The sequence below is a fragment of the Ostrea edulis genome, chromosome 10 (assembly GCF_947568905.1).
Source record: "Ostrea edulis chromosome 10, xbOstEdul1.1, whole genome shotgun sequence".
In the NCBI taxonomy this organism is placed as follows: domain Eukaryota; kingdom Metazoa; phylum Mollusca; class Bivalvia; order Ostreida; family Ostreidae; genus Ostrea; species Ostrea edulis.
In genome coordinates, this window is record NC_079173.1 from 15,561,251 (window position 1) to 15,633,339 (window position 72,089).

A 72,089-nucleotide genomic window follows, 5' to 3' on the forward strand; every position below is an offset into this window, starting at 1 on the left:
TGCCATGGCAACAAAAAAATGCATATTGAGCAGCTTTACAAGGTCTACGTCAGAGAAATTAAGAAAGCACATAGAATTACTACCCACCGGGCTTTGTTTCCATGGTAACAGATTAAAAAGAATAATTTCATTTATGCGATTTGTCACTTTGTTTTATAAATGTACAACTTTTGAAGAGTGCATTGAGCATTTTCATATATATATATATAACGTACATTTAAGATGATCATTCAATACACTTTGCATTTGAAATACATGTATTCTATATAAAGCACGGAAATAGCAATGAACTACAATGAAGTTGAAAACAAGTATCTTTTCATCCCCAATAAGTTTACCCCCATAAATTCAAGCTCGAGATCAATCGCAGTACCCCGGGCATTTCCGTATTAGGTCGGACATGCACGAGATGTTGCCTTGGTGAACAAATCATAGGTAGCGATGAATAGTCTAAGATAGGGATGAGTTAAACATAGAACAGTAATATTGTTGCAAAGAACACATACAGTAACATTGAATAGAGGTTGAAAGATATTTATATCAATAGCCTAGTGTACAGGGGTACTTTTATCGATATACGAGGGTTGTTCGATATGTAATGTGTATTGTACGATATCTCAAAAGCATTCGACTCAAATAGTGAAATGAACATCACATCCCTTCAAAGAGTTCTCCGCGGTTTGAAATACATAATTAATTTCAATCTCTGAATCCATTTCTGAAATGCGTCACGGTACGCTGATTTAGGTAGACCTCTGAAGCACTGACTGGTGGCTAAGCCAATGGCTTGTCGTAACGGCGACCAGGTACGAACTTTTTAAGTTTTGGAAAAAGGAAAAGTCGCATGGCATGGGGGCTAGATCTGGAGAGTATGGTGGGTAACCTCCAACTTCATAAATCGCTTCACAAACTCAGATGTATGTGATGGAACATTATCATGAAGTAGACGAACAAGCCTAAATCCTGACACAGGGCGTCGTTTATGAGAATATTTCTTGAGTTTTTTTAGTATAACATCTCGGTAATATCGACCTGTAACACTTTTGCCGTTCGGCACCGGAATTTGTACGGTTATACCATCACACGAGAAGAGTATGCAATAAAGAACCTTATTTGTGCTTATGGTTCTTTTGGCAACTACCATGTTTAGTTAGCCATACTTTGTTTCCAATTTTTCTTACTGGTTCAAAATAGTGAACCCATGTTTCGTCACCAGTAACAATGTTTGCAAATTGTCTTTGATTGAATTTGGGAAACATTTAAGCAATTGCTTAGCGGTTTGTATTCGTACCCGTTTTTGGTCATCTGTCAATATATGCGATATCCATCTGGCAGAAATCTTTCGTACTTTCAAAATAAGCTTCAAAATGAAATGCACCCGCGATAGCGATTTGCCAATTCAGCTTGTGCAGGATCACGAATCGTGTATCTGCTATCACTTTCAATTATTTCCCTGACTTTTGAGACATTTGCCTTGCCTGTTACAGTCACATGTCGGCCAGATTTTGCTGCATCTTTGACGAACTCTGTGCCAGTCAGAAATTGCTTTCTCCACCTACGAAATGTCTTATAAGATACCTTATCAGACCCATAAACTTTCCCCCACTTCAGTAAAAATCTGCATTACCGAATGACCGAGTTTTGTGCGAACTTATATGTAAGCTCTAATTGCTTCAATATTCTCAACCTGTTTCCCAACCATTTTAGCTCACCTGAGCTGAAAGTTCAAGTGAGATTTTCTGATCGCCTGTTGTCCATCGTCTGTCTGTCCGTCTGTCTGTAAACTTTTTACATTTTCCGACTTCTTCTCCAGAACCACTGGGCCAATTTCAACCAAACTTGGCTAAAAGCATCCTTGGGTGAAGGGCTTTCAAGTTTTTTTCATATGAAGGGCCATGTCCTTTTCAAAGGTGAGATAATCCCCAAAACGCAAAAATAGGATAGGGTCATTTAAAAATCTTCTTCTCAAGAACCACTGGGCTGAAATTTACATGAAAGCTTTCTGACATAGTGCAAATTCAACTTTGTTAAAATCATGACCCCCGGGGATAAGTTAAGGCGACAATAGGGATCAATTTTTACATACAAATATATAGGGAAAATCATTAAAAATCTTCTGATGAAAAATCACTGGGCCAGAAAAGTTTACATTCACATGAAAGCTTTCTGACCTAGCCCAGATTCAATTTTGAGAAAATCATGGCCTCCGGGAATAGGTTGGGGTCACAATAGTAATCAGTGTTTTACATGCGAATATATAGGAAAGATCTTTAAATATTAGTTAAGGTGACTCAGGTGAGCGATGTGGCCCATGGGTCTCTTGTTACAACAGTGGTCAACGACTGGCTCTATTGAAATGACTATAGATTTAAAATTATGTGGAGCTCAAGGCTCGTGTTTATACCGTTGGAAAGGTATTGAATAGTGCTATTTAAGGGTTTCATCGTCCACGAATCGTGCAAAGCGTTATCGCGCTGTGGTACAATACACATTACATATTGAACAGCCCTCGTATGTTATGAATGAATGTGGCTTACAAATTTTAAAGTACTTAACTAAAGTGATTTATACGTGTACAAGGAAACGATAAACAAAATTCAGAATATCTAATATGTCAAATATTGAAGTAGGTCAACATAGTAATATTGTAAGATCTTAAAGGATTCGTAAACCTTGCAATTGTTTTCTCAAAAACGTTGAGAATAAATATCATTTTATTTCAAAATGTCCCTTTCATGATAATGTTAGCAAACTATCAACAGGTTTTGTTACTAGCATATTAAACGAAGTACATTCAGGCTAACCATGATAAGATTTTCACCGTATATAAATGTTCAGAAGAAAAAAGGCAAATGATTGTCAAACGACACCAGATTGTCTTCCTTAAAATAAGATGATATAGAATCAAATTGAAAATCAGGCTAGACTTTAAAACAAAAACAATCATATTTATCCTATGTAATAATTGTTACCAAATAGTCATTCTTGTTCAGTACTCTGCTTCTGGCTTATGATAAATAAATAAAGAATCGAATAGACTTTAATGGCAAAAAAAAAATTTTCAGAAAAAAAACCCCCATCGCATTCTTGCCGGCGATCCGCATGTACATGTAGCTGTCTGTGGCTGAGTGGAGAGATGATTTTCTTCCTTATTGTGAGTGTACAACCTTTTTCACTTGGACGACCACATTATCATTATCACTCGAGGTGTTACTCACAGGGTTTACGTTTCGGAAACTGCCAGTCTATTAAACAATATTTAAAACTTCCTTACTGGGACCCTTGCATTTGATGGCGATGGAGTTGTGTCGTGAAGTGTTGCTCTGCGTTCTTCTGGGGGTAGTTTTCGTGGGAAGACTATCCGCGCTGAGTGGACCCAAGTAAGTCCTCTAGTTTTATCATTAATTAGGAAGAGATAATCACTATCATTTTGACACTTGATATTTCGGATTCTGTGGATACACATAACATATCGGTACACTATACATGTGTATATTACGATAACACTTTAAAATTGAAAAGAAGAAGAAGAAAATCATTGATTATGAACATTAATCAGATACTTCTTAAGATAGCTTTGATAAGGCATGGTATGGGAAATAAGATCCCGATTTTATTTTCCGCAGTTTCAAATTCTCAAAGCCCAGTCAACATTGTCCCAAACTTCGTTTTAGTAGTCATGAATTATACAGTACTTATAGATAGTTGTAGAAACACTTATTTTACTTCATTTTCTGAAATTGCCTCGTTGATAGGCACGTATTATCATATCAAACCAGACACATTGCGCTTATGCTTAAGTGTATTAAGTGAAAATGTCTGATCATTATACCCACACTTTCTAAAGAAAGTTCGGGTATATCATTATTATCCTGGTCCGTCCGTCAGTCTGTCACACTTTCTTCTTCAAAATTTTCTTTTATTTTAAGTAGCAAACAATTAATTTTTATGAATATGCATACATATTATATACAGGTGGTGCCGTGTAGATTTGCAATAAAGTTATGGAATTTAAAATTTTACCCTCGGGGCCAAATGGAAACAAAAAACTATGTTTTTCTGAATAAACGTGGTTCCCGGAACTCCTTTTATATTTTACACAGTAGTGAAACTATGATTGATGGTGTCCTGTAGATTCACACGGGGGTCCAAATTGGGGTCGAAAAACGACGTTTTTTTTCTAAATCAGCCCTAGTTCTCGGAACTCCTTTTACAATTTATGCAGTAGCCAACTCATCTTTTGGAAAGTTATTGGTGCGCGGTGTCTTGTAGATATGCAATATTTTCGGAATTTTCATTTTCATCGTAGAGGCCACATGAGAGTTAAAAACGACGTTTTTTTTCGACGATAAAACCCTAGATCTCAGAACTCTTCTTACATTTTACGCAGTAGCTAAATCATATTTCATTATATCATACATGTACACTATTATCATATCTAAATCAATATGCAATTAATATATTGAGGCGAAACGAGGTGGAAAAACCAAGAACAAAAAACCTGGTGCACAGTGCATACGATGAACAAACAAACAAGTATATAGGCACAGTGTCGACAACTGAAGTGTATCCATGAGAAAATATGGCTGTCATTACAATTGGTAAAGACATCGAAGGCAAAAACATTGCAAAAGTAAATATTTCAGAATGACTTGATGTTTTTTCTCTTCCCAAAAGTCGTCACCAATATATCCTCATAATCATTTACAGATCTTTCTTCACCAATCTTTATTATTATCTTACATTTTTGGAAGATATTGGGTTATAAGTCAGGGTTTGTTCAATGATGGTTTTATTATTTGGTGAACATTTGGAAACAACAGAAAATTATGATAGATTTTTAATAGTTTTATTGCAATATTCAGGATCGATAAAATAAATCCAGGAAGGAACTCAATGCAGTTCTTAAGAGCGAAATCATGTACATGTACGCTATCTAACCTCAAATCTCTGAATCATCCTCCTCAACGCCATCTTCACAAGTCAAGGGTTATTGATTCGTTACCTCGCTGTTAGTGCGAGGTAACGAATCAATAACCCTTGACTTGTGAAGATGCCTCAACGCACGAATTCAAGGAAGGGACACTAGCAGCACATTAAATCTGATCTTATTTCCTTTCTATGATGTTCAAATTACAATACGAATGTGATTTGATATCACGTCCTGATGTTCCTGAATCGTGTGAATCTATTTACGTCTGTTTCTCACCGAAGTGCGCGATATTCCGTTACAGGACGATCCGAGGCCATAGACAAAACAAGACAAAATTGGTTGTATGTATTCACTTTTGTATTCGTAACATTAAAGTTATCAGTGACGGATTTAGAGGGGGCGCAGCCGGCGCGTGCCCTACTAAAATTTTCAAATTTAAGGTAAATCGCGGTATCTTGTTTCGGAAAATGTACTAAACGATAAAAGAAACAATAGATTCTTCCACTCCAGGAGAAATAAATGACAAAATCTTTTCATTTCTTGATTACTTTATTGGGAGAACTTAATTTCCCCCCCCCCCAAAAAAAATCCTTCAAATTTGTGTCATTTTATTAATTTCACCTTATTAAAATGATAGAAAATAGTACAAATGACTAAATGGGAGGAATATTTCAAGCCCCATAAAATCTGTGAAATCCAGGAGCTTCCGAGGACTTCGCCCCCTGGACCCCCACCAGGGCTTCGCCCTGGACCCACTGCCTCATAAAGTGGCGCCCCCGTAACCGCAATTCCGGGATCCGCCCCTGGTTATACAGTATTTATCGATGCCTGGTCTTGATACAGGCACAAAGTTACTGGACACACAGTTCCGAGACACAGCTCCGGAACACACACACACTATTCCGAGATATACACAGTTCCGGGACACACACAGGTCCGGGACGCACACAGTTCCGGGACACACATAGGTCTGAAAAACAGTTTCAAAGGAATATTTTGGGACCTACACGGAAACCAGAAAATACACACATTATGTTAACAAGTCAATAATCACATATTTCCACTTGTAGAGCTGCGTTTACACTTGAACTTAATGTTAAGAAACTTGTCAGGACGCTTTCACGTAAATTTCTACTATCCTGGCCCAGTGGTTCTTGAGAAGATTTTTAAAGATTTTGCCTATATATTTGCATGTAAAACATTGATCCTTATTGTGGCCCCACCCACCCTACCCCTTGGGGCCTTGGTGTTTACAAACTTGAATTTACACTATTTCAGGAAGCTTTCATGTAAATTCCAGCTACTCATGCCCAGTTGTTCTTGAGAAGATTCTAAATGACCCCACCCTATTTTTGCATTTTTGTGATTACATCTACCAAAAAAAAAATGTATCTCCCTTTAAACAAAAGTGAAAGCACTTCACTCAAGGATGCTTTGTGGCAAGTTTGGTTTAAATTAGCCCAGTGGTTCTTGAGAAAAAGTTGAAAATATGAAGTTTACGACGCCGACAGACAATGGACAAATTTTGATCAGTTGGGAAAGAGGGACATGCAATCCCCCATATATTTCACTTTTCCTGTGAAAATAACTAACGTTGCAGGTAAAAAAAAAATTTCAAAGGGAAAGGGGGAAAGCCTCCCTGATTCTGCGCGCCTGTCCAGAGATGTACAGATATTAAGTTACTAGTAATTCTTTATTTCATGTTGTATTTTAGTGTGTGTGAAAGAAGGGAGACATATTACCGCGTGGTAAGAGTTTGTGCTTACAGAACCTGGTTAAGGTAGGTTGAACAACTTTCTTTCACGTATTTGTTTGCTGTTTTACATCGACTCCAAACATTTTCACTCATAGAGAGACATCATCAGCTGTAGGTGAATTAATACATATATGACCATTGCATGACACTCAAGGTCATAGCAGTGAGGATTACGCCGCCGTGAAATGGCTACAATATAGCCAAGACAGCATTGAATTCAATCTATCAATCGTGCCAAAGTCTACCGTGACAATGGACCTCCGATTTTTAATGTCCTATAAAAAAGCCTGTGACTTTCGCTGATAATGCTGGACGCTTGCCGAAGGTTTAGTGCGGCAGCAGGATCCAACCTCAAACTCGGGACCGATCGGTTATAAAGGGCGCATTGAATACGAGGCTGCCACAACCAGACCGGTTATAAGGAGAGTGTTAAACACGAGGCTGTCGCGACCAGACCGGTTATAAAGAGATCACCTTAAACACAAGGTTGTCGCGACCAGACCGGTTATAAAGAGATCGCCTCAAACACTAAGCTACCGCGACCAGATCGGTTATAAAGAGATCGCCTTAAACACGAGGCTACCGCGACCAGACCGGTTATAAAGAGATCACCTTAAACACAAGGTTGTTGCGACCAGACCGGTTATAAAGAGATCGCCTCAAACACTAAGCTACCGCGACCAGATCGTTATAAAGAGATCGCCTTAAATACGAGGCTACCGTGCCCAGATCGGTTATAAAGGGATCGCTTTAAATACGAGGCTACCGTGACCAGATCGGTTATAAAGAGATCGCCTCAAACACTAAGCTACCGTGACCAGATCGTTATAAAGAGATCGCCTTGAATACGAGGCTACCGCGACCAGATCGGTTATAAAGGGATGGCTTTAAATACGAGGCTACCGCCACCAGACCGGTTATAAAGAGATCGCCTCAAACACGAGGCTACCGCGACCAGACCGGTTATAAAGAGATCGCCTTAAACACTAGGCTACCGAGAGTAGGCTACTATGTATGTCAAATGATAAGAAAAGCAAAAGAATTTACCATACAACAAATATATCTTAGCTCTATAGTATAATGATATTAGACCCTCACAGGAGGATGCACCGTAATAGTTTTTTCGCCGTGTTTGAGTTTTTGTTGTTTTCATGGTATGAGCGTGTTGTAAATCAAAACGTAACCACAGTAGTGGACATCAACTTTTCAGCTACGAAAAATAAGTGTCCACGAACATGCTGATTTTTCTCTAGTCTTGCCTTAACATTACCTGAATAGATACTATTATATATATCATTATCAGCCGCAGTATCGGCCGATCTACAAGTACATGTATCTATATGGTTGTTTTTAGAAAAGATGAGAAATTATTTCTAATTGTCTCGCCCACCTTGTGGTAAATTAAAAGTTATAATTTTTTAATGATTTTTTATGATATTATAGATATTTATATGAGTTTACATAAAAGTTAATTTTTTTGACAAAACAAGGAGAGATAACTCTATAATTTGGGTTAAAATCGCGTCTTTCATTATAGAAACCAATAGAAAAAGGAAAATATTTTTAAAACACCCCCTCCCGTGAAACACAAATTCCTTTTTACAGGTACCTTGTACCTTAAGGTTATGAAATAAATTTCCCAAAAATGAAGATTAACCATTTTTTTAACTCAATAATATAGTCATTTGACAAATTAAATGCTTATTTATTTATTTCAATAAATATTTTACAATCCATTTAAAACCCGATTTCAAGGAACAGATTTCTCTATCCCATAATAAAAAGAGTTGTAATTGAGAGCAATTGATTAATTAACTTTGGTATTAAAGTTAATAATCAATTCGTAATGAATTCTACTTTGCATTAAATAATCTCATTAGGAAAATTACAAAGCTCTTTTAGAATATCCGTGTTGAAAATGTAAACGGAAATCCAGTTAACGTATATAGTTCTTTTTAAGTACACATGCTGCAATCCAATACGCCAGTTTCGAGATAAGAGCTCTTCTGTGTAGGAGGTGCATTTAGTGGAACTTTGAATGCCAAAGTGGGACAGAGAGAGTAGACCTATAGTCAGTGAGGAGGACTAATATGTTGTACGGTGTGACCGTTAAGACGAGCGAAGCCCATTTAAAACATCTTGCAACGACTTATAGACATTTTATCCGCCTCTTTATTTAACGCGGGGAATTTCATGCGGTGGATGTAAACAGTTACATCGTGACGTCATATTAGCAGCAATTTTCTTCTTCTTTCAAACCAAGCAAACACAAAACGTTTGAAGCTATGAGAAATCTTGTCTGGAATTTCAAAACGTTTATGGTACTTTCTAAACAATCTAATTAATTTAATTACGGGATTGTCAATGAAGTATACCGCAGTGACGGCGACATTTTTGCAGAGGCATTATGGGTGATACTCATCTTTTTTCAACTGATAAAGAGCAAATCACGTGACTCATATGTGTAATCATTGGAGCGAGCTCGTCGCGTCGCTTCGCGACGCGAGCTTCGCTCGCTATCAAGTGTGTTAATAGCGGGCTTCTCTTTAAATATGTAGATGTAGGAGAGATAGAAATAATTTACTAAGGTGGAAACATAAAAACGATGTCATAATTGCAAGTAATTTCCTGGATATGATACAAGCAACGAAATAACGTGATATAGTAAGACGTCCATGTATTGAATTACTCCCTGAATATTTTTTATTTACTTATTTTGTGTATCAGTCAAATTCGGGTGATGAAATTGCGTATGAGAAATTCATTTATGCAGTGATGAATATTTGTCCCACTCCCGTATGTCAACAAATTGTTTCCCGCCTCACTACGAGAGTTCTTCAGAGGGAAATAACTCGGATGTATCTCGAAACCGACGTATTGGACAGTAGATGATTGTTAAGATTTTAACAATTAACAATATGTGTCGAACCTCCACATACGGAAACAGGCGCTTTGATGTGGCAGCAGCTACACTCTGGAACTCTCTGCCGTTGTCAGAATTTGAACACTTTTTAAAAAATTTAAAAACATATTTTTTTAGACTTGCATATTATTAGTATTATAGGTGGTTAAATCTTTATGGTTTCTTTACCATAATTTTAACATGACTTTTTAGCTCACCTGAACCGAAGGTTCAAGTGAGCTTTTCTTATCGCTTTTTGTCCGTCGTCTGTCTGTCCGTCTGTCTGTTAAACTTTTCACATTTTCGACTTCTTCTCCAGAACCACTGGACCAATTTCAACCAAACATGGCCAAAAGCATCCTTGGGTGAAGGGCTTTCAAGTTTGTTCAAATGAAGGGCCATGTCCCTTTCAAAGGGGAGATAATCACAAAAATGCAAAAATAGGGTGGGGTCATTTAAAAATCTTCTTCTCAAGAACCACTGGGTCAGAAGAGCTGAAATTTACCTGAAAGCTTCCTGACATATTGCAGATTCAAGTTTGTTCAAATCATGGCCTCCGGTGGTAGGATGGGGCCACAAGGGGGGGTCAAAGTTTTACATACAAATATATAGGGAAAGACTTTAAAAATCTTCTTCTCAAGAACCACTAAGCCAGAAAAGCTGAGATTTACATGAAAGCTTCCTGACATAATGTAGATTCAAGTTTGTTCAAATCATGGCCCCCGGGGATAAGTTCAGAGACAGCGTGAACTTCCTCGATATACATGTTCTTGCACTTGTAAGTTTGATGTTCATACATTCATATTTTTTATTTAAACTCTGAAGTACTCTTACATAAATGATAGTACATACATGTAATGCTTTTTGTTAAAGTGAGCATTCAGATTAAATTGTTTCATGATTTTGTTTCTAATTTTAAATCAAATATTTCATATTGCAATTTCTGTGTGTTTCTTTGGAACGAATTAAAATTCTAGTGGATTGTTGCTCATTGGCACGTCCATTTAGAGGACAGCGTTTGATTGACTGTTTATTATGGGTCGGCACAAGCATGGGTCATTCTATGATATAAGTTTGGAGAAGTCGCGTGCGTTTCTGCGGGACAGGTGTCTGTTACCGCGGAAGTGTTTTAATATCAGAATGACTCTTTTATTTATCTATTTCTTGGGGAGGGGGGGGGGGGGGACAAGGCTTTATATATTATATTTTTTGGCTGCAGAACTGTAACTCTCTGAGAAAATATTGGGACAGATCCGAGAGCTACAGATCCATCCCTTATAAAAACCTTCGATTTACGACGCACAAAAAGCTGTTAAGGTTGAGGCTTGATATAGTTGTATTCTTGTGTTGTTGTCTCATAAATTTAATATAAAAAATTTCCTAAGATATTTTCCTACTATACTTGTGTCCAAGCATACCTTTAAATATTCATTAAAGTCCTTCAAAATACGACCCGAAAACTCGCAGCTTTTCCTGATTTCGTACGTTGACGTAGCCATGTTAGGTAGCCAGTCGATTTGAATCCCGGTTCATTTCCATACTTGCACAAAATCCTTATACTGATGCTATGAATTGTGAACCGCAACGTGTTGTGCGCCCCTGTATTCAGGGGGAATTAACTTGTGCAGCATTCCATCTAGAGGTCTTTTAATTCAAATATAGGAATTTTCACCACGTGGCTTTACGAAAACTGCCAAGATCAGAAATTTTCACGTGCAGTGTCACGGAAAAGAAATTGCATTTAGTCGAGGCAAAGTATATTGATTAATCTCGAGGTTTTTTTTTTTTTATTCAAATATAAGAATTTTTACCACGTGACTGTACGGAAACTGACACGATCAGAAATTTTCGCGTGCAGCGTCACGGATTTAATAGTCGAGGCAGAGTATATCGATCGATCGGACAAGCGTAAACTGTGTATAGTTTGCTGTTGACTTTGGTATTGCGAATTAAGGTATTTAACTAGCTGCATTATTGAGTGTGAGCTACCAATATATAGTTACTTCATATAATTAACGATTCTCTTCACTTAGTTCGTTCATCTCCGGATTTGATAAAAGTTCTCTAAGATTTAATTCAAACAATATTTATTCGTAAATAATTTGATAATAATGTTTACATGTAGAAGCAATGTCTTATACCTGAAATAGATTGAGAAACAAGCCAAAAGGCTAATATTTTAAATTTTACAGGCCTTCGTGAGTAACTTTCTCGCGCGTTTAAAACAAAGCAAGTCTTTGAAACATCTTTCCAGAACATATTTCTTACACTTCCCAAAGAAAGAATTTTCCCGGCCCATAGATTTGGTGCTTGTGCACATGTTGTAACGAGAATGTTGTTGGCACATTATGAGGAACAATGCAGATGACTGGCTGCTTTTGCATTCCTATGGTACACACGTACAAAATGAGACTGATTGGTTGTTCTTGTATATAATATGACATAGGAAAATGAGAATTTCTGTTGTCGTACAGTTTATACATGTAGGTCATACATTGTACAATGGTGGTTTTCGTCATCATGACAAACTGTTTGTAGATTGTGTAGGAGTTACGTCATCACTTTACGTCATCACTTTGTGTTTACTTTGTAGCTGCTGTTATTATCGGTACGTCACGAAGTGTGACTACAGAACGGTGCGTTATTGTTGTCCAGGTTACAAAAATGTCAACAATAGATGTGTCCGTAAGTCGAAAAATCCTAGCTCTCTCTCTCTCTCTCTGTTCTCTCTCTCTCTAATTACCTTCTCAGATGTATGGAGCACCAAATTAACATAAACTCAAATAATTGAAGATATCTTCAATTATTTGAAGATATCATTAATTCAATTATTGCTATCATCAATCTAACTGATGCGCACATCAGTTGGATTAATGAGAGTAATAAGAGATTTGATGCGCATATTATAATTCAGTTATTGCTCTCTTCAATTAAGTTGATGAGAGCATCAATTTAGTAGAAATATTGCTTGCAATAATTAATTTAGAGCTCGATATAAATAATTTGATGATCTCTTTAATTCATTGAAGATATCTTTAATTATTCACAATGCTTTTGTATAAGGAATTAATGCGCACATCAATTCTTTTTAAAGAGAAGAACAATTCATAAAGAGATCATTAATTCAATTGTGGATACGTTGAATTGATCATATCTTTCGTTATATAGTTGTTCTCTCTAAAAGAATTATTGCTTTCTTCAAATGAATTAAAGATATCATTAAATCAATTGAAGAGAGCGATAATTGAATTAAAGCGCGCATGAAATTTATTATTGCTCTCATAAAATGAATTAATGCGCGCATCAATTCAATCATTGCTCTTATCAATTGAATTGTAGCGCGCATCAATTCACTTGTTGATATCATTAATTCATTTGAATATATCATTAATTCAATTAAAGCGCGCATCAATTCAGCCGAAGAATTAATGCTATCATCAATTCAATTAATGCGCGCAATGATTCAGAATTGAAGATATCATTAATCATTGAAGATATCTTTAATTGAATTGTTGCGCGCATCAAATGAATTGATGATATCTTCATATAATTGAAGATATCTTCAAATAATTTAAGTTATCTTCCATTATTTGAGTTTATGTTAATTTGGCGCTCCATAGAAATTATATAGCTATTCGCGTCAATCTGAATAACGTTGTAACCGAATAACAATTCCAAAATCCAGCTTCCTTATGAAATTGGCATGTAAGTTGGAATAATTTCTTTTCTTATCTTGAATGTTTTAGCTGTTTGTTTTGGAAGAACGGACAGATCAGGCTGCAACAATGTCGGCAGGTGCGAGGCGCCCAATACCTGTGTATGCGAGTCCGGCTACAGCGGACCTCAATGCGACAACAGTAATGTTCAATTACTAATTCATATTTTTTTTTAAGAATATGCGAGATGGACACTCCCACGGATTTTCTAAGGGTCTGTAGGGACCCAAATAAGGCTCCATTCCCAATGCTAAAAAGCAGGTATTTCCCCCCAATTTTTGCTTTAAACTTCCCAAACAATGAAAACAAATAAAAGCAGGGTATCCACAATGTTTATAAATCTTCACAGGCTCACAGATTAATATTTTTGCTTCAAAATCGTTAAATAAATCTAAATTTTATGGCCTCTGTTTATTTAAATGTGGTAAATTTTGACCAAAATGCAAGTCAGAAGGAGTCCAATTATTCCTGAATGCACTGGTTTGATTTGTTCCCTACTACTATCCATGGAACATTTTCCCCACTTTCAAGCAAATGTCGCTATTTTTGCCAATTAGAAAGGCCCAGGCCCTTGAAATCAAGACTTAAAAAAACCTGCTTCCGTTTATGTATATGCATTTGTCGAGTGGGGAAAATTTAATCTAAAGTGAAATCACGAATCTACGTTACTGTGAGCTGACAATAACATTGAATAATCTAGGTGAGATTTAGATTGTGAATCTGTTATCAATGATAACGATGCTGTAGAATGTTTTAATGCATCGTATAAATATTGAAGACAGGTATCACAAAATTATATTACGGGGCTATTCTACATAGGTGTGCACCTTGGTTTGATAACTAGTGTAAGTAAGCAAGAAAATTGTATTTAAATCAGCTGATAGGAAACATAATATTATTAAGTTTAAAACAGAAGATGAGCAGAAGGATAAGCTTGTTAAGGGGGAAATACAAAACAAATTATGAATACTGGCATTAAGAAACATGACTGGGAAGAACGTTGTAAAATAGGGAGACCCCCCCACCCAAAAAAAAAAAACCAGGGAATATTGGAAGATTATTAATTCTGGTAAAACACATAGGAATTCAGGTATAGAAGGTATAGATATTGGTGCTCTGTTTGACTTTTTTTAAGGAATTGAATGAAGGGGAACAACCCGATGATGAACATTTTGTTGTATTTACCTCACTATTAACTTTGATGGTGTAAGTGAAATACACTGTATTAGATATGCCAATATATGAGGAAGAAATGATATAATTTAAAGTGTAATAAGGATTGTGCAGAGGATCAAATTGTCAATGAGTATATTAAGCATTTTGTCAGTAAACTTGTGAGTGTTTATGTCCAGTTTTTAGCTCATCTGAGTTTGTTAACACTATGACCCCCGGGGTTTACATGCGAATATATCGGGAGAATCTTTAAAAATCTTCTTCTCAAGCACCACTGGACCAGAAAACTTTATATTTACATGAAAGCCTCCTGACATGGTTTAGATTAATGTTTCTGAAAACCATGACCCCTGTGTGTAGGGTGGGGTCACAATAGGGGATAAAAGATTTACATGGGAATATATAGGGAAAATCTTTAAAAATCTTCTACTTAAGAACCACTGGGCCAGGAAATTATAAATTTACAGCTTCCTGACATGATAGAGCAGATTCAAGTAAAAATCATAGCCCCCAGGGGTAGGGTAGGGTCACAGTAGGGAATCAAAGTTTTACATACAAATATATAGGGACAGTCTTTATAAATCTCCGTCTGAAGAATGACAGAAGTTTACATTGACACAAAAGCTTCCGGACATAGTGCAGATTCAAGTTTGTTAAAATCATGCTCCCCCCCCCCACCCCCACCCCCGAGGAAGGGTGGTCCACAATAGAGCATCAAACTGAAAGTTTTACATACAAATATATAGAGAATATCTTTTAAAAAATCTTTTCAAGAACCACAGGGTTTGAAAAGTTTACATTTAAGTGAAAGCTTCCTGATATAGTACAGATTCAATTTTGTAAAAATCATGGCACTTCCGGGGGTAGGTTTGGGCCCCAATAGGGTTCAAAGTTTTAAATGCGAATATATAGGGAATGTCTTAAAATATGATTCAAGGTGACTCAGTTGAGCGATGTGGCCCCTGGACCTCTTGTTTAACATTATTTTTGATAGAGGTATTTTACCTGATGTCTGGCTACAGGGCAATATAATTCCTATCTATAATAAAGGATCGTCGGGAGATCCAAAAAAAAAAAAAAAAAAAATTACAGGCCTATTACTATTGTCAGCTGCCTGGGTAAACTGTTTACTTCTATATTAAACACTTGGTTGTCAAATTATTTCAATGAGGTGACATTTATTTATGGAAATCAAGCTGGTTTTGAAAAAGACTATTCTACTATAGATCATATTGTTGTACTCAGGGTTTTATTTGACTATATGTAATAGAAAAAAGAAACTTTTTTGTACTTTCGTTAATTTTGAGAAAGCTTTTGATAACGTTTAAAGAGATGGCCTGTGGCATAAGATGTTAATGAATGATATTACAAGTGCAAGTTTGCTTTCGCAGGCGATAGTGAATTTTCAAACATTATGTACGCATTTTGTAAATTCAAATTCATATAAGATTCTTGGTTTTCGAAGCGGATGCTTTATGTGAAAAAAAATATGAATAATTGGTAATATATGGGATTCGAATGGAGATTATAATTTGGAATGGTTGAAACATATTATTAAGCAGCGAATTTGTGATCAGTTTGCACAAAAATGGTTTGGTAAACAATACATTCAATTCATCAAAAGGAATTTTTTATCGTATAATAAATGGAAATTTTCCTTTTGAAAAATACCATGATATACTTGATCCTTCCAACTTTGTGTATATATCGTACATCTAATAATCAACTACCTGTTGACATGTACCTTGTGTAATGACAGTGAGATTGGTGATGAATACCATTATTTGTTTAAATGTAGTCGATATGTTACAATTAGAAACCAATGTATTTAAAAAATGGAAAAAAGGTCGCCATCAAATGTAGTAACAACAAAATCTATTCTTAATTCTGACAATATATTGTCAGTTGAATAAAATTAAGTAAATCCTTAAAAGCCATCCATCATACTCTGTCCCCTCTACAGTGGCTTTGTTTATATTGCTGCAGTTTGTACACGTCACATGTATTATATATTTATGAACACATCATATTGTATATTTGTATGAGTATTTAAATGTATTTTCTCAATACCTTTGTACTATTGGTAAGGAGAATAAAAATTGAGCAATTTTTACGCAAAACGTCTGTGCAATTAGCTCCAAACAGATTGATTGACATAAATCTGGAGAAATGGCACGACTGGAAGGGAAATCAATTGTTCATACATGTAGGATTCAGTCCGATCTCGGGCAACACTGGTTTAATTAACAGGCAATAATTAATCACAAAGAGTGTGCTACCCCGAGAAAAAAGTGTAGCGCTCAATTACGAACATATTGCTTGCTTGATTGTATACTGTTTAACGTCCTTCTCGAGATTATTTTACTCATATGGAGACATCATCACTGCCGTTGAAGGGCTGCAATATTTAGGCCTATGCTCGGCACTTATGGTCATTGAGCAGGAAGGGATCTTTATCGTGCCACACCTGCTGTGACACGGGGGCTCGGTTTTCGCGGTCTCATCCCAAGGTCCGCCCCCATTCGTTTCAATGTTATTTACAGAAATATTATATCAAAACATTTATGTATCATTTTTACAAATGTTGGTTTCAATATGTGTCATTTTTCAACTTTGAAATATAAGTGAAATTTTGTTTTACAAACGTTCATGGTTTTTTGAGACAGACCTTGATGTGTAAATCTAGAATGCATGTCATCTACTACTGTAAGAGTTACACGTATTACATGTACGTGCACTGACTACTGTACTCACGTGCTTTAACACGTTGCATTTCACAGCACAGTGTCCGATATGAATTTCACCCTTTCACCCACGATTAATTTAAGCAAACATACCATCCTCAATTCTATATTGAATTACGTCAAAAGATTTTGCAAAGAGCTCAACGAATGAAGAGGGGTAGTAGTCCAAAACTTTAATAAGATTTGTGTGTTGAAGACTTAGGACAGAAGATACAGAAAATCCGGGGCACCTTCATTTGGTTAGATAAAATATGACAACTATTTCTTTTCTAGAGGTTGCTTGCTCTGTGACTAGACCATGTTACCCGGGAGATTGTCCAAATGCCGACAACTGCGAATGTTCTCAGGGATTTGGATTAACAAACTGCACTACGAGTAAGTCTTATAAAGGTGTCATTATTGGTTGGGCTGAGTTAGGACGTTTAGTAAGTCTTATAAAGGTGTCATTATTGGTTGGGCTGAGTTAGGACGTTTAGTAAGTCTTATAAAGGTGTCATTATTGGTTGGGCTGAGTTAGGACGTTTAGTCAGTCTTATAAAGGTGTCATTATTGGTGGGACTGGGCCAATATCTACTGGTAGGGTCTTGGTTGTTATATCAAGTACCAAGCATCTAAATTGCAAAGCGAATCGGGGTGTTTGAAAATTTGAAAACAAAGCCAAATACTTTAGATTGAACAACATAATGTGAAGAAATTTTTAACTAATATTTTGTGTGAAAGTATGATATGGTAAAACTGAAGAATGTACGCTTGGATTATCTTTTAGTCCTCAGATCCCCGCAGATTACTCTAGCTTCAGCTGTTCTTGCGTATCACCATCCAGTCAAACGTATGGATATTTACAACTACACGACAGATGCCACCACGAATGGAACCGGAAGTGCCGCCAGTGCCTCCATTTGGGCCAACTTTAACCGCTTTAACAAAATCCGTGCTACACTATCCGGGGCATTCAGTCTCGAGGCGCAGTTATCTGCCAGACCAAGCTATGTGACGGAGTCGAAGCTAGGGATAGCTAGAGCGACAATGGAATGGCAGCTGGAAAAGCTGAAAAGTATAGCAAAATAGTCTTTTTTCCAATACCAATATACATTGTGACACATATAATTCATAAGATTTAATTAATGAAACTTAAATTAGCTGGGTCTGCAACATAGCTTCTCGGAAGAGCTGTAGTCGAACATCTGCTTTAGGAAACGTGCTAGTAATTTTAAAAATGATCAAACCTGTTTTATAAACTGAACACATAAGGGTATGAATTGTTAGGTTGGTTGGTTGGTTGTTTTACATCCAGTCGTGAATTTTTTTCATCCATATCAGGCGCGTAGCTGCCTATACGCAAGTACGCAACTGCGTACACATTTGCTAAAAAAAAAAAAAAAAGAGAGAAATTATTTTTTACATTTTTATGTCATTGCCTTAAGTGTAACTTTGCGCTATGTATTTCCGATTTATGATTAACCCCAATCATCATGTCTATTCTATTATTTGAATTCGTTTGTTTCGAAAATTGACAGCCAAAATACCCGTTGTATACTCAAAAAAATTGGTGATTGTAATCAATAAAACCCCAGACCCCTTGCCTTACTTTGCGTACACTTCATTTTCTGTCTGGCTACGCGCCTGCATATTGAGATGGCACCAGGTGTAAAAGTACCAGCCATTTAGACCTATGCTTAGCGCGCTGTGCTGTGACATTACGAGTTGTTTAACGTGCCAACGCCTGCCGCGACACGGGACTTTTGTTTTAAGGTCATATCCGAAAAACCAGTTATTCTCACTTCAAAATGACGAGGGTTTGGCGAAGAAGCAATTACTACGTATGTTTACGTCTTAGGTTTGACGCGGCCATAACAGCTATCGTGCTCGATCTCACGACCTTCGTGTAACGAAAGTTCTACCACTGAGCTACTGCAACCGGTCGAATGTTGAGAGACATCTGAAACATGCAAATAATTATAATCAAAACCAAGTTGAATACAAAATGTAATGATCTGTATAAAATACTCGTTTGTTCGGAATTTTATTTTTTGCTAATATGTAAGTATATTTACATTCACTGAATCATTTCTGTCATATTTCTTTTGAAATTGACATTGCTTTCATCAAAGACAATGAATGCATGTTTGTTGCAAACTAGTTCGATCCGTAGGTTAAGTACCAGCTATCCTTGTGTACAATAAATACCAAATATGGAGCGTCGCCAAGGTCAAAGTATGCATTGGCTGTACCATTGAAAGTAACAAATGGATCAACGATATATTTTAGTACTTAAATCTAGTTTATATTTTTAAAAATGTATAAAAATATAAATAAAAACAATATCGTCATTCCAACAACAGCAAGACAGTTCTCTTCATTGAGCAATTGGATTGAATGCACATGGCTGTTTACGAGAATGTTCCCACAGCATTCCGTCGTAAACAGCAACACGTGGGCACTCTACAGCATGTTACGAAATACTAGTAGTGTGTAAATAAGGAAAACAAGTTGCTGTCCTTTAAATCTAAGAGAGGCTCGAACTCACGACCCCCCCCCCCTAGTAACCATAGGATAAAACTCCCGTACTCGCAGTGAAACGAACTGTCATTTTGTTTGAATGATAATAAAATGTCTTCCTTTGTTCTTTATCGGTTGATGAAGGTAGCAAGCATTGTAAAACCCACTGGTTATGATTTCTTTCTGCAATGCTTGCTACCTTTATCACCCAGTGAAGAACAACAAAGAAAGTATTTTATTGTTTAAATACCCCCCCCCCCCCCACCCCCACCCCCCCCCACCCCCCCCCCAAAGTACTTATGTTGGCGAGGTAACTTTTATTTTGTTTAGTCGGAAGTTCTTTTGTAAAATGGTTATGATTTCTTGCTTTACAGACGGCGTGCTTCAAAAAGAGGGTGGTAAAACTAGTACTTGTACAGAGGTTGCAGACAGCAATCCCAGGAATACGTTACAAGAATGCCAAGTGGAATTTGACAACTCGCTGGCCATTGACAGTGGTGATGTGTAAGCATTGGTAGTCACTTAACACATCTGTATATCATATCATAAGAATATTAAATCGGCAAGAAATAGAATAATGGATATTGTGTCTGAATTGAATTTTAAGGAGGTAGTCTACATCGTTATACTGACTGACTTCCTTTTAAAACATGGATAAAAATCTAAATATCAGCAATATTTGTTTATTCATTTCAAATACCATAGCCTAGCTGAGTAGCTTAGTAGGGTAACAGTCGTTAAATTATCATCATCTTTAAGTATATGTAGATATTATATGAAGATTATCAATAAAAGAGAAACAATCACGTGGACTGCTGAACTGCAGATCGAGGGTTCGAGTCCCGCAGGGGTTTAATTTTTTTTTTTTTTTTTTTTTTTTGCAGATTGCATTCTCCTACAACTACATTTTTGACTAAATAAAGTTAATTAGAAAATTTTCAATTTCAAAATATTGTTGCACATAGCCTTCACTTTTCATCCATATCAAATTTCTCTGGTGTAGCATTCCTCCTTAAATTTTACTATATAATACAAAATAATTATGGATGTTATTATAATTGTGATCTCAAGAACCACAAAAGTACATGTATTATATCCTTCATTGAAGTATCTCTGTAATTATAAGAGTGTCAGTTATCATGGGAAAATAGTCCTTTCTGTCGTCGTTTTCCGGAAGAAGCTGTCTTCCTAACGGTAGCTAATGGAATTTTGGCGTGAACTGCATTTTATATTCAGTTATATTTTGTTTTATTATATACCAATCAATTTTTCGTTTATTGATACTGTGGATGTCACAGAGTGTGATCCGGTTTTCCGGATCACCACACTGTGGTTTTCTATGGCATGTCAAACGTTGCAATATTTGATCTTTTCCATTTGTATTGTATAATTTTCCATTTGTATTCTATATTTTCCATTTGCATTGTATAATTTTTCATTTGCATTGTATAATTTCCATTTGTATTGTATAGTTTTTTATTTGTATTCTATATTTTCCATTTGTATTGTATAATTTTCCATTTGTATTCCATATTTTCCATTTGTATTATATATTTTTTTTTCCGTTTGCATTGTATAATTTCCATTTGCATTGCAAAATCTTTCATTTGTATAGCATCCGAGGGATTGTTTATTTTGATTTGTTACGAAGGATTTCATTAGTTTAGGTCCCACTTATATTTAGCCGTGACGTACCACAAATAGACTTACTATGCTACATGTACGCGCACAGTGGCGTATCAGTGGGTTTTTTTTTTTTTAACGTGTCAACGCCTGTCGCAACACAGGGTGTCTGCTTTTAAGGTCACATTTTTAGATAGCAATGCGTATGGGAAAGTATTAACTGGTTTGATGCAGCCATGACACGAGTAGAACTCGAACATGCGACCTCACGGTTACGAACCAAGGCCTTGACTTGTGAAGATGACATGTAGCTAGCAATGTGGAATCTTGCACCGGGAGAACCCCCCCCCCCTTTCCTGCACAAATGATATTTTATATATAGATGTCGAAAAAAGCATGCATGTACGTTTTATTTTGTCAAAACGCACTTGTTCCAGGGGACTTCCAGGGGCAGATCCAGGAATTGCGGTTACGGGGACGCCACTAAAGTCTTTATGAGGCAGGGGGTCTGGGGGGCGCCTTTAGGCGGCCCCCAGTGGGTCCAGGGGGCGAAACCCCCGAAAGCTGGATTTTACAGATTTTATAGGGCTTGAAATGTGTCATTTTTAATAAAATAAAATTAGTAAAATGACGCAAATTTTAAGGGTTTCTGGAAAAATTAAGTTCTCTCATTAAGTAATTCAAGAAATCAAAAGATTTTGTCATTTATTTCTCCGGGAATGGAAGAAATTATTGCTTCTTTTATCTTTTAATATATTTTTCTAAACAAGATACCAAGATTTACCTTAAATTAAAAAAAAAATAGGGGGGGGGGGGTGCGCCCCTCTTAAATCCGCCACTGACTTCGCCCTCCCCCTGTAAGCCCCCACCCCCCTCCGCCAAGGCTTTGCACTGGACTCACTAGGGATCTTAAGACAGTCCCCAGACATCCAACAGTTTACTGCATCCTTTCGTTCAGAATTATCTAGATCAGTCAGTGGTTAAATGGGAGACTAGTTTGAATATGCTGATCACATTAGACACATAAAAGCGATCAATTAATTGGGGGGTGGGGGTGTACGCCATTGCACTTAGCAAATACGGTACATTCCTGCGAAACTTGGCTCCTGAACTTAACCTCTTCAACATCTCGCGCATTACATTGTACCAAATTCGATAAATGATAACTTAAGATTAATCCATTGAATAGTTGTAACAAGCCAAACTCGATGTTAACAATTGGTGGGGACCCAAGGGCCGGATTAAGTCCCCCGAATCTACTGAATTCTGACTAAATAAAAATGTGCATGCTTTCCTGGACAGTTCTATTTATAACAAAACGATCGGGGGGGGGGGGGGGGGGGGGGGGGGGGGGGATTCGCCATTATTAGAGCTAGCGACGTATTTTCAAAAATAACTAGCCCTGCATGGACCTGATCGCGGTAGCTCAGTAATATATCGCTTGATTTGTGGGCAAGAGGCGCGAGTTCGAGAACCGTTACTGTCATTGCCGCATCAAACCTAAGACATAAACAAAGACAGTGATTGCTCCTTTGCCAAACACTCGGCATCATGGGTCTTTCCGTAATGACCTTCGCTGCACAGGCGTTGCCACGATAAAGAACAATCATTGGTACGGCCCTGTGTGCTAAGCACGTCTACAGATGTGGTACATCAGTGACGTTAACTAATGAAATCCTTCGTAACAAATCAAAATAAACATTCCCTGGATACAATACAAATGAAAAATTATACAATGCAAATGGAAAATATAGAATACAAATGGAAAATTATACAATACATATGGAAATATAGAATACAAATGGAAAACTATACAATACAAATGGAAATTATACAATGCAAATGAAAAATTATACAATGCAAATGGAAAATATAGAATACAAATGGAAAATTATACAATACAAATGGAAAAGATCAAATATTGCAACGTTTGACATGCCACAGGTTTTCTGATTCCGTATCAGTATCCTCTGAAACTGATGACTTCACGATGCATCAACGCAACGTTTTTTGTGGAAATATTGACCGCGTCACAAACAAAATTGCGTACACAAAATATAATTTCACTGTATGCTTGTGTTTTTGATAATTTGGATTCCATTTATTATCTTATAAATGTAGATTTAAAATGCATAACGGGGTATATAATAGATTTATCATTACTTCAGTAACTTGATCCCAAGAGTTTGATCACGTCACACAGGCAGGCGCGGATCATCAGAACAAACTCGACGCTTCGCGTCTCGTGTGATCTGATGATCCGCGCCTGTCAACTCCACGTGATCTGACTCCTGTATATGTCTTACAAGTCTAAAAACATTTCGTACTACCATCACGATTCACAGTGGTATTAAACATTGGCATTCATTTAAATTTAGACTTTATCTTTTTATAGTGTATTCTTTGTGCTTTCATAAGACTCTAGCTGTGTTTTTATATTCCTAATTTTGTACAGATTCACTCTGACGTTTGAGGTTCTAAACGGAGGATATGAGGTTCTTTCCGGAAGGATTCGATTACCTTTCAGACAACAGGGTTCCTCTAGATCCTCGGTTACGTATAAAATCGACCTCGACAAACCTGTTCCGACTCCGGAAACAGCATTCAATGTGGAGGAATCGTTCACAAAAGTAAGACAATGTATACAATAATGCCCTATCCGACCTGAGAGGGGATTACCCGTTACATTACATGATATCGATTTCTTCTACAATTTACAAGTAGAATACCGTGAATATCTAGGTTAGAATAGGTCCTGAATACACCTTGCTTGTCATAAGAGACAACTAAATGGGCGGTCTTTCGAATGAGACCGTAAAAACCAAGGCCCCGTGTCACAGAAGGTGTGGCATGATAAAGATCCCTCCCTGCTCAAAGGCCGTAAGCGTTGAGAAAATGCAGCTGGCTTATATTGTTAGACACACAACACGTGTCACTCCATTCTCATCACCGGCGTATATTGTTATACACACACCAGGTGTCGCTCCATGCTCATTACAAGCTTATATTGTTATACACACACCAGGTGTCGCTCCATTCTCATCACAAACTTATATTGTTAGAGACACACCAGGAGTCGTCCTATGTTACACAACACATGTCGTCCTATGCTACACAACACGTGTCGTCCTATGTTACACAACACGTGTCGTCCTATGCTACACAACACGTGTCGTCCTATGTTACACAACACGTGTCGTCCTATGTTGTTGTCCTATGTTACACAACACGTGTCGTCCTATGTTACACAACACGTGTCGTCCTATGTTACACAACACGTGTCGTCCTATGCTAATCAGTTGTAAGCAAACGTACTACGAATGGCTACATACCTTTAAAGAATCATTTCAATAAATACAATATGCATAGACATGTACATATTATGTCTTTACGGTCGTCAGTCCATTAGGGAAATTTAAAAATCTCTAGATCACATCGGGAAGCTAAAAAGGATGAAAAATTCAAATAGAAGTCTCGTTAAATAATTCTTTTTGATTTTTATGCCCGACAGACAAAACAATCTTGTTCACGCTCAAACCTGTCCATTCATCCATATAGGATAATGACATACATATTTCATCATTGCAGAACCCAGTTAACAAATTGTATCTGTAACATATCATGTCATTTGTTTGTCATTTGAGTCTCTGCTCGAGGATAGGGGTATATCAATTTGGCCCATTGTGTCGATGTGGTTTAATCTTTAGAATGTTATTTTCAATGAGTTTCTCTACACGTAATTTTGTAAAACTTGACCTCTCTTTGTGTCTCTCCATGGCTCTGCGACACAAATATTTTTGAACCTGCACTATATATATGAATGTTCGAATAATAATTTGAAAACATACATGTATCTATATGGTTCTTGACAATTAGAACTATTAAAAAGGAATTGTAAATTGCAACCCCTTGTTTGGTCCCATCAAGTCTTTTGGGGTCATGTCATGGACACATTACATTTTACGATCACACCTCAAAAGGATACACTCAGTGGTAGAGCGTTCGCTTCGTACCTGGTAGGTCGTGAGTTCGAGCCCCGTTCGTGCCATGGCCGTGTCAAACCTAGGACGTTAACATATGTAGTTATTGCTCCTTCGCCAAAAGCTCGGCATTTCGAAGTAAGAATCACGGGTCTTTCGGATATGATCTTAAAAACGGAGGTCCCGTGTCGCGGCAGAAGTTGGCAGGTTAGAGAACTATTACTGCTACAGTGATGCTCCACCTACAGCTGGTGACGTTTTTATGAGTGAAAAATTCTCAACGGGACGTGAAACAATCACTCAACGGGATACTTGTATACCCAATGTAATCGTATACAGTATAATCTGTCTAAACCGGCTATGTGTGGTTCCAAAGAAATTGGCCGGTTTGCACAGAGTCCGGAGTGCAGAATGTTGACAAGAATGAGAGTTGCTTCCCTTGTATTCACAATCTATGCATACGTGTGTAATGATTGTTAACGTTGTACTATATCACAAAAGAATTCAAAATGTAAAAATATAAATGTCAGTATTTTATTGTCGTGCTCATTTGAAAAAAAATCAATTTTCATTAAACAGTTTAAAATCTGGAAATTATTCGCTCAATTTTCTGTTGGTAAATTGTCGATTTCGTCTACATCATCGCCGTTATCGAGTGCTACATTATGTACGTTCATCAAGTTTGTGTAGTGTTCGTTTAAAATTTGTCTTTCCCAACTTTCATTGTAAATGTATCGCTTTCAACTGTCTCAATTTGTGAAACAGAAACTAATGCAATGCCGAGTGATCGACCGGACATGGCGAGTTGTGCTAACTAACTGCATATCATCACTGTCTGACTCGCCGTAGAGCTCCGAGAAGTCCACGAGGGGAAACCCTGCTTTTGGAAAACATAACGGGATTGTTGCCGATTTTGTTTCATTCCAAGAATGTATCGAATTCATCGATTAATTGAACTTTGTCTTTTAATGTCAGTTCTCGTCTCTATCGTTAGGGGGAGGGCGCCATTAAATTGTGCGTGGTGCTGTCATAATTGAAAAGTGCACCCCTAAAAATAAGGTTTTAATTTAAACTGATCGCGACTCATCGCCAGTTGCACTCTTTTACTTACCTGAGGCTTCCCTTGAGACACCCTTTGTGTACACCGCGTGTGATCGACCGAATACCGACAGGTTGGTCATCGTGGAGTGGCTGGTTTACATGCGATAATTAGAGCTAATTACGAGCAGTTGGGATCTTGTGTACACCGAATACAATTGACCGCAACAAATAGAGTGGTGTATCATTGAGGGGCCGGTTTACACAGGATAATTAATGTTAATTGATAGCAGTTGGGACTGTGTAAGCCGGCCGATATACAGAATACGCAGTATCCGGAGTACAGGGAATTATCAATAAAGGATTTGTTAAAGAAATGTTAGGGACTATATTTTGTGGCCGGAATTGACAGAGCGCCGGAGTACTCAGAGGCCGGTTTGGACAAATTATACTGTATTTTGGGCAGATAACTTATAAAGAAAGCACTATATATTTCTGTTTTTTAAATGAACCCCCTTGTGTGCACTTCATAATACTGACTGTATATTAATCTAACTAAGTGTACTAGCTCTTTAGAGAAGTTTACATTATTTCTAAACCTTTGTAGTGATAAATTTGATAAATTAGGTCCCTATGATTTTTCAAATATTCCAATAGAATGTCTCTGCATCTGTATGGCTCTGTCACAACCATGTTAACATGAAATTAATTGTATAGATTACCTTCTCAAGATCCACAATGCGGGTTTCAATTCTTATACACATATAATGATAGGCTTTGCTAATCTTCTCCAAAACTATAGATATACAAAAGTGTCATATTATATATATGGATAACTGTAAATTATACCATATCCAGTTTTGACCCCGGAGCTCATCCTTTGAACAAAGTTGAATTTTCACTATATATTAGGGACCTCCGTGGCCGAATGATTAGAGCATCGCGCTCAAAATCACACGGCCTCTCACCTCTGTCGACGCGGGTTCGAATCCCGCTCGCGCCGGTAAGTGAGAAAGTTTCCCAGTTTACTTTTGGAAGGTCGGTGGTCTCTTCCCAGGCACCAATAAAAACTGGGCGCCACCAGATAACTGAAAAATTGTTGAGTGTGGCGGGAAACATCAATCAATCACTATATATTGTTTTACGACACGTTACAGGTTTTACACTCACATTGAAAAGTCACAAACCGTAGGTGAAGTGACACTAATTTAAACCTATGCTTAGCGCTCAGGGCCGTAGCAGTAAGGGGTCTTCGCTGGACCTCTGTGTTGACCCGTGAATACCGAGTGTTTGACGAATGGGACATTAACTACCTGTTTGATGTTACCATAGCACGGGTGGGGCGTGAACTCACGACCTCCCGGTTACGAAGTGAACGCTCTACCACTGAGCTACAACGACCGGTTATTATACATGATTTTATATACTATCTATGTCGGCAGTTCTTTAGAAGAAAATATTGTAGGACACCACATCATTTTTACCTTTTCTTAAGTATGTCCCTTATGGAGGGACGTTACCCCTTTTTTGGGAATAAATTTGGGTCCACGTAAGTACTCTACATCAGAATTGGTTGAAATTATTTCATTCGTTCTAAAAACATGTGAAAAATATTTAAAGTTTGCAAACAACAGACAAAGCGGATAGATTTCGATTGAACCGAGTTTTGCTTTGTCCGTTGGGGATTGCCAATATTACCAAATAAAAGATTTATATGAATCACACATCAAACGCCATATTTCACACTCTGTTAATATACTAGACTATAAAAGCTTACTAAATGTCATTATGCTCCATTCTTTGTAGAATCCCGTGATTAGGGCCCGATGGTCTGGGTGGAATGACACACTTTCTGGCATGGCGGCTTACAATTATGAAGTATTTGAACTTCAAGATAAAAGCGGTACTCAGCGATATGTAAAAAGAAACAAAGCAGATTGTGTAAATCCACAATTTGGAAACGACTGTAATCCTTTCTTAGACCCGATATTCAGTCAGAAGTTTGAACATTCTAATCAGGAGAAAGAGGCAGTTTTCAGAGCAACTAACCCGGGGGTCTACGCCATGATTCTTGAAGCGTCTGATAGAGCAAATAACTCAGAATACGTGGCACGTTATGTGGTGTATGACCCAAATTCGTCAATCGAATTACAGACCGGAGAAAATGACATAAAAGCTCTTTCAGGATCACCGAATGCAAGCTTCAAATGGGTAATTTTGTCAAGCCCTTCTCAAAGTGATATAGCATTGGAGTTCTCGTGGAAGAGTCATTTCATTAACCGCCAGCAGCATGAGGGAGGGTTTCTTAACACAATCGAGGAATATCGTCCACAATTGGAGGATGAGAATGTTGCTCCAGGCGTATTTCCTAAAACTATCAACACAAAGTATAAAGAAACAACCAAAAATAGTCGGCCGCAGGACTCCATCCCGAATGCGTTGGGTATTATAAGGTAAGATGTAATCGTGATTATTTACAATAGGCACGCTGCTGTGTCAGAGATTGATTGATTGATTGGTGTTTTCCGCCACACACAACAATTTTTCAATTATTTGGTGGCGCCCAGTTTTTATTGGTGGAAGAGAGAACCCAGATACAATGTACCTGGGAAGAGACCACCGACCTTCCAAAAGTAAACTGGGAAACTTTCTCACTTACCGGCGCGAGCGGGATTCGAACCCGCGCCTGTGTCAGAGAAGCGAAAGCTATCCAACGCGCTAAATTTTGCATGCAATGATTTCTTTTGATAAGCACAGTTTGATTTAAACAATATTTATTACGTATATCATATTAGGATTAGGCAGAAAATGATTTAAATGCATGATACATGAATCCTTAGATATGAAATTAGTTAAGAAAATATTAAGAGGCTATAGTATGATTTTCACTGGCATTTATTCGTTACGTTTTCTATAAAAATACACAGGATCCTATGTGTTTTTGCAAGCATGTTGATATCATTAATGTATATACCACAGGTTTGAAACATTTTTGGATGAAACGGGTCAGCGAAACATCGACATAAATTCTGGAGTGTCTTGGACGAATCAGAATTTAAATACTACAACTTCCTCTATACTAAGACGATCTATCAGTGAGGGGGACTCAGTAACCCTGTGGGTGCGGGCCAGTGACGCCATGGGCAACAAGAATCTCTCCTTTCTTCAGCTGGGCTTTGATGGCAGTGCGCCGTCCGTTTATAATCTAAGTTTTATGAAGAACGCGGGAAACAGATTTACATATGGCAGCAAGTGAGGAAATCCACCTTGAAATATGTTTACCACATTGGGTAGTTTGGGAACATACTGGTTTTACTGTTTCTCATTAAGGTCTTCAATGTTCAACTGAATACCTTATCAATTTTCCCCTTTTTGTTGCAATCTTAAGTTTCTCAAAGATGTTCAGGTATCGCACCGGTAATTATTTTCACTATATACATGCATTACTATAGAGGAAAAAAATCTTTAAAAATCAGTTTGCAGAATTGATGCCGAATAACGCAGTCGGAAACGTTCTATGTTACCTGTCTCGTCTGCCGATACCGGAAAAACAATACCCTACTTGGCATTTTCGAAAAAAAAAAAAAACGTACCCGCAAATAAGACTTCCCTCAAAACCACGTGTTTTTCACATGTGTGTAAACAGCCGGAGTGCACCTCAGGAAGTAGCCTCAGCTTCCAACAGCAAATAGTTCCTTTGTATACACTTGGCTGTTTCTACAAATTACACATAATTTTCTAATCAGGGGTACAAAAATTAAGAGAAAAGAAGAAGAGGAAATGAGAAAAATCGCGCATGAAAAAAATTCTTTGAAATATATGGAACTACAATAATTATTGACTAAGTACTTGACTGGACAATTTCCGGTGTTTTACATGTACCTTCAATTGATTTCCCTGAAACTTTCAGGGATAATAAAGAATGGTTTTTTTGTTCAAAAGAATTAAGATGGGTGACTTTATCGAGCCGAGAACCCACAGAGGGACAGATATCAAAGTTAAAATTGAAACTCTTCAGAAAAAGAAAAAAATATGCATTCTAATCACCTATACACGATAAACGCACAAAATAACAGTAAATTTGACTTCTCCATTAAATTTGACTTTTTGAGTATGGTAGCTGATTTGTGCTACTTTACAATTTGTCGTCTTTTCGACGCGAAAAGTCGAAATAACGAAAAGACGACAAATTGTGAAGTGGCACAAATCAGCCACCATAATTGAGAAATGTGCGAGTTGATACGAAACTCCGTAAATAACATCATGAATGCTGTTTCCGTCGCTGCGAGAAATTCAAACAATTCGCTATAATGACGTCGCGCACGGTACTGGTGTTACTTTCATACGTGCATTAGAAAATGTTTCCGCTATGTTTACACAGTTGTATATTTTGTGGATTATTAAAGTCTTATACATCAATGGCAAGGAAAATATATAAATAATGATAATAGCTTATATAAAATATAATTTACACGCATTTCATTAGCAATAAATACACGCAGATGTCGTCATTTTTCGTTGTCCCGCGTTACATGAAATACGCATACGCTTTATCCACAGATTAATAAAATGATTGATTTTGTCCCAAATAACGTAAGAATTGGTGTATGATTGTGACGTCCTTATCTAAAAACCATAAACCAATTACTTTAAACATTTAGTTCATAGAATTGATATAGCGACCTTAAAAATGGCAAATACAGTGCCTGTCAGTGGTGTCCCGTGTTTGTAGATAGACTGCAAATGCAAATCATCATGACCAGTAGCACGCCTAATACAGGGGGAAGTTGACTATCCTTGTTACATTTATAATGACATGTATCGTAGAGCACAATGTATACCAGTATTATAAAATTCTGAGTATATCCATGAAGTAGATTGATTTTATCGGTGTCCTGTGAAATGTCCTTATTCTACAAATACCGAGCTTTTTAAACAATTCTACCATTTTATGTCTTATTTCTAAGCATTATCCCAACGCGAATATTTTAATGAATATAACTTACAGAAAGTACATAAAATTTACTATATAGAATATACAACATTTCATTTTATCCCGCGTCCATTTAGGAAAAGGAAAAGATACTTAATGTCCAAATAAATGTCCCATGTGATTTTGTCGCGCAATGACGCGACGTCAATATACACAACCTACGTCTAGCTAAAACGTAAAATGTTGCTTTTATTATTTTTGAATGATCTAAATTAAAATGATTTTTAAAAATAGTATACAAGGTATTTAAGCTATAGCATGTGTATCTCATAGATATGTTTTGCTCTAGATCTGGTACATATACTTTAATTGACTTTATCAAATGACAATTGTACAGACTACATTTTGTTGCATGTACTACTGTATGTCATCGTCGCAAACCACGGGTTATTGTTTCATTCTATTTCACAAACGTTTGTGAAATAGAATGAAACAATAACCCGTGGTTTGCGACGATGTACTGTATGTATGCATATAAAAATTCAGCATTGAACAGATACACTTACGGTGTGTAAAACGTTGCAATATTATACAAATCTTGATTTATATACGAAACTCTTTAATCATATTCGATAATCTTGTTATTCATATTTAATGTTAATTATATTCGATAATCTTAATATTTATATGCGAAAATTTTGATTTATATTCGATAATCTTGTTATTTATTTACATTTGGTAACCTTGTTATTTATATTCGATAATTATATAAATCTCGATTTATATTCCATAATATTTGATTCGTATTTGATAATGTTGATGTACACATGCTAGATGTACGCATGGATTTAGTCATTATTGATTGTAGGTGAAATGCATAATTTCAAAAATTGATAAAAGAATTAGTTTCATTGACCATGACCTGACCTCGGATGTCTTAAATTTAACTAGAGGAGCTACTCTGCTAAAATTAAACTTTAATAAATATACAGCACTACCAGCCGTGAGACATTTGGCCTGAATTGAATAGTTGACCTTGCCCTAATATGCTGAATAAACCCAGTAGCTATGTCGAAGCTTGGGTGGCTGCCCTGTAACCCCCCATAGGCTGCTTAGCTAGCTGGATTAACAAGAGTGATACAAATTTGAATATTTATTAATCGTAATCAGAAACAGGGTGCAAATTGACATATATGGCGGAAAGGGTCGCGTGCAATTTTTTGTGGGGAACTGGGGAGGCGGCCAGTTTGACTACCAACGTAGGGGCAACACAGGGGGCCCTATGTGGACATAGGTGCCTGGACCTGAACGGGTGGTCACGTTCTAAGGGGGAAGAGATCTCTGCGCATCTCAGCTGTCTCCTGCGTGCTACCTGGTTTAAAGAGCAAGTACAGAGCAAACTGTGGACCCTCCTACAGTTTCCAACATGCACCAGCCTGTAGCATTCCCTAGGAGGTGGATGTGAGCACAGGCACCAGAACGGTGGATATATATAGCGTGTTAGATCTTATGTACCCCCCCCCCCTTCCAATGAATGAAAGATATATACATAAGTCACATATTAAATGAATTGAATGTCAAAATCTTGTTAGAGTATCAGTGACGTGTTGAACAACCTCACTGTTGTATTTAGGACCCAGGTGATCTCTGGCGGGTGTGAGCGATTGCCCCTGGAATATTTCGCCCACATGCGTTGGTACTCCAGAAGAGTAGAGGAAGCCTCTCTCTCTCTCTCTCTCTCTCTCTCTCTCTCTCGTAGAGTAAAATAAAAAAAATTCGCATATGAATATCAAGATTTCTCACATATAAATCAAAATTTCCGTCCGCATATAGATATCAAGATTTCTCACATATAAATCAAAATTTCCGTCCGCATATAGATATCAAGATTTCTCACATATAAATCAAAATTTCCGTCCGCATATAGATATCAAGATTTCTCACATATAAATCAAAATTTCCGTCCGCATATAGATATCAAGATTATCGAATACATATCAAGATTTCCGCATATGAATAACAATATCATTAGATCAAAAGTTCAACATCTGACAAAAAAATCTAAAGTCACACGGTTTTCACGAGACTACCCCTTCAAAACTAAATATGATATATATTGAAACTAACCGATTCGCAAGTAAAACATACGAGTATAAATAACACTCTGTATACCTTTTCTACTGTTTATTCAGAAATGAAAGTGAACATTAAAACGTTAAAATGTAATATTATTTGGAAGTTTTTAACTCTCACTTCAACTCACCGTGGTTATTATTATTATTCATTTATAAAGCGCAAAACTACATATACTTTCTATGCGCTGGTTGTTGTTTTTTTTTTTTCCACTAGAGCGTGATCGATGTAAATCGATGACAGAAACGTACGGGAGTTTTTAACCCCCCCCCTCCCCCTTCCGTGTTTGGCATTAATAAAAAGTATTAAAGAGAACAATGATTATTAAACATAGAGACTTGAGCAAGTCTATATATATCCTAGAAAAAACCAAAACTGATTTTTTTTTTACTGTGTTCAAATTTCTCAGAGGTCATATTCATAAGAATTGCAAGCCTTATTTCATGGGATGGTTACCTGTAAAATGCGAAACGAAATCGAAAGGAAACGAAATCTACCGAAGCAAAACGAAACCTACCGAAACGGGTACCCTTATTTCATACGACATGCCTGCTGCTGTAGGCACGGTGAAATAAATACAGTACGTATACTTTGGAGTATTTCTAAGAATTCATAATTTTTATGAATGTACACTATACACGTACAATGATTTATTTTCAATTTTTAAACATTAAATCATGCATGTGCTTTAGTTATGATATTACAGCTTGGAGATAATGAATTTGTTTAAAATGTGACGTTGCTTTGCCACAATTTATGACGTTACAAGTGTAACGCAAAGTGACACCAGTACCGTGCGCTTAGTGTATGTTAAAATGAAAATATCGTCAAAATTCTATTTCAATCATATTTTTTTTTCTTCACATGTTTGATTGAAGAATTTTTGTAATATCTCCATAAATTGTCAAATATTACATCAGACACGTGAAAAATTTACATGGAAGTTAGGAGATAGGACCTTCGTCACATCCACTCTTTCCGAACAGATGTATCCTTCGGAGAAGAGTGGAAGGATGTTGTGGTGCCCCGAATATATGTCTCACATCGCACGTACGTAATCTTTGTCAGGTCAGCCTCGTTTTAAAAACGAACTTCATCGCGCGCACGCATAGAGTCATTATATATGTACTCATGTCGATGTGCGGAATGAATGCCATTATATCTGAACATACATGCACGTGCATTTAGGATATGGTGCACTAACTTTGGAAAAAGTCCAATTATTTTGTTTTCCAATGAAATCGTTTTTTTGACATAAATTGTCCCGTAAGTAGATATGGAGACTATATAAGTCTCTCTATTTATATTCACAAAATAAGTAGATATTATGAATATCTAAAGATTGGTGTAATCAAATATGCAAAGGCAGCCTATGCACGCGCATCGTCTTTTGAAGGTGCCATGTTTATTGATCATGATAGCTTCATTTTTCGTCAAAATCTTTCGAAATTTATGTGGTACATGCATCTTCGTATTCTTTACAGTTTGCCTTTTCTTTTCAAAATTACTGGCATGTACGCATGCTAACTTCTGACTGGACGATTTTAGAGTCACTATAATTTCCTTACAAATGATGGAAACATTTAAGATATCATACTGTACATATTGTAGGTATATAGTGCCTGTGGAATGACATCATCAAAAGTGCTGAGTCGAACTTCTGCTCATGCATGCACTTACATTGTTTTCCCGTCAAATTGTGATACTAAAATGACCATAACTATAACTTTATAATAAAAGTCTGAAATAAAGCGAAATTTTACTATAGGTCTATGATACGAATGCCTAATGCAATGGTGTAAAACAAACGGAATGCCAAATAAAGTTTGCGTGCACCTGAATGCGTGTACATATTAAATTTTTTACGTTTAAAATTAACTTTTGATCTATAACACTTGTAGTTTTCAATAAGACATAGAAGTTAAAGGTATGTTTTTAGACTCTGATGTGATGAGTGTAATCTTTATCGCTGACAAGCACGTGCACTCAATTTTAATTATGAATCGTAAGCACGCACCACTCTCACACAAACGAACAAAATAGAATGATATGCACAGACTAGGTACAGTTTTATAAAGTAAAATACCTAAAACGTTATGCTATAAAAATTCCTGAAACACATGCGCATGTACTATGCACGTGCATTTTTTAACTTGATATTTTTGGACTCGCCCTTACTTTTTCATTCTTCTTTGAAATCATCTGACATTTGACTTGTATATATTAAAACGTGTCCCTTACCGACATAGTCAAAATTACTCACCATCACGCGCATCCATGTGTGGTAAATTTTGATTGGATGGCACTTGAACATCTATAACTTACTCATACTGACTGTAATAGAATATACGTGTAATTAAGGTACTCGAACAAACGTGTGCCATTTAGGAGATGAGGGAATGTTTGGGGAACATCTGTAACGGTCCCCGTTACAATTAGCAATTGTTATATATGATATAAATAATTTCTTTAGAGAAGTTTTTTTTAAGAGATGTTATAATTATATGTTGATTTTTTCCCCAATCTGATTAAAATCAGCTTCTCGATCCGCTCCTTTATTTCTTTTGATTTGTCGCTACTCGAGTAGCGACAAATCAAAAGAAACAAGGGCACGGCTAAGCGGAGCATCCCCTCGCGGCAGGAAATATCATGAACATATGCATGCATTATCAAGGCATAAATGAGGAATGAGGCCAATATATATATATTTATATATGCATACATACATACATACATATATATATATATATATATATATATATATAATAATTCCCAGATTTTTATACCGTTTAATAAAAATTGAAACTTTTTCAAAAGAACACGACGATGAAACACCGACATTTATAGTTTCACATTTTGAATTCTTTTGTGATATAATAAAACGTTAGTAATCATTACACATGTATGTATAATTGACAGCAAATACAAGGGAGGCAACTCTCATACTTTTCAACATTCTGCACTACGTACTGTGTAAACCGGCTAATTTCTTTGGAACCACACAGTCGGTTTAGACAGATTATACTGTATAGCTATTTATTATTGATTAAAATTCAGATACCTCTAACATCATTAGGTGGTGGTGGTGGTAATTAATATGACATTTTTATTAAACCTATCAAGGTGCATATTATCTTGGGGGGGGGGGGCATATACATACGTAATTGGGCAGTTTCCCTTATTCCTAGCAGAAACATATCATGTATGCACTAAATTTCAGTAATTTACTTACCTGAATATATATATATACCTCACAGTTGTTGTATGCAGAATGCATGAACTCAGAAAATTCGTTATGTAAAAAGACAATATGCCGGTGTACGAAGCTTGTGAAATATCTTTATAGCTTTCAAGAATTACGTACTCCTCAAGAATTAATTCTGTAAACAAACACGTGTGGTAATTCTGTATTGTAAACACGTGCACGTGGGGTAATCTGGCAATGAAACCTCGACGTTCATCAAATTATTTTAATTACTCATTGTCAGAGATAGCGCTTTTAATTCCTACAGACTGTCTTTGCGCACGCCAACGTGCACTAGGCTTAATATGACAATGCACAAATACAAACTTACCTGCAGCAGACGTCTCGTTTTCTTTAAACTGGTTCCCTGTTAATTGGTGCAACCGAAACGACCAGAATCGTAACTTGACAGGGTACCAGTTTGAATTAACCGGAAGTGAGTATTGTCAACTCGTACATAAAATTTCACGGTTTTTAGGTAGTAAAGACGCGATATTTTAAGAAATATTTCACCGGTTAACTTGAAAATGAATAGGGTTCGTCTTTTTACAATGCCACATATGTATGCGAAGGCTGAGAATCGTTAGTGCAAAGGTTCTCTTTAAATCTTGCCCACAAGCTGTTATGGACACACACACACACACGGACACACGCACAGTAGCGATGCTATATCCCCTCCGCAACTAGTTGCGCGAGGGGATAATAAAGGAGCGGATTGAGGTCGAGTAGTGACAAATCAAAAGAAATAAATGAGCGGATCGAGGAGCTGATTTTAATCAGATTGATTTTTCCCCTATGTCATTAGGTCACCTGAATTCATTCAGGTGACCTATTGCTATCTGTTTTTGTCCGTCGTCGTTCGTCGTGCGTCGTGCGACGTGCGTCGTGCGTTAACATTTGAACATTTTCAGCTTCTTCTCTGAAACCCCTGAACCAATTTCAACCAATTTTGGCATATAGCATCTGTGGGTGGAGGGGAACAAAAATTGTGAAATTCGTGGTCCCTGCCCCCCCTGGGGCCTGAGGGGTGGGGCAAAAACCATCAAAATGAGTGTAATTTTAAAAAAAAATCTTCTTCTTTACTCCTGGACATCAAGAAGCCAAACTGTGAGCATAATTATAATGAGCGTTGAGCCCTCTACCAAAATTGTGAAATTCATGGCCCCTGGGGCAGGGGTTCTTGTGTTAGGGTGGGGCTCTATTGGTCATATAGTGAAAATGTAGAAATTCTTTGAAAATCTTCTTCTCTGTCTCTGGGTATTAAGTAGACAAACTAATAGCATGGTAATGATGAGCAAGGATGCCTCTTTATACCCCCCGCAACAAGTTGTGTGTGGGGGGGGGGGGTATACTGGAATCGGGTTGTCCGTCTGTCCGTCCGTCTGTAGACGCAATGGTTTCCGGGCTCTAAAGCATGATCCTTTCCACCTACCGTCACCATATCATATATATGGACTACCCATGGGATGAAGATGTTCCCTATCGATTTTGGGGTCAAAAGGTCAAAGGTCAAGCACACTGGACATCGAAGTAGCAATATGGTTTCCGGGCTCTAAAGTGTTATCCTTTCCACCTACAGTCACCATATCATACATATGGACTACCCATGGGATGAAGATGTTCCCTATCGATTTTGGGGTCAAAAGGTCAAAGGTCAAGTGCACTGGACATTGATGTAGCAATATGGTTTCCGGGCTCTAAAGCGTTATCCTTTCCACCTACAGTCACCATATCATATATATGGACTACCCATGGGATGAAGATGATCCCTGTAAATTTTGGGGTCAAAAGGTCAAAGGTCACGCGCACTGGACATTGAAGTAGCAATATGGTTTCCGGGCTCTAAAGCGTTATCCTTTCTACCTACAGTCACCATATCATACATATGGACTACCCATGGGATGAAGATGTTCCCTATCGATTTTGGGGTCAAAAGGTCAAAGGTCATGCGCACTGGACATCGAAGTAGCAACACTCAGAAAAGAGGTAGTTTATACCTATTACCAACACCCTTTGGGAGATTGGGGTAAGCGGGGGGTATTCTTAGTGAGCATTGCTCACAGTACCTCTTGTTAAAAATTGTGAAATTCATGGCCCCTGGATCAGGGGTTCTGGTGCTAGGGTGGGGCTCTATAAGTCATAGAGTGAAAATGCATTATTTCTTTGAAAATCTTCTTCTCTGTCCTTGGGTATTAAGTAGACAAACCAATAGCATGGTTATGATGCGCAAGGATGCCTCTTTCAAAATTGTGAAATTCATGGCCCCTGGGTCAGGGGTTCTGGTATTAGGGTGGGGCCTTATTGATCATATAGTGAAGATGCATTTTATTTCTTTGAAAATCTTCTTCTCTGCTGCTGGGTATTAAGTAGACAAACTAATAGTATGATAATGATGATCAAGGATGCTTCTTTCAAAACTGAAATTTATGGCCCCTGGGTCAGGGGTTCTGGTGCAAAGGCGGGGCTGACCACATAGCTAGTCAATGTTTCTTCCATCCAAAAGTAAAATTCTTATATTTAAACACAAACCTAATTCAAACATTGGAAGGTTGTTACATGATACTCAGGTGACCTATAAGGCCCCTGGGCCTCTTGTTAACGTATGGAATGAAAATTTCAACTATCCTCAATGTGGTTTCGTCAATATTCAACATCATTATGTATCGTATAGCTGTCATGAAATGTTTCATACCCCTGTATAAATTACAATATTAAACAGCATTTTTCGTACAACTATTGATTAATTCTATGTTCGTCCTTCATGCGCAAAAGTCTTATTATGTCTTATGTCTTGTACAACCACGAAAACAAGGACACTATGTTCAACGAAAGATGATAAAATCACAGTATTTGTTATGATATTTCAATTAAAAAGTTTTTAAAATTTTTTATTCAAAGTTGCCGATCTTTTAGATTGTGGTTTAAAGTTGCCAATCTTTTAGATTCTGGTTTAAAGTTGCCGATCTTTTAGATTCTGGTTTAAAGTTGCTGATGTGCACAGTGGTATATCTCAGATCTACTACCGCATCATAAACAAGTCCAACAGCTCGGTAGCAGCCAATGGTAGCGTTCCAGTGAATGTCTCCTCCACGGTTAGTAATCCCTCTAGTTAGCTTACCTGAGTTCATTTAAGAAATTAATTTCAATTTTGCAAATACATGTACATGAAGGTATGAACTGTGGCACAACTCTCTCACCAGAGGACGTATTACTCTACACTACAAAACCTCTGTCTAAATGTCAAGATTTTTGACAAAACTTACTTTTACTTATTGCATCATAAATAATAATTTTACTAGTTGTAGTTAAAGGCTTTTTAAAATCTTAAAGTAGGTTCACAAACACAACGAATTCCACGACTATTATAGTACTATTGAATGAATGAATATTTATATAAATAAACTTTTAATTCTTTCAGGTGTCTCATATTTACCATCTTCTGCTTTTAAAAAATTCAGACAAGTGTTTGATTTGCTTAGATATCATCATTACAGTTTGATATGCTAAGTTATTTTTAGTACATTTTGATATGGTTTTTAGACGTTGACAGAGGTATTCCCGTAGTGGAGCGTAGCGGGAACGATAACTCTGTGTAGAGATTACTGCGGCACTTCACGCCGGCGTGTTAGCGCGTCATGAAAAGTATGCTGGCGTGAAGCATAGCAGTTCATACCCTCATGTTTTTTTCAAAAATGAAAAAATCTTTCTTTTTAGCTCAAGTGAGTTTTTCTGATCATCTGTTGTCCATCATCTGTCTGTCTGTCTGTAAACTTTTTACGTTTTCAACTTCTCCTCCAGAACCACTGGGCCAATTTCAACCAAACTTGGAAAAAAGGATCCTTGGGTGAAGGGCTTTCAAGTTTGTTTTAATGAAGGGCCATGTTCTCTTTAAATGGGGAATAATAACAAAAATGCAAAAATAGGGAGGAGTCATTCAAAACTCTTCTCAAGAACCACTGGGACAGAACAGGTGAAATTTACATGAAAGTTTACTGACACAGTGCGAATTCAGGTTTGTTAAAACCATGACCCCGGGGGTAGGTTGGGCCACAATAAAGTTTTGCATACGAATATATAGGTAAATTCTTTGAAAATCTGCTTCTTAAGAACCACTGGGCCAGGAAGGTAGAAATTTAAATGAGAGCTTCTTGACATAGTGCAGATTCAAGTTTGTTAAAATCATGACCCACTGGGGGAGGGGAGGAGGGGGGGGGGCAACAATATGGGATCAAAGTTTTACACACAAATGCATAGAAGAATTATTTAAAAATCGTCTTCTCAAGAACCATTGGACCAAAGAAGTTTAAATTTACATGAAAGCTTCCTGAGATAGTGCAGATTCAGGTTTGTAAATATCATGACCCCCGGGGATAGATTGGGGCCACAATAGGGATAAAAGTTTTACATGCGAATATATAGGGAAATTCTTTAAATATGTGTCAATGTCACTCGGGTGAGCGATGTGTCCCATGGGTCTCTTGTTTTATATTTGCATTTTACTTTAAAATCTTTCGAAATATTCCTAGTCGTTGATATAGTCGTTCATACTTATGATGCTATCATTTCCACTGTTGAAAACATCGAAGCAAAAACATTGGAAATGTAGATAATGTCACTATCGTGTTAGTTTACCTGGGTTCATGTTAGTTTATGTCATCATTAATATTAGCTCACCTGAGCCTGATAATGCCCCCATTCATATTAGCTCACCTGAACTCAAATATTTATCTGTCTGATATTTTTTATTTACAATTTTTGTTCTTCATAACTACTTTGCCAATTTTCTAAAAACTTGGGTGAGGGTGGGGGGGGGGGGGGGGGGTGGGTGGGGGGGGGGGGTGGGTGGGTGGGGGGGGGGGGGTAAATGAATGTGTGTGGCGTTTTACATTGGAATGATGTCTAAGAATTATCTTTACGAATCATTTTATAAATGAAACATGCGCTTTTGAAAATCAAGTTATCAACATCTAACAATTAAAAATCAAGTTATCAACATCTAACAATTAAAAATCAAGTTATCAACATCTAACAATACACATTAAAATCATCACCAAATGCTGTAGACTGACGTTTCTACAAACTTATAACAGCTACTTTGTAGCTGCAGCTCTCTGAGAAAATATTGGGACAGAACAGAGTGCTACAGACCCACCCATTATAAAAACCTTTGATTTACGGCGCACAAAAAGCTGCGCACGGTTGAGGCCTGATATATCTTTGTATTCTTGTGTAACTGTCTCATAAATTTAATATAAAAAAATTCCTAACCTATATTTGTGTCCAAACATACTATCAAATATTTATTTGCAAGTTTTTAAATATTAAATCTATGAGATAGCAACACAAGAATACAATTATATCAGGCCTCAATCGTGCGCAGCTTTTTGTGCGCCGTAAATCGAAGGTTTCTATAAGGGGTGGATCTGTAGCTCTCTGATCTGTCCCAATATTTTCTCAGAGAAATACAGTTCTGCAGCTAGCTACTTTGTTGTTACATGTAGAACTGAAAACATAAATAGCATGAACCAATAAGCGATTTGCAATCATTAAGTGAAGATTTTGTTTTTATTTTGAAAACTAAATTTCAACTAACGTAAATATGGAAAATCAAATCGTATTCAGATTCAGTCAGTACTAATTCATATTTTTTATTCATACTTCTAGGAAAAAGGATTTCCCGATCAGTGGTACAAATTTCGGAATAACTTTTACTTTTACCAGCATGAATTGGAAATCGATAATTGCTGGTTTAGAGTTCCGAAAGAGAGACAGGCCACTGATCAGTTTTCTGTGGAGATCACGGCTTACAATGGCGCCATGTTACAGAAACAAAACAGTATTGAAGTAAAGCTGGGCTCCTTTAAAGGCATCGGAGAATGTGAGACATTCCGACATTAATAGTTTTAACAAAGTATTCAAAGTATCACACCGGTAATTGTCCAATCAAATTGAACTGTATTTCAAAATACCGGGATCATTTTTCATTGGCGATTTTTCTCATTTTCCTTTTTTTCTCTCGTAATATTTGTACTCCTGATAGAAGAAAAGTTAGTGTAATTTGTAGAAATAACCAATTGTTTTCAAAGGAACTATTTGTAGCGGAGGCGACGTCCTGAAGTGCACCCAGACTTTTTACGCACATGTGAAAAACACCCTGGATTTGAGGGTAGTCTAGCTAGTTTGCGAGTAAAAATAATTACAAAATGCCCTGTAGGGTGTTGTTTTTTCGGTGTCGGCAGACGAGACAGATAACATAGAACTTTTCCGCTTAGTTATTTGGCATAGATTTAAAAGATTGATTTCGTTATGATTTTTCCTGTATACTCGTATATTGAAAATAATTACCGGTGTGATAACTTTAATTCATAAATTGTACCTTAAGTTCCCAACTGCAACCCATTCGTAAGAAAATGGTTAACATAATAATTTGTAAAAATATCAAAGGCAAAACATTACAAATGTAAATATTTTGGATGTTCATTTTCAAATACTTTCTAATATATGTCAAAATACTTTCTTAAAAATAATGATGAACTTATTTATTGCAGACTCTGTTTTCTGTAAAACACGTTCTATAGTTAATGAAGTTTTAACTCTCGTTTTATACCTAAGTAGATATCTATTTGAAATGGAAAATAGCAGGGATAATTTAATATGCAAATTGTAAACCTGGTTTTAAAAAAAAATAAGCAAGTCTACAATATTGATATAAAGAAATAAAAAAGTTTTTCATGGACACATTAAATGCAGTATCAAACATTTTGAAAACCAGAAGAAAAAAAATACTCAGATGTCTAAATACAATGACTAGATAAAACCAATGCGGTTTTCCCGTGTCACGTGATAGCATTTTGTTTACTGTAGATCAAGGCGTCCAAAATATAGTCCTACTTAAAATGGAGGGAACTGGGGTCCGGTTTGGTTGGAATCTAACAGACACGTGCTACAGACGCCAGAACATCCTCCTCGAATACGACGACGGGCAGGCACGTAGGAAGGACATCAGTCCCGCAGTGAATAGATTCGACCTCTTGGGTCTTCGGCCGCTTACACGTTATAACGTAAGCTTTACCATAGAATACGACGAGGGAGATTTCAGCAACCCTGTTTATTTCCAATTCAGAACAATTCGTAAGTATGTCTATTTTTGAGGGATCATTTCGTAAGGATTTTTTTTTACTCTTTTCGAAACTTCGCTAACAGTACATGAAATGTCACAAATTTAGATCTATGCGTGGCGACGATGACCATGGAATTACAAATATCAATTTTGTGCACTAAGTTAATACGAGCGGGCTTCGATCCTCTTAGCTCGTGGTTCCGGTAGAACGAACTTTCAAACGACTAAGCTACCGGAAGCAGTAGTTACGTGTCGTAATCCAATCATGATCTGACTAGTACATTCAGTTAGTGATGTGTAATTTAATGTCAGTTTACTAATACATGTACATATGCAATTTTCATTTTGTCATTTAAACAGAGGCGATTGCGGCACAGCGCAGTTTGACGACAGGAGGGTATGCTGGAATTATAGTTGGTAAGGAGATTTATTCTTTCAATTTTCCCAGAAACACACACAAAAAAAAGACGAAGAGTCAATGTAACTAAGTAGATTTGACGAACAGTTTCGTGTGCAGTAGTCACACATAACTAAATAGGACGATTCACTGGCGGTCCCAAATTTTCAAGCGTATGCAATCCCCTTACTAAAATATGCCCTTTAGCACACAGTCGCAGCAAAGTTGCAGCATGTTTGATGGAATTATTTGTTTGTAAGTAATTGAGTATTTTAACATATTTTTCGTATGCAAATTTATTCACTGGCACAGTTTCGGATAAGTCACAGCATATACTTTCTGCACATTTCTGGCACATTGTTGCAAGTTTGCAAAACATATACCTGTTGTACATTGCTAGCCTTTGATTAATTGTATATTGTGTAACGCCCCTCTCGAGAATTTTTCACTCATATGGAAACGTCACCATTGCTGGTGAAGGGCTGTAAATTTTAGGCCTATGCTCAGCGCTTACGGCCATTGAGCAGGAGGGATATTTATCGTACCACACCTACTGTGATATGAAACCTTAGTTTTTGCAGTTTCATCCAAATGACCGCCCCATTTAGTCGCCTCTTACGGCAAGCAAGGGGTACTGAGGCTAGCCTTTGATACCCATGCATATCCTGCAGATTGCATGTACAATGTATGTAATGTACATGTATGATGTCACATCCTAAATGAATAAGTACAATGTACCATTCACATTCTGACGAAGCCTACAAATACAATCTAGTTTTATTTTCGTTTTAGCCATTTGCCTTGTGTTGTTGTTCGTGATCTTCGTTGGTGTGATGTATAAAACTGGTCGTTTACGCAAAGCGGAAGTCATCATTGCTCCAATCAGAAACACTATACGACGACGCAGAGCTGGTGTGGGAGCGGCAGGGTACCAGCAATATAATGTAAGTTCAAAGTTCATACTCACAAAAATATGTTGTTGATGATGTTGATTAAAGAGAATTATACAATTTGGACATCAAGTAACTCTCTTTTATATTTATTTAGATACTTATAAGTGGTGCATTTCGATGATAAATTTATTTGGAGTTGTTACTTAAGATACCGGGAAATTTAACTCTTACAGACAGGTGGATATAATGAAGAGGACATCTATTTATATGGAGGCCTCACTTTCGAAAATCAACCTGACTGGCAATACAGCATGGACAATGTTACTTTGGAAACATTGCTGAAGACGGGGCGATTTGCCATGATTTATAAGGCGAGCGTTTACAAGAAAGGAAATCCTAGGGAATGTGTAGCGAAGACTCTCAAAGGTCAGTTTCTGGTGTAATCCACCCCTATTAAAACATAAGCCCTGTGGCACACAGTTGCAGCATATTTGCTGGTACTAACTTAAACGTAATGTTATTTTAAATTTATACTTGGTAAAGTGCTGTATTTTTAATCTGATTTTTATCACAAATTCTGGCAGGCTTTAAGATCAAATGGTCAATGAGCGGGTCGTGTTGAATTCTTATTACTGAAATTGCCAATATCCATTACTCCTGTCGTGATGCTATCTTACACAAAAATTCAAAGGACAAGTTAAAATATAGGAATGTGCTATTAGAATTATGCCACGTAGAGTGGATGTCAGATTTGGCGTCAACTTTGTCACTATAATTCTTCACTCTGCTCAGTCACGTCACATTATCCTCTCGAGAATTACACATCTTGTACGAGGTACATGTACTTATGACGAAAATTTAATTCCATATTTGACCCAAGGCGCAAACATTGCATGAGAAATCAATTTGTTTTGTTTTTTTAATATACACGAGGGTATGAACTGTGATGATTTGCGTCGGCGCACCTCACGAAGCGAGAGCTTCATGAAAAATATACCGGCTTGAAGCGTTGCTGTAATTCATACCCTCATCTACTTGTATATGATTTTTTTAAATATCTACAATCTATTTTCATTTCTGTCGAAGAATTCCCAGCCGTAGAACTATATTTATCAACATTCATTTGCACATCGTTCACACTCATGAGAAAATAGCTATCATTTTAATTGGTATAGCCATATCTTACGTAAAAACATTAGAGATGTAGCTATTGCTGAATGTGTGTACAAAGACTGTGTACATCAAAGGCACAAGTTGTACATAGTAGTTCTATGTTGTATCTATATTCTATTGTCTTCTCTGTAATGGATTTCAGACGGATACACGGATGAAGACAAAGTGCTAATGATGGCAAAAATAAATTTCTTCGGGACCAAGGTTGGGGAGCACCCCTGCGTTCTAGGATTCATTGGAGCCGTGACAGTGGAACAGTCCAGTAAGTGTTAGAGGACTTATCAGTGATGGGGCGCATTTTACGCTCACTTCGAAGTTTTACCCGGCGCCCCTCCTTTTGTGTAGTTTTTAAATATTCCAAATCTTCCATTTGTTCATTAATCACTGGATGAATTTCATGTTCACACAGATTAGTCGTCACACAGGGGTTTTGCAATTTTGTTTTACTGAAGGATTATGTCCCATTATAAATATATTGTGTAGATGGAGTGGTGTATAAAACAACTGGGACAAAAGAAGCCAACCAACTTTTACATGGAAGCAACTTTATGTAATGATGATACAAGTTTGGTTTAGGGCAGGGTCTCGATAGGGTTTCAATGTTATACATGTACATAAATCTCTAAAACCCTATATTCTGCATCTTCGTTAGCCAAAGGTTTACGATCCATTCCGCTTCTCTACAACCCTTGACTGTGTTAGCACGATTTTCGTGTCAACAATTTCTTGCATACGATTGGGTGCAGGCCAAGTCTCCTGCATCTAATCAGATAGCGTGTTACATTACACCACGTGCAAGACGATGGAATGTGTAAACAATTAATCATTGTGTTCAAAACACTTCCTTTTAACCAAATTTTCATAGATTCTCCATACAACCTGGCGGTGTGTAGACTGTGTTATGAGCCTGTGAAAAAAAGTTTTAAATGATTTGCATATAACATCGTGTAGTTCACTGGGCGCAGCCATTTTTATTTCAACAACACACAAAGTGTATAGTTGAAAAACGCATTTTCATTGCTTAAACATGATGTAATCCAAACAGAGTTTGTTTTCTCCATCCGCTAGAGGACGCCACTCAAAGCTACGAAAATCGCGCTACGCAGCCAAGGGTTGTAGAGAAGCGGATCGGGTCGTAAACCCTTGGCTAGCGAATATGTATATTCGGGAGATTCACAAAAATATTTTTCAGAGAATCATGACCCCACAGGTCCAAGATCAGGCCAAAAGAAGGGTTTATTTCTTTTACATTTTGATATATGGGGCAATTTAGAAATCGAACTACAGCTATTTCAACATACAGATCTAAGGTTCGTTCAGTGTATTTCTTATAGATCAAGGAAAAGACAAACATAATCAAAAGGAAAATAAATGGTCAGGTGAGCGATGTCACCTATGGGCTTTCCGGTGGCTATTTTCTGTAGTGAGAGAATGAAAAGTTGTGAAAATGTAATAACAGAAATTTTAATATTCCAAAGCGGGATAATAGAAGGAATCTACTTCATTCGTAAGGTAGGAACTTTTAAAAAAAAATACCCCGGACTTTCATGATTTTTTTTTTATATGTACTACTCCGCTCGTGAAATAAATTCCTTCCATGCACAAACATGTTTAAAAAACGTCACCGAAAACAATTCTATATTTTTTGTCTGTTCCCGGATAAAAAGAATTTAGCTGTATTTCAGTGGGACCAATCATGCTCCTCGAGTATTGTGAAAATGGTACGATGAAGGACTGGCTTATAGACCGACAGAGTGCCGTCAGCGATGACGTAATAGAAAACCTCTTCCGGTTCTCGTATGACATCACCAGAGGAATGGCTTATCTCGCAAGTAAAGAGGTACAATTTATGATGTAAAAATTATCGTTTGTGTCTTGAAAATACTTTTCTTTTAATAATATATCATATTGCCTGTATGTAGTGACAACACATGTTCGTCCTAAAGGAGGAATCCCACACCAGGGAATTCTGAGGAAAAGTGGAGGATATGTACAATCATATTTAGAAATTCACAACTTTCAAATTTTCATAATTTGTCAAAACATGCGTTTTTAGTAGAAAGTAATCTGAAGAAAAAAATTAAGAACCTGCGATCTCCAGATCATTAGTCGATCGACATATTAAACTACTGAGCTACCCAGCTAGGCAATTATATTTAAAAGGAATGTATAAATATTGCTGATATTACATTGTAAAATGTACCACAGAGAACAGCCCCTTAAAATATTAGAGCAACATTGATTGTCGTTAATATTTAATTACAATCAATCAAAGATGACAACTAATTGGTGATTGATAATCATGACTTTTTTACAAATATGCCAAAAATGGTCGCGGTTTTTCTTTCATTATGAAGTAATAAAACATTGTAGGATAAGATAAGGGTCTTTTTTGTGCTAGGAATGTCTCGACTTTTTCATTATTGTTTTAAAAGAAAGTCATCCATTATGACGATATAGTATAACCCCAAGTCTACTATTCCCTAGGGGATCCGGGTTAGATGAGGTCCTCAGTACCCCTTGCATGTCGTACGAGGCGATTGAATGGGGGCGGTCCTTCCGACAAGACCGCAAAAACCCGAAACCCCATGTCACAGAAGGTGTGGCACGATAAAGATCCTTCCCTGCTCAAAGGCTGTAAGTGCCGAGCATAGGCCTAAATTTTGTCCTTCATAGGCAATGGTGACGTCTCCATAGAAACGAAACATTCTCGAGCGGGACGTTAAACTCTGTAACCAACCAAACAAGTGTATAGTATCGGTATAAATGGAAAGGTGAAGATAGCGAACAGTAATTATTCTCATAACTCCTATAAAGAATACAAATTAAGAGTTGGACAAACACTGAACCCTGGATATACCAGAAGTGGGGTAAGGTACCTAGGAGGAGTAAGCGTCCCCTGTCAACCGTCACACCCGCCTTGAGCCCAATATTTCGATCGGGTAAACGAAGTAATCCGTAGTCAAAATCAGTGTGTAAGAACCGCCGAACAATTAGTATGAAACATGTCAGTCAGCATTTTACCCAATGACAGGTTGTGTTGATAAATTAGATCGTTATAACGACCATAAAATTTTCGAGGTGCTGATTTTAAACGAGACTATTGAAACCCCTGTAACATCAACTTATTTGTCATTATTTTCTACCACGATTTAAAACGTGACCGCAGAATAAGCTCTTGCATATCGAAATGTAAGCGGAATGATAGGTCATGAAAGTGTATAAGCGGGTAGAGAATCGTAAGACAAAATAAAGTGTACCTCTCCGAAAACATGTAGATCACAGGCACGCTTGTACAGAAGTGTCATTAATTGTAAGTGTTATTGCTCTCCAGATGTTATGAGCTAATTCCTCTTCAGACAGCAACCAAAAAGGTATCCTCCATTTGCCTATATTCAAATGTCGTTTTGCGACAAATTTTGTGTTAATTATAACACTATGTTTATTTATCTTTAATTCTAATTTTGCTAGATTGTCCACATGAGACTTGCGGCGAGGAATGTATTTCTAAATAAAAACCTGAATGCTAAAATCGCCGGGTTCGGACCACGTCAGGGAGACGAAGATGATGAATCGGGAAGAAAGGTCGGTAGCACAGTTTCCGGTTTTTAATTACTGATATTCGTGTAGTCAGTAATTATAATTATTACCTAATCTACAATATAAATTGATATTACATATTCTTTTTCTCTGTTTTCCAACTATAGTCAGCTGAAAAAGGTACAGACAATAAGATGGGGTGAAACAGTTCATCACGTGACCTACTATTACCCGATCACGTGACGAACTGTTTCCACGGTCACGTCGCGAACTGTTTCCCGTTCACGTGACAAACTATTGCCCGATTAGCAGATTAGGTAATAAAACAATTATTTCATGCCTACTAGAGAGAAAGTAAACAGTTATTGACTGGGTTCGAGGACAACGGCTGCTTTTGTTTGACCCAAGGACAGATCTGCAAAACAACTGTTGTCTGAGGACACCGTCTATAACTGTTTTGTTATACACTTTCTTTCTTTTACGTTGTTTTTTCTCAATGCAGGTGGTTTGTTGACTTTGAACTTGGAACTTTGATCAGAACTGTGTGATTGCAAACATTTGTCACCATGTCCTTTACTTTAAAAGAAAACATTACCCAATATCCAATTTGATTATTGTATTTTTCATGTTTCTGGTTTGCTTTTCATCTAATAAATCCTGTATTTCATTATCAGTTAAATCAGTGAATCTCTCCATTACGTAAATAAAGCAACATACTAAGAATCACGTGACTTGTGTAGCCAATAGAAATTGGGCAGACTATTGACCGGTCAGCAATTTGTAAACTGTTGACAGGTCAATAGTCCACGAGAGTGAGTTGTTTTTTTAGGAAGAAAATTAAAGTGTATAACAATTGTAAATTATTATCATTCCTTGTTTGAGAAAATACCATGTTTTGGAGGGATTTATTTCGTGGTTTAACAATTGTTGTGTTTTTTTGTTTTTGTTTTGGTTGATATTCCCATTCGTGGAAAGATTCAAAATTATTGTTATATCCATACCACGAAAACAAAGCGAAAATTAGTTCCTACGAAAATTACTAGTTTTATCATATTTACTGTTGTAAAAAAAATCAGCATGTCACGAGGAATGGGGGAGTCAGATTTTATTAGGGTGTTTGCGTTAATAAAGTGGAAGATAGTGCTATATTTGTATGTATGTCGGTCCGTTTATGTTAGTATGGCCTTAGAAACGTGTAAGATATACACTGTAGGCATTACAAAATGTAAGTGATGGAGGCAAACTGCAGATCATTGAAAATTAACTATCATCAGTTTAGTGGTATATACATACGTAAATGCATGTTATGTTGTGTTCTGGGTTTTTTTTTTTAAATCATTTTATTTTCTGTGCAGTACTTATATACACAATCAGTATTCTATGAAAAATCCCATCAGACTTAAACTTGCAAACGAGTCAGATTTGCTTATAGAGGTACCGATTTTGTACATATCTATACGCATCTCGTGTTGCTTGGACAGGAGAGGTGTTCACCATTTCCGGAAGACTGTACATCATATCAAATGCATGTATATCTAGAGAATATTGATTTCACTTCAGTAAAAAAAACAAAAACAAATGTTTTTACTATATTAGTAATGTTATTATTTTCTCGGGTTATCTAGAATTATTCACATATTAGATATTTTGCCAGTATACTATCTATTTCTTAAAACTGTGCAAATAGTAACGGTGACCATTTACGTCATCTTAAACCAGAAATTCTAGGGTATGTCATGTTCATGGCGTATAATTCTAAAGGACGCTGTAAGTATGGATGTTCTCAGTGCAACACGATATTTCACTATTTTTTGTCTTTGTTTCATAATTCAATATATGAATAAAATTACAATGAATAAAACTTATTGATAAGACACATTAGAGATTAATTCTACATGTATATATACCATAAATCAAGGTTTCTCAGCACATGAAGCATGGCGACTTTCGTTTCTTCCATGACTATAGTATACTCGCTAAATAAACAAGTGGAGTTTGTAGAATAGTGTACTGACACGTTCTTTGGGGTTTTTTTTTAATGAAAGAACCATAATGTTTCTCAGATGCCATTCACCTTGACCATGATATTTTTGTGATATTGTTTTTGCACATTTATTATTATGCATCAGTTTTACTGATATCCCTCTTACGTTTTTTTTTTTATCAAATTTATTGTCATATAATATTCTGTGAAATTTCAGGAACGCATCCCCGTAAAGTGGATGGCCCCCGAGTGTTTAAACAAAACCGGAAGTGCTTCAGAGAAGAGTGATGTTTGGTCGTATGGGGTCACGTGCTGGGAGATTTTCACCATGGGTAAGTAAATAACTTCCAAGTTGAAGAGGTTTGAAAATAGTCTTCAATGATTTCATATATAATTACAATATTTTACAGGCGCAACCCCATACGACAGTGTGAGAAGCAGAGACCTCCCAAAATGGCTGAAACAAGGAAACCGACTGAGTAAACCTGAATACACGGATGATTTGTAAGCATTTTTAATTGATTCATCACATTTATTTATCTATTCGTAAAGTAGAAAATTTAAAATAACATTTGTTTTTATTTTATGCTATGTTGATAAGTATACAATATATACACTGAAGGAAAAAGAAAATGATTTTTTTTAAAAAAAATTGTTTCAATGAATTCCTTTGCTATATTTTTCTTGAACACAGTCGGTTTATTTATTTGAATCCCAATGTCATATTTTTTTTAAAGACATTACGAAATCATGACAAAATGTTGGACTTTGGAGCCTTCCAGACGACCGTCTTTTTCGCAAATCAACAAAGAGATAGAGTCTCTCTTCCGCCAGTCATCCGGGGACTTGTACTACTATGACGCAGGGAAATAACCGAATCAAGTTGATGTGGCGATCTATGTAGTGTTGAGGAATAATCAGAGTACTGTAAAATGAGTGTGGAAAAATCATAAAGTATCATTTAGAAGTTGAACATTAAGATGTTTCCTTTTTTTCACATGAGCCGGATGTGCATGTAATGTACGTGTTGACGTCACATGTAGATATAGTTGTTAAGTTCTGTCAATGCGCTATTTATCTTTGTTATTTTTTTCACAGGTACACTTGTGCATGTTTTTTGTGTTGTCTATATTTATGTCATTGTGTGTGTATACACATAACGACCGGAAATGAGGTATAAACAATCCATTTCCTCCATTTTCCAGCACAATTTATTACACTCATTTTTATATACTTTGAATACCGGTATACATATTGACGCCTAATACATGTCTGTTTATGAAAGGTTATACTATCATTACTATTATCATCATCATCATCATCATATTTTACAATTTCTGAACTTTCATCATATCTGTACATGTAAGAAGTAAGTTTCACTTTTGAAAATAAAGGAGAGCATGATCTGTGACGCTTCACGCCAGCATACTAACACGTTTCATGAAAAGTATATACACTGTATAGGCTGAGGTGAAGCATTGCTGTTCATACCTTCATATATTATTTAAAAAATAATGTTATGTCCCCGGGGGCATATTATTTTTGGCCTGTCCTTCTGTCTGTGACCAAAAACATCAGCCTTGGTCATATCATTTACACCTTAAGAGGTAGAGCTTTCATATTGGGTATATGTATTTCTTCTGGCAAAAACTTTCCATTGACACCAGAATCATTTAATAACTTTTAAAGTGATGACTTATAAAAGATGCTGATTGGTTGAAAAATTCGTTTGATTTCTCTGTCAAAATTTCGTTCGGAGTTCATCTGCACTAAGCCCGCGGGACTACTTTTCTCTGGAATGCGTCTTCCCCGTTCTAATTTTAGCGCTATTTATAGAACGGGATTTTCCACACAAGCATTATATATAACGAAATGCATTTGTTTGATTTTTGTTTTTCATTGCTATCAAAAATTAGCACAACTAAAGATATGAATAAAATACAAATTAATTTAAAGAAACAGCATACATAGGCGATGACGTGGCAGAGTAGTCAATTTAATGACGTAGACCACTTACTGGTAGACAGATTACACGAGTTCCCGGTATGAATCGTCTGCTTTACGAGATCGATAACATGACGGAGCAAGTGGCGACTTCTGATCTGGTAAATATCAATGAAATTGAACTGCATCATATGGGGCTCAGTCAACGAGTGCGTTTTAAACGTTTTCCTCGATATTGAAATGGAGCCGAATTGCATTCCACCGTTCCATCGACACAACCAGTGTTCAACGTCTCCTCCAACACGATGCAGCATAAATCCAGTCACCACTTGCTATCTTCCTTTATATTTAATTCAGCTTTTAATCATTGCACCTTTAATTTGGCGTATAATCCATTTAAATCTGCACAGCAACTGTTCCCGACCTGAACGCACAGCCATGCCATTTTGTTTTTGCTTTCATTCTTGCCTATATATGTATTCCTACGCGCCATTTCAGAAACGTTAATTCAAGCTTTTTGATGGGAGAAACTATTTGTTTTTCTATCTTAAAAACATAATTAAATGATAAGAAATAAAACTTATAATTCTTTGTTTGATGCATGTATCAAACAAAGAATTATAAGTTTCATTTCTTAAATCTTTGACCTGGTGATCTTAACATTGCTCTTTGATCTACTTTTAGAAAGTTCGAATATAAGCCATATCTTTCAAATCGTTAGAGACACTGTTTTTATATTAAGCATGTGCATGTTTTGTAAGAAGACCTTTCCAACGAGACCAGATTTGTTGACCTTGTGACAATGACCTAGTTTTTGAAAGCTACAATGTCTTACAGTACCACGTTAATTGTAATCTGGAGGCATCAGTGTTTCGCAAACACATTTTTTTTATATTTACAGTTTGCTCTCATTTCTGTCGGAATATTCCCAGCCGTCAAAATTGTCGATGTAATTGAAAACTTTGAAGCATTTATGTGAATCATTAAATCTCTGCAGCGAAGAAGCGTTTTCAAGTTATTTTCTTGCGTGCCACTTTTCCAAAACGTCAATACACGTCGACGCTATGACGTTATTTGTGATTTGTTTTTATTGATGTAAAGAGAGAGAGAGAGAGAGAGAGAGAGAGAGAGAGAGAGAACGCTATGTTTAATTTGCTCTTGAAAGAAAATGATATGAAATTGAATGTGTTCTGACAATGACACATTCTTAACACCTTAAGTATTAAATTTGATGACAGGACCGATTTCGATGCTTACCATGCCCAGCTCTTTCCCAACTGTAAACAACATAAAGCGTGTATACTACCTTAAAAGTATTGTGTAGATGTATAAAACACAGTAAATGTTGTCAAAATTGATTTCTGACAACTTTAGTCTCAGGTATTGATGAAAAGGTGACAATATGAGACAGTGATCAATCTCATAACTCCAATATAAATATAGAGTTTGGCAAACACAGACCCCTGGATATATCAGGGGTGGGATCAGGTGCCTAGGAGTCACACCTATCTACCAGTCACGCCCGCCGTGAATCCTATATCTTGATCAGTAAATGGAGTAATCCGTAGTTAAAATCAGTGTCCTAGAACCAAGTATAAACACGTCAGACAGAATTTACTCAATGATAGGTTGTATTGATAAATTTTATCGCTATAACAACCATAGAATTTACAAAATGCTGACTCTAAACGAGACTGTTGAATTCCTTGTAACAATAATGTCTTTCTCAGTAACCTACAACGATTCAAAAACCGATCATACGCAATCTGATTAAAAGCAGCTCCTTGATCCGTTCCTTTTTTTTTTAGCGACAACATAAAAATAAAGGAGTAGATCGAGGAGCTGATTTTAATGAGATTCGATTATACGCAGAACAAGCTCTTGTGTATCGAATCAGTGAAAGGATATAAACACCATATGTTGGTGATAATGGAATTTTGCTACATAGATATGGAAGTTGACGATAGAGAAGCTGAAATCATTCCGTTTGTCATAAAGTTAAGTTGTTAGTTTTCCGTTCATATGTACATGTATTTTCAATAAAATATCTAAGCACGAAACAGATGTAGAGGACTCTGTGGTGTCTTATTTCGAGTTCACTGGGATACATGGAATTGACATATGAATGAAAAATGATTATTGTTGATAGATAATCTAAATGCAAGGTGAAGATAACGAGCAGTGATCAATCTCATAACTCCTATAAACAATACAAATAGATAGTTGGGCAAACACGGACCCCTGGACACACCAGAGGTGGGATCAGGTGCCTAGGAGGAGTAAGCATCCTCTATTGACCGGTCACACCCGCCGTAAGCCCTATATCCTGATCAGGTAAACGGAGTTATCCGCAGTCAAAATCGGTGTGCCAAGAACAGCTTAACAATCGGTATGAAACGCGTCAAGGTGAAGGCCGGTTCAACCCCAGTATTCCGACGGGCCGATATTCCGACATGTTGACCATCACCAAAAATTTTAATTAATAGAGTTAAAATCTATTCATGTCAGGCATTATTTTATGAAAATTACCAGAAACCGCCAAATCGACACGACCTGATTTTAAATCAGACAATCAATTTCTGACCAAAATCTTTCAAGTGTGAACTAAATCAGAGAAACCCGATATTTATGGAAGTTAAAACTGCTAACTGATGAAGTACAGGCAAAATATGTAGTAAATCACTCTTACCATTGCACAGAAATTCAACCAATTTTTACATGGACGGACAAACATCATCAAGCTTTAAACCGGATTGCTTTAAAATCTGGCCAAAACACAATTTTAAAAAAAAATAATTATTGCCTTTCAATGTTATGTTTAAGTCTCTCCGTGTCTTCCTCCCTGGCATGATAAAATTGTTACATCATTTTGAGATCGAACTGACTAGGTCTTTGTGTATGAATATGAATTTAGTAGTCTATGAAATTATTATCAGGATAATGAGGCAAATGATATTTTGGTCGATGATGAAAGACTGCTACACGTGTTGTAAGTTTTAATCTGTATTATCAATCAAAACAAAATGAATGTTATAATGAGCTGTCGCCATGGTCGCGTACAGAAAGTAAAATTAAAAAAAAAACTTGTTCACATTAATGGTCTGATTTGGCAAAAATAACATTCATACATACATACATTTATAATACTTGCAATAACCATGTTTGTTGGATTAAAAAAAAGGAAAGAAAAGAAAAAAGACTAAAAAGCAAACAGAGAAAACAAAGGAAAAACAGAGCCCCGGTGTCGTTATCCAGGTGAGTCAAGACCTTATAAGAAGTGACTTTTAATTGTAGAAGTTGTTACGATAAGGCGTGAAATATGCCCCAATCAAAAAAATATTACAAATGAAGTATATAATGCTGGTAAATATCCCCTCCTAAAAAAAATGGAATAAAACTCAAAATATCACTAAGTAACCGATTGGGATTGTAATTACAGTCTCATGCCATTAAATGGCGCCCGTAACGAAGAAAATGTTTACACTAGTTTATACCAAAGTTATTTTTAGGAACTGCTGCCGAGAAACAACATGTTTATTCCATTCCTAGTATTTATAATGTTTATAGCATTAATATTAAGATAATGTCAGCTAATACTGTAGATATTTGTATATTTGTAAGACTTTTAGTGACCCCCTTTTTCGGTTTTCCGCTGTAGGACATCATTCTCCCCACTATTACCAGACCCAACTTTTCAGAATGTCTATTACTCAAACATATGCCTGTGGTATAAGCTGATGTTTGAAACATAGGAGGAATGCTGTTTTAAAATAACATTGCATTTCTCTGATTTCTTAGTAATAATGAGAATTCTAACCAAATTTCCCCTTATTATGCAATTTTTTGCAATATAATTAACAGATACCAGTGACTAACAAATTGATGAAAAATGTAACATTATACAAATATTGCTGTTTTTGAGGTCAATACAGTGATTAAGCCGCCTGAGTAGTATTGACTGGAAAACCCCCCAGCAACATTCGTTTTATTATATGATTTAATGATTAAATTATACAAACTCATTAAGTTATCCATGTCATCTAACTTGTTGACATACCGGCCCGTCGGAATACCGGCCCATCGGACTATCGGAATACCGGCCCGTCGGACTATCGGACCGTAATGTATAATAGAATTCATTTTTTTCTTTTCATTTCAGAAAAGTCGGAACTTAACCCCCCCCCCCTCCAAAAAATTCAACCGAAAGCGAATTTTCGTGTTCATGAAATTCTTTTTATTGGCTTGACAGCTATATTTTAGATAAGAGTTGTGAATTATATTTCTGTCAACCCTCCCTTTCAAAACCCATCCTAAGTGTCTGTAAAATACTGATTGTGATTATTGTATCATCTGCACTCCTGCACTACGCCTTACTGTATATATGTTATTTATGAAATTGTATACAATAAGATATAAGTCCTACGTAACAAAGTGCATTGATGCTCTTTAAATGTAATTGTATCATATTTTAATTAATTAATGCTAACATTTATATTATGGTGCGTGCTTTGCGATATAGTGATTTACCTGATTATATTGTAGAAGATTCTCTTGCTATACCTATTCATGATATGCTGTCAAATGTTTTTGATTATAACACCGATTCGGTCATGCCACATCGAGTATCAGAAGATATGATGGTTAATAGGTTTGGCAGAAAGCTTTTAGAATTGTGTAAATCTACTGGTTTAAGACTTTGTAATGGTAGAACACCAGGTGATGAAAATGTTAACTTTTTACAATCACTTGGGTACAAGTGTTATAGATTACATTTTAGTAGAAGATGCGTACTTTAACAATGTCACTAAGCTTAACGTCTGTGAGTTTAACGAATGGTCAGATCACGCACCAGTAGAATTTACTTTGAAATGTATGAATGCTAGCTTTTCCAATAATAGTGATGTAATCACGAGTGGTCCAAATACGACACGGAAGTTCAGATGGGACGACGAGCACGTGGAACAAATGGAACGTGACCTCAATGACAAAGTCAGTGATCTGTATAATATTATCGACTTAATACAATCATCTACCCTAACACTGGATCGTGGTATTGAGCAGTTTAATTCTATATTAAATGATGTTTTTCAACCTTGTTCTAGAAATGTAAAATGTTGTAAAAAAAAATTCACCAAATAAGAAAAGTTCTACCAGCAAGGATAAACCTTGGTTTGACGAAAAATGTAAGCACTTGTACAACACTTATCGTCATTTTATGTACATCTTTAATTCTGAGCGTAGCCCGGAAAACAGATGTAATCTGGTTGAAGCTAAAGGTGAATATAAACGTTATGAACGACAGGTCAGACGTAAGTATTTAAGATCAGAGGGGAACCGACTTAGTCTGTTACGTAGGAATAATCCTAGGCAATTTTACAAAGCGTTTAAGAAGAATTCACGGTCTCCACCTACAGAGTTGTCTTTGAATATTTTTTTTGAGCATTTCAAGTCTGTCTGTAACAATGATGGAGATAACAATAATACAGATGTGGACCGAGCTCAAAGTTGCATTTTCGAGGAGCTAGATGTTCCAATATCATGTGATGAAGTTTGTAATGTATTAAAGAAAACGAAAGCTGCTAAATCACCGGGCATTGATAACTTGTTAAATGAATACTTTTGTAAATTTCGAGTTATTTTTACTCCATTGTTGTCACATCTATTCAATATTATCTTTAATCGTGGCACATTTCCAACATGTTGGTCTGAGGGAATTATTTTCCCATCTTTTAAGAAAGGAAATGCTAACGACACTAATAGCTATAGAGGCATAACTCTGGTGAGTTGTTTGGCAAAAATATTTACTTCTGTTTTAAATTATAGGTTGTTAAAATGGTCTTACGGGAATAATTCTGTGTCAGATGCTCAGTTTGGTTTCAAACCAGGTTTTGGCACTACAGACGCTATATTTGCATTACAAAGTGTCATTAGTAGAACGTTATCACGCAAAAATAAGTTATTTTGCTGTTTTGTTGATTATGAAAAGGCTTTCGATAATGTCAACCGAAACATGTTATTTTTTAAATTATCACGCTGTGGCATCACTGGTAAATTACTTACAATCATCAAATCACTATATAGTAACTTAAAATCCTGTGTTAGATATCGAACTTCTTCTCATGTACAAACGGATTAATGCAAGGTGAGGGGTTGTCCCCCTTTTTGTTCTCTCTCTATGTGAATGATTTTGAGAATGCATTTATTAATAGCTTATGTGATGGAATTGACTTTAAAGATATATCACTGTTTTTGCTAATGTACGCTGATGATACTGTACTTTTTTCTGAATCAGCCACAGGATTACAAAACATGTTAAATACTTTATCAGTTTATTGTAACGAATGGGACCTAAAAGTTAACATTCAAAAAACAAAAGTTCTTGTCTTTCGTAACGGAGGGAAAATAAATGCCGCCAGCAAATGGTTTTACAATGGTAGCGAACTAGAAGCTGTTGACAGTTTTAATTATCTTGGTCTTACTTTAAATTTTAATGGTAAATTTTTAAAGTCTCAGTGTATTATCAGGGTAGAAAATGTATGTACCATATTCTTCGAATTTGTGATAATCTGTCACTGAATATTGTAACAAAACTTCATGTATTTGATACTTATGTTTCAAGTGTTTTGAATTATGGTAGTGAAATTTGGGGTTTTAACCCAGGTAACGATGTTGAAAAGGTACATGTGGACTTTTGTAAGCGAATTTTACATGTAAAGAAGTGCACTCCAAATTATATGGTTTACGGGGAACTTGGTCGTGTGCCAATGTATAATTTACGTATGATAAAAATTATCAAATATTGGTTGAAAGTTATCAAAACCGACAATTGTATCCTTCAATCTATATATGATGACATGTTGATTTGCAATCACAAGAACTGTAATTGGCGCTGCCAAGTTAAGCATTTATTATTATCGAAAGGATTTGGTGATGTATGGTTTAACCACTATGTTAATAATGAAGTTTTATTTCTAGAATGTCTCAAACAGCGTTCAACTGACAACTTCATGCAGTCACGAGATGAATTTTTTGTTAATTCACCCAAATGTATTCTGTATAGACACCTTATTGATAATGTTACCATTCAATTTTACTTGACAAAATCTATTCCGGAAAATCTTATTAATCTTTTAGCAAAATTTAGATTGTCTGCTCACCAGCTTAGAATTGAACAAGGTAGATATAATGGCACAGCAAGACAAGATCGATTGTGTGAATTTTGTAATTTGAACGAAGTTGAGGACGAATATCATTTTATTTTAATATGTCCTTTGTACAAAAACCTCAGATCTGCATATATAAAAAAAAATATTATTGGTCGCATGCTTCTATGTTTAAACTGGTACAATTGATGTCAATTCATAATAGAAAACAAATCTGTAATCTGGGTAAATTTTTAAAAGGTGCTTTACTCTTACGATCTAGCCAAACTATCGTCTAATGTATATGCTGGTTTTTATTGGTTTCTTTTTTATGTAAACTTGTCTTATAACTCTCTTCATGTATGTCCATCCTCTAATATTCACTCCACTTTTCATACTGTATACATCTTTTTTGTTTATACTTTGTAATTGAATATGTATTATGCTGATGAGCCGTAAGGCTTAAAGCCAATAAACAATACAATACGAAGGTTGGTCACGGTAGAATAACCTGGTGTTTACAGGTAATTGTTTACACCTGCACGTTAATCCAAGTTTAAGACATCTAGCTGTGCCTTGTTCACACCTGCTATCATGTGATTAGAATATAAAAGATGACTTAGGAATTGTTATGGAGATAACATTATTGTAAATATGTTTTGAATAAAAAGCCATTGTTTTCAATTTGTTTATTCGTTATTAGATATCTTAGACATAATTCAGAAATCTTATGCATTAAAATATCAATTTTAGAGTTTGATAATACAAGTTAATTTGTATCTTTCAAGTTATGATGTGCATACGAAACAGAAAACTGAGAAGGGGGTTTATTATTACTATGGATTTAAAACCAATGGGGCACCACTTCGAGTTAAACACCACGCATGCGCAGAAGCTGGTGATTCGAGTAGTTCTTTTCCCTATATATTCTATTAAGAGCGACTCTGGTCACCAGCGACAGCCACCACTGTTACAGCGGTCACCGTGAAGGCCACAGCAGCAGATTATTTCTTCTCGAGTAGAATCTTTTGAATAAATTCTGTCTCATAAGAATATAAAAAAAGAGGTTAGATAACAAAGGCGCACAAATCTTTCTCATGGGAATACCAACAAACTGTTGAAAAACCTGATCACCAAAGACTACAAATATATTGTCAATGAGGAACTCGAGCACATTTTTAATATCAACTTCAGAGTACTTGTGCACGGAATTAGAGAGGTGTTTAACAAAGTATTTTTTAGCTGACTGATCACTAGATGTGTATATTTCCCCTTTTCTACTTTTGTTGAAGAAGCAACTGTATATAAAGTCGAAAAGGCTAGTCTTTAATTTATCGTGAGAAATGGTCATGTTAAGTGTTAAAAGTCATACGCTTTTATGTTGTTGATTTGAGAAAAGTTTTTAGAATCCACATTTGATTTACATGTATACCACTTCTGGCATATGTTGTGGTACAGTACCTTTGAAGTTTCTCCTTCGCAACTGTTTATATAATCGTCAGGAGCAAAGGCTTGGTAGAACATTTACTGGATTCAGCCATGTACTTTTGTTTGCAGGTGTCTTTGCACAGCTGACATCTTCACGTCGTCTGTGTTATGTTTGTACTATAGTAAGCGCCTTAAAGACGCGGATTCCAAACAAACGACAAATGTCATTGGGTTATTTCTGACCATAATGCTATCACACATATGGTCAAATTACGGAAATTTCTTTTATTTCAGGCATAGAATAGAAGCAGTCCTATATATTTCTATTACATGATCCTAAATATAATTTTTGTATATATGTCCAAATATGGATTGATCAAGGCGGGCAACATGTCATGACGTAAGAGCTTATTATCATACTGATTCCGTTCTTAACCTTAACTGTACTGGGTCCAGATGAGGTGCGATTATCAAAGAACACCATCAATTCAAATATTAAATGAACTGACACAGGCATTTCATCAGGAATGACATGCTCTACCACATCTAATTCAAACTTTTCATCAGAGGTTTAAGGAGATGATTCGAGTCCTTCGATCGTGTAAAAGAAAGATTCAAAACATATGTTAACCTTATTCAACTTTTCTCAGTCAGTCATGATAGACATTTGAATCACTAGATAAAGGCATGGCCATTTATTGTAAATTTTCCTCAAAGTATCACGTCTTCTCCTTGAAAAAGAATGACAATGAATGCATTTGCTGATGGTGATTTTATGATTTTAGAGATCAAGCTATTAAAAATATAATGTCAAACATGGAAACTGTTATTATATCCCCACCCCCGGCAACAAAGTTGTGGGGAATACTGGAATTGGGTTGTCCGTCTGTAGACTTAATGATTTCTGGGCTCTAAAGCGTTATCCTTTCTACCTACAGTCACCATATCATACATCTGGAATACCTATGGGATGGAGATGTTCCCTATCGATTTTGGGGTCAAACGGTCAAAGGTCAAGCGCACTGGATATCGAAGTAGCAATATGGTTTCTGGGTTCTAAAACGTTAATATCCTCTCCACATACAGTCATCATATCATACATATGGACTACCCATGGGACGAAAATGTCCCCTATCGATTTTAGGTTCAAGGGTCAAGTGCATTCCTAGAGAAGAGGTTTTGTCATGCCCATTCTTTTTTACACTCAGGAAAGAGGTAATTCATACCTATTAACAACACCCTTTGGAAGATTGGGGTAAGCGGAGGGTATTCCTAGTGAGGATTGCTCACAGTACCTCTTGTTAATCTTATATGTTAAATCAATCATCATAATTACACCAAGAGAAAAAAGCTGTTACTGTGTTAATCCCTTGATGTCCTTTCATGTAAAACCAAAAGTTTTCCTTCGATAAAAACGTTTTGGTTCTAATGAAGCATCGGACACCTTTATCGTGCGCTTACGAAAGTGAGCTTTAAAACAGCGGCTATTTTGTTGGCACCAATATTTGATCCGCTAGGAACAGAACTGTGACCTTGTCCAGCTGTGACCAGAAACATTGTCAACAACAAAAGTACCTCTGTACGAGAAATTTGGTTCTGGATTTTAACCGTGGCCATCTTTTTATCTCGATGACCATGGCTTACATTGTGGAATGCGATAAAGGAAACGGGCCGCGAATGCTCGGGATATTTCTTTCGTCCCCATACGATGTCCCTTTTTTTCATTTTGAGTTAACCGTCTCTCGTGATTTTTTTTACCGTCCAATTTTCTTATATTAAATAGAAAAATCATTCGCAATGTGAATGATAGCTTGATCTGATTACAGAAATACTAATAATTATTTTATCTAAGGTGATAATTTGAACAATTTTGTTAATGTATTCCATGGGTAGCTACGATTGATAATGTACCGACAGGCATTCAATATGAGCGTGAAGGACAATGCTAAACAATTGTCTTCGACATTGAAATTCTGTAGGTCAGAGTGATAAAATATTCCGTCTCAATAAACAACACGCATCATGATAAGCGCTGGTCAGTCTTGGCCGTGATAACAATTTATGGGGCAATAAGAAGACAATCGTTCAGAGAGAATGGTATAATGTAAATCAACTTTTATTTGCGACGACTTTATTTCGCCTTTAATACCAGTGGTAAACTGCTTCGCAGCGACTAATGTTCGCGACCAATATAATCTTAAACAAAAAACAAGACACCAATGGACAGCGAGAAATCTACACCACGACGAGGTACTAGGCGAAAAATTATCACACGCGAATAAAAGTTGGTAAACAGTATGCCAAAGGAAATTTCCCAGTTAAAATAGCTGTTTTATTTGCTGTTCACTGTCATTGTACCTCAAGTCATTCCTGTACTTAACAAATCATCGATTTCCTTGCTGAGTTATAAATCAATTTAACAATATCTACGGGTATTGGTCAACAAGGAGTGTAAATCGAGATTGATTGATTGAATATTGTTTAATGTCCCTCTCTAGAATATTTCACTCATATGGAGACGTCACCACTGCCGGTGAAAGGCTGCAAAATTTCGGTTTTATCATGAGTTAAACAATATACAACAAAAAGTATTAGAAGTTCTAGGGATTAAATGATGAGTAAAATATTCTTTTTTCTGCTTTAAAGAAGAGTGTCATAATACTAAGTTTAAAAAGTATATGTAAGCTTTGCATAAAAATTGCAACTACCACCTTTCTATCTCGATAATTTAAACATACACGTAGAACTACATTTTTCTCTGTACACCTTGCTGTATAAATATAACACTTTAACCAAAGGGTGAGAATATTTTGTATACCCTTGTTTTTCTCAAGGATGCCTACTATAAAAGACTTTTTTGTAAAGACTAGTTGACAATTTGTTCTCTGTTCTAAATAAACTTCAAAATCAGCTAGAAATGATTGAACACATTTACATTCTCATATTATATGTTCTATTGTTTCCTCCTCATTGTGACAAAAGCTACACATTTTTGAGTTCACTTTTTTATTTTAAATAAAAATGAGTTTGTTGCTAAAATCTTATTAAGTATCCTATATTGGAACCATTAAAGTTAACTATTTGTTGCTTTAATGAAAGGGATTTTTTAAATTATTATTTTCCACCCATGCAGTATTATCTATTTCAAAGAGCTCACTCCATCTTGTTTTTCCTGTTGTCACAGAGGAAGTTTTGTTGAGAAGTTCATAAAAGCATTTGGATTTTTTGGTGTTTTTTTTTTACATTTCAGTACATTGTATATGTTTGACATAATAAATGGATTTGCCAACTTTTTAAAACTGTTTTTAGAAGCCCTTTTAATTCAAGTCTTTATTGCATGAATGATGCTTACATATGCTAAGAAATTGATTTTCATTCTGATAAGTATCACAAAAAGTTTCATAACTAAATAAACTACCTTCTTTTTCAATAAATATCATTTATGTGTCTGATGTTACTGTCAAAGAGTTGTTTATTAAAAAACGTTTTCCCACCAATATGAATCATATGATTATAAAATAGAGGTGTATCTGCAGTAGCATTTGATTCTGTACAAGCATTTTGTAGTTCAATCCAGGATTTGAATGCATCTATCCAAAAGTTATTTTGCAAGGATTTCAAAAGTAACTTGACATATTCAATCCCACAAGATATGAACCTAGCTAGTTCAAAACCAGGTATTATGTTATTCATTCCCCTGTTTGTAGAAATAAGATGTCGTATCCAAAATAATTCCATTGATGCTATGAAAGATTTTAGATTCATTATCTTTTAGACCTCCATATTCATATTTCTTAACAAGGACATCTTTTTTACTCTATGAGTTGAACCATTCCATACAAATGAAAAGAACATTTTTTTGTAATTCTTTACAATAAAACACAGATGGGTTGGAGATAGACATACAACTATTATTCGACAGTGGTAGAACTAATGTTTTAATGACTGTAATCTTACCAATGGGGGTTAAATGCCCCCCCCCCCCTCCCATGATTTAGAATGGATTTGATTTTTACTAATTTTGGATCATAATTTAGCTTAAGTACTTTGTGCAATTCAACATAAAAAAAAAAATCCTAACAGGGAGGTGAATTTGGTAGTTCCCATTTGAGATTACTGTTGGGTAATAAAACGTCATTACTGTATTTTTTAGCCAATCCATACGGTGTACAATTTTAGAATAATTGATACATAAGCCCGATATTTCTGAAAACCTTTGTAAGGTCCTTAGAGTTTCCAATAGACTCTGTTCACTTCCATCGAGAATTATTGACGTGTCGTCAGCCAGTTGAGAAATTCCTTTTTAATATTTCCTATAGTAATGCCTTTAATGTTTTTATTTTTTCTTATTTCTATTGCTAGAATTTCTGCACATATTAGAAATATATAAGGTAATAAAGGGTCTCCTTGTCGGCACCCTCTCTGAATATCAAACACTTCACACATATTGCCGCCTTGGTTAACTGTAGACGTTATATTTGTATATAAAAAAAGGCTAACCCATTTTCTAATAGAAGGGCCAAAAAATGAGGAAATCTTAAGTTTTTTGTATGAAATTCCACGATAAAGTATCAAAGGCTTTCTCAAAGTCAATAAGTAGCAAAAGATCAGGGATATCATCGTCTTCAGTATAATGCATAATATCATATATTAACCAGGTGTTTTCTCCAATATATCTGTTGGATATGAATCCTGTTTGATCTGGGTCAATTATCTTGCCTAAATGTTTTTTTTTTAAAATCTAGCTGAAATAGCGCCAGAGGCAATTTTGTATACTGTATTCAACAAAGTTATAGATCGCCAGTTTTTTTTAGATACTGCTTCGATTTGTAACTTCACAAGACAAATTACTGAACAAACATAACAAAGTAAACAAAAGTTTCGCATGAGCTGATATAACTGAAGAGACAATTATGAAGAACTCCAGAGATTTTCAAAATGAAGTAAAAATGTTTAATCATACATACATACATATTTATTTATTAGATAGGACACACACTTTTTTATTACACATCTGATATAGGACAGCAACTTTGGGGGGGAAATGAAAACATGGAATGCACCGGTCCCTAATAGTGCTGAACATATGTACAAACGTTGACTGGGGCTGTCAATTTCTGCATGATTATAATACCTCACCACCTTATCGTCAGTAGGTATGTCATGACGCCCAGTCAAAGTTATTTAGAATAATTCAAGGACACTGGGATTATAACATGTTTACTACCCTCTTCACACGTGTTTGGTTCTGTTCAACTTCACAAGGAAGACAACTCTGTTCTAATAAATGTGTACATTGTTGTTTATCAACAGACGCATTAACATTTAAATATCCAATACACTAATAAGTTAATGTATGGTACAGGAACTTGACCCGAAGTTCATGGATCGACTTGATTTCCCCCAGAATTCTCGTTAGAGTTGAACATATTTTATTGTATAATGCATACAAATGGATTGGATACAACTTCTTGCAACTTAATAATCGGTTTATATCCTCTATTCTAATAACTTTCGCAAAATAATCAATAGGCCCGATAGCTGACGAATAGTCATCTTCCTAACATGCTGCTTGATTCCTCGTGGAGTCATTGAGATTAATTCTCTATCCATGCATCGCCATTTTGTACAGAATATCGTTTAATTATTGCATGAAATTCTCTAGTACATGTCGGTTTATGTGTTCTGGGTGTATCTCGATACAAATCGCGAATGAACAGTTACATTGGGGAAAGAACGCTGAACGGTTTGATCAGAGCGATTCTCAACAACAAAAACAGGAAAAGGTTCTTATTGAGAACGTATCGCCTGAATATGAAGAACGAAAGGTTTGGATCGAGAACGGTACGATTTAGCAATCGGAATTCCTCGAATGTCACGCGCACTCGACATAGAGGCATTCGAGGAGTTCCGATTGTATGATATAGGCCAAAATGGGAATAAACGGTTTGACCTCGATTTCAAATTCTGCATTTCGGAGTCTTTCGGCACTTTTTACATGCAGAGAAATTGTGAGGAAAGGAGAGTGGGGGGGGGGGGGGGGGGGGGGGGGGATTTCTTGCCTAGATTAACGTTTGCAAAATAATTTATCATAAAAAGGTTTCCATGTTAAAGTGGAAGAATTTAAATTGGAATGAAGAAAAAACTTTAAAATTTACATGGAAATATTTACCCGCGTACTGCAATTCATACATAACGGTTTTTTTTTTTTATCTTAAAAAAAATTAAAATATTCAAGGTAATTTCAATTAAGTTTAGTTTTAATATTTAATATCAATATATGTCAGAAATGTCTGTAGTTTCTTGGCATAATTTTGCAATATTCTTTTTTTTTTTTTTTCAGTTCGAATACTGCATAAAATTACATGTATCATGGGATGTACAGGAAACAGGTTTTTTTTAAAATCCTTTCTTCCATATTATAATTTCTACCATGTTTCCATCTCTAGCATCGCGACTCCAATATATGATTACAATGTTGACGCTATTTAATAGCTTGAAGCCAAAGGCCTTGATATTGAATAACATCAAAATATGTTTACTCCGCAAGGTAAACGGTGCTATCAGCTTTCTGAATTCAAATGCCATGTCCAAGGACGATCGCATTAACCTATCAGGATGACCAGTGTCACGATATATATGAAACGTGGACTCTGTTGAACACGTTAGTTAGACTTCAATAGCAGGAAGGTAGTACGCTCACGAAGGTAAGATTTAAGGAAGGTACATACAATTTTTGATTCTACAGGATCAATTATTCATAAGGTTCTCTATACAATTAAAAACTCTACAGGAGGACGCAAGAAAATGAGATGGCATCCATTTCCACATTCCCGAACAAAATATAAATTTTATTTTAGTCAACTAGAGAAAGAAAGAAAAAAAAGACTTTGGGGCTGAAATTTTCTGTTTATTAGCTTCAGTAATCTGAATGACAGTAAAAGACATTTTGTACATATAACTAGTGTAAAACTTTGAAATTCTGAATAAATTTGTTGTCATTTCTAATTTACTAAATTACAAATATCGGATTAGTGGCCCACAGATACCGAATTCCGTCGTGGATCCATTCATTCCTACTCGCTCGTTCTCATGAATAAATATTTAAAAACATCGTCCAATCAAAGTAATCTTTATAGTAACGGACCTCTTCCATTTTTAAAGGTAGTATTAACTTAACTTTGCTATCACAACAATTCTATACCGAAATTGGGCTGAAAGCGTCTTGTTGATTGGATAAATTCGCTCAGGGTGTTCCATGAGTGCCCAATTAAATGGCATAATTAATCATCCGTGAGAATGAATGGACCCACAGGTGATGGAGAGAGGAACGAAGCGTAATCAACCGTGGGTTTCCGACGATGACCGAATTCAAATCCGTCATGCAGAGTCTTTCTCTGCTTTTTGACACATGTTCCTATCATCATATCTTTCATAATTAAATCATTTGGAATTCTGATTTAAGGGACTCTTTCAAGCCACCTTAAAAAAAGACAAAATTCAAAGGGAATCCATAGTGTCTACTACTAGTATTTGTGATATCAGATTACCTCTGTACCTCGTCCTGAAAATAAGCAAATTACAAACTGGTTTATATATTTAATCTATATTTATATATTTCTAACTTGTTAATAGTGGTGTGTGTTTATTAAAACATGTACTACAAGGATTTCGTGATTGTCATATACATATACAGTGTTATATCGTGAAGCATTTAGATTTTATGGGTTCAAATTGGCTAGTAATTATGACAAAATATCTACAATCTCTGTGTGTATTCTGATTGATTTCTATTGAAATCCATTGCATTCAAATACATTTTGTTTCAATTCAGTTGATCCCGTGGGGATCCGGGTTAGAATAGGTCCCCCGTACGCCTTGAAATAACTGTTCCTGATATCATATAAATATTGCATGTTGTTGAGGGTAACTTTGAAAATTTTCACCCCGAGAAAACCATTGTCAACCGAAGCGTTGCCGAGGTTGACAATGGTTTCTCGAGGGGTGAAATTTTTCAATGTTACCCTCAACTACATGCACTATTTGTTTTGTTATACTGAATGTTATATAAACAACAAAGCAGAAAGACTTACGTCCGTTGACATTTGATCAATCACTGTCATGCGATATTTCGTATTTCTATGCGGGTATTCGTGTTTATTACAAACGCTCAAACGACGTTGTCTAACAAACTACGGCGAACCGTACGCGCATCAATTTGACGCATGTGATTTTTTATTATTGATATCAACTGTTGACAAATACTGTTACCCGTTGCTAGATACTATCACCCTGGACCGCGTGCTTTCTGTTCTCAGAGGGTAACAATATGTTTTATTAAATTCCTCTCGACCAATCAGATTCGAGAATTTTACATGAAAGTATAATAATATCTGATGGTTTACTGTATTAGTTTAGAGTTTGTCTTATATTGTATGATGGTTTACTTTATGAGTTTAAAGTTTGTCTTTCTCGGACTATTTCCGTCTATCATCGTTCAAATACGGAAATCATTACCAAACATGGAGACAAGACAAGGGCGGATGATATTCAGCTGTTACGTTTAAATAACTTACAGGTCAATAATATCTAATTTTACAACTATAAAAATATCTAAATTAAACAAAATTCATAAAAGTATAAATAATAGAATGTTTTCCCTTTAAACCATAGTCAGTTATTTGTATAACGAAATGCTTGAAACGGGAGAATAAGGTCACAAACATTGCAGGAAAAGATAATTTTTGTAAAACTCGCTAACGCCTTCATGTCCCGTATAAAGCGTTTGTGGCACGTCACCCAAAGCTGGTAAAGTCTCCATATTAGTGAACAAACCAAACATTATATTGACCCTGTGATGTACACGTAGGGCTAAATGTACGATCTCTAAGTTATAGCTAGTCCGATGACCAGCTACTACATGTAGGATCGCTAAGTTATAGCTACACTGATGACCAGCTACTACATGTAGGATCGCTAAGTTATAGCTACACTGATGACCAGCTACTACATGTAGGATCGCTAAGTTATAGCTACACTGATGACCAGCTACTACATGTAGGATCGCTAAGTTATAGCTAGTCCGATGACCAGCTACTACATGTAGGATCGCTAAGTTATAGCTACACTGATGACCAGCTACTACATGTAGGATCGCTAAGTTATAGCTACACTGATGACCAGCTACTACATGTAGGATCGCTAAGTTATAGCTAGTCCGATGACCAGCTACTACCTGTAGGTTAGCAGAATGGAAAGGCACAACTCATCACGAGCCACTGATTATACACATGTCCTTCACGGCATAGACGTATTATACCATAAGAATTGTAAGTTGTGAGTTGTTCAGATGATAAGTAGGCGTTTACAAATAACTCTCACTACTATGACCTTGAACGCCAAGCATAGGTCAAAAGTTGTGGCACGTCACTTAAAGCTGGTAACGTCTTCATATTAGTGAACACATCTGGAGAGGGAGAACTAAACATTATATTGACCAGAGTGCGAAACATAGAATGTACATGTAGGGCTAACTGTACGATCGCTAAGTTATAGCTAGCGATGTTTCGATGTGTATCAAATAATCTTATTGGGACGTTAAACTTCAATCCAACTAAACATTTATATACGGATAGCTTTTTTTTTTTTTTTTTTTATCAAGAACCACTAATTAGATAAAATAATATACATTTTTATACACGGTTTTTTACTACGGATAACTCCGTTTACCTGATCAAGCTATAGGGCTCACGGCGGACGTGACCGGCCGAAGGGGGATGCTTACTCCTCCTAGG

General features: G+C 36.3%; 1 protein-coding gene across 1 annotated transcript; it reads left to right on the forward strand.

Moving 5' to 3' along the window:
• The first annotated feature begins 3,191 nt into the window (after window positions 1–3,191).
• On the forward strand, window positions 3,192–54,726 carry LOC125665155 (uncharacterized). Its single transcript, XM_048897755.2, has 22 exons — window positions 3,192–3,380; window positions 6,648–6,713; window positions 12,185–12,276; window positions 13,338–13,448; window positions 17,498–17,599; window positions 17,991–18,278; window positions 20,098–20,227; window positions 23,802–23,976; window positions 28,171–28,817; window positions 29,344–29,616; window positions 39,646–39,766; window positions 42,339–42,552; window positions 43,539–43,805; window positions 44,155–44,211; window positions 44,984–45,135; window positions 45,318–45,510; window positions 46,400–46,519; window positions 47,943–48,097; window positions 49,729–49,842; window positions 51,999–52,113; window positions 52,192–52,285; window positions 52,519–54,726. Exons 1-22 carry the CDS (start codon window positions 3,292–3,294, stop codon window positions 52,652–52,654), a joined length of 3,711 nt encoding a protein of 1,236 aa, XP_048753712.2. The 5' UTR covers window positions 3,192–3,291; the 3' UTR covers window positions 52,655–54,726.
• The last annotated feature ends 17,363 nt before the right edge of the window (window positions 54,727–72,089 follow it).

Coding starts and splice junctions, on each gene's coding strand:
- LOC125665155 (XM_048897755.2), top strand. CDS start 3,292: ATGGCGATGGAGTTGTGTCGTGAAGTGTTGCTCTGCGTTCTTCTGGGG. Junction 6,714..12,184: donor GCTTACAGAACCTGGTTAAG/GTAGGTTGAACA, acceptor TTTACTTTGTAG/CTGCTGTTATTATCGGTACG. Junction 20,228..23,801: donor GCCATTGACAGTGGTGATGT/GTAAGCATTGGT, acceptor AATTTTGTACAG/ATTCACTCTGACGTTTGAGG.